At 42.9% G+C, this 71,650-nt stretch overlaps 5 protein-coding genes across 7 annotated transcripts in view; 2 read left to right on the plus strand and 3 right to left on the minus strand.

Annotated features, from left to right (window-relative positions):
• Positions 1–521: 521 nt before the first annotated feature.
• Positions 522–31,738, minus strand: ascc1 (activating signal cointegrator 1 complex subunit 1). 2 transcript variants are annotated; one of them, XM_029697509.1, is made up of 10 exons: positions 31,491–31,737; positions 31,070–31,178; positions 29,071–29,168; positions 28,338–28,516; positions 27,814–27,947; positions 26,363–26,482; positions 25,138–25,262; positions 19,615–19,682; positions 14,528–14,671; positions 522–2,106 (listed from the first exon to the last, which is right to left on the minus strand). In XM_029697509.1, exons 1-9 carry the CDS (start codon positions 31,606–31,608, stop codon positions 14,555–14,557), a joined length of 1,068 nt encoding a protein of 355 aa, XP_029553369.1. In that variant the 5' UTR covers positions 31,609–31,737; the 3' UTR covers positions 522–2,106; positions 14,528–14,554. The 2 variants fall into 2 exon arrangements, with proteins under 2 accessions (XP_029553369.1, XP_029553370.1); XM_029697510.1 differs by lacking the exons at positions 522–2,106; positions 14,528–14,671; positions 19,615–19,682 and adding an exon at positions 22,538–24,830 and having other exon boundaries at positions 31,491–31,738.
• Positions 31,739–31,811: 73 nt separating this feature from the next.
• anapc16 (anaphase promoting complex subunit 16) lies at positions 31,812–35,296 on the plus strand. 2 transcript variants are annotated; one of them, XM_029697513.1, is made up of 5 exons: positions 31,812–31,920; positions 32,255–32,398; positions 34,501–34,575; positions 34,821–34,947; positions 35,055–35,296. In XM_029697513.1, exons 2-4 carry the CDS (start codon positions 32,260–32,262, stop codon positions 34,928–34,930), a joined length of 324 nt encoding a protein of 107 aa, XP_029553373.1. In that variant the 5' UTR covers positions 31,812–31,920; positions 32,255–32,259; the 3' UTR covers positions 34,931–34,947; positions 35,055–35,296. The 2 variants fall into 2 exon arrangements, with proteins under 2 accessions (XP_029553373.1, XP_029553371.1); XM_029697511.1 differs by having other exon boundaries at positions 34,821–35,296.
• A 6,830-nt stretch (positions 35,297–42,126) lies between these two features.
• Positions 42,127–44,351, plus strand: ddit4 (DNA-damage-inducible transcript 4). Its single transcript, XM_029697514.1, has 3 exons — positions 42,127–42,352; positions 42,654–42,929; positions 43,116–44,351. Exons 2-3 carry the CDS (start codon positions 42,722–42,724, stop codon positions 43,619–43,621), a joined length of 714 nt encoding a protein of 237 aa, XP_029553374.1. The 5' UTR covers positions 42,127–42,352; positions 42,654–42,721; the 3' UTR covers positions 43,622–44,351.
• A 1,004-nt stretch (positions 44,352–45,355) lies between these two features.
• Positions 45,356–59,612, minus strand: dnajb12b (DnaJ heat shock protein family (Hsp40) member B12b). Its single transcript, XM_029697515.1, has 9 exons — positions 59,422–59,612; positions 58,751–58,922; positions 57,641–57,786; positions 57,250–57,423; positions 57,060–57,127; positions 55,459–55,568; positions 49,081–49,253; positions 46,486–46,642; positions 45,356–46,214 (listed from the first exon to the last, which is right to left on the minus strand). Exons 1-8 carry the CDS (start codon positions 59,552–59,554, stop codon positions 46,521–46,523), a joined length of 1,098 nt encoding a protein of 365 aa, XP_029553375.1. The 5' UTR covers positions 59,555–59,612; the 3' UTR covers positions 45,356–46,214; positions 46,486–46,520.
• A 9,915-nt stretch (positions 59,613–69,527) lies between these two features.
• scd (stearoyl-CoA desaturase (delta-9-desaturase)) overlaps positions 69,528–71,650 on the minus strand; it is a 9,291-nt gene continuing 7,168 nt past the window's right edge. The window contains exons 5-6 of the mRNA XM_029697516.1: positions 71,329–71,561; positions 69,528–70,984 (exon numbers count right to left, since the gene is read on the minus strand). Coding sequence (XP_029553376.1) covers positions 70,779–70,984; positions 71,329–71,561 — 439 coding nt within the window. The 3' untranslated portion in view covers positions 69,528–70,778. The remainder of the gene's footprint in view (positions 70,985–71,328; positions 71,562–71,650) is intronic.

Below are 71,650 nucleotides of genomic sequence, written 5' to 3' on the forward strand. Positions count from 1 at the left end.
CATTAAACCCACCATCCTGTCTATAGTACTGAAGATGTGATGGTTAGCATGTCATAATATCATACGTTCATTTAGTGCAACCTGCTTTGCTTTCTCTTATAGTAAACACACATTGTCTATGAAAAGCCACACCTAACAACAAGCACTGAGTCCTGTCAGCCAGCCAATTCATTATGAAAACCACACCTAACGACAAGCATTGAGTCCTGTCAGCCAGCCAATTCATTATGAAAACCACACCTAACAACAAGCATTGAGTCCTGTCAGCCAGCCAATTCATTATGAAAACCACACCTAACAACAAGCATTGAGTCCTGTCAGCCAGCCAATTCATTATGAAAACCACACCTAACAACAAGCATTGAGTCCTGTCAGCCAGCCAATTCATTATGAAAACCACACCTAACAACAAGCGTTGAGTCCTGTCAGCCAGCCAATTCATTATGAAAAGCCACACCTAACAACAAGCACTGAGTCCTGTCAACCAGCCAATTCATTATGAAACGATTAACATGCACACGTTTGAATAATTTGTCTGTTTATTATAAAAATATTTTTTACAGATTAATCCCTTATCACAATAGTGGAACCTTATGCCATAGAGGGAAAAAATATCAGAACCAAATGTTAACCCAATGTGTCATTAACCCAATGTGTCATTATTAATCCAATGTGTCATTATTAATCCAATGTGTCATTATTAATCCAATGAGTCATTATTAATCCAATGTGTCATTATTAATCCAATGTGTCATTATTAATCCAATGTGTCATTATTAATCCAATGTGTCATTAATTCAATGTGTCATTATTAATCCAATGAGTCATTATTAATCCAATGTGTCATTATTAACCCAATGTGTCATTAACCCAATGTGTCATTATTAATCCAATGTGTCATTATTAATCCAATGTGTCATTATTAACCCAATGTGTCATTATTAATCCAATGTGTCATTATTAACCCAATGTGTCATTATTAACCCAATGTGTCATTATTAATCCAATGAGTCATTATTAATCCAATGTGTCATTAACCCAATGTGTCATTATTAATCCAATGTGTCATTATTAATCCAATGTGTCATTATTAATCCAATGAGTCATTATTAATCCAATGTGTCATTATTAACCCAATGTGTCATTAACCCAATGTGTCATTATTAATCCAATGTGTCATTATTAATCCAATGTGTCATTAACCCAATGTGTCATTATTAATCCAATGTGTCATTATTAATCCAATGTGTCATTATTAATCCAATGAGTCATTATTAATCCAATGAGTCATTATTAACCCAATGTGTCATTAACCCAATGTGTCATTATTAATCCAATGTGTCATTATTAACCCAATGTGTCATTATTAATCCAATGTGTCATTATTAATCCAATGTGTCATTATTAATCCAATGAGTCATTATTAATCCAATGTGTCATTATTAACCCAATGTGTCATTAACCCAATGTGTCATTATTAACCCAATGTGTCATTATTAATCCAATGTGTCATTATTAATCCAATGTGTCGTCATTAACCCAATGCGTCATTAACCCAATGTGTCATTATTAACCCAATGTGTCGTCATTAACCCAATGTGTCATTATTAACCCAATGTGTCATTATTAATCCAATGTGTCGTCATTAACCCAATGCGTCATTAACCCAATGTGTCATTATTAATCCAATGTGTCATTATTAATCCAATGTGTCATTATTAATCCAATGTGTCGTCATTAACCCAATGCGTCATTAACCCAATGTGTCATTATTAACCCAATGCGTCATTAACCCAATGTGTCAATAATATAATCACATTGTTTTCAGGCCTTCAACTCCAGTTGAAATGTAAACACTTCAGGAAGACAAGTCTTTAGCAGGAAGCATGTGACTGGGGGAGATGGGGCACGATGTCCCACGGAAATGAATGACAGCATTTTATGACACTATTCCATTGGCATTTGATTGCCACTGGCATCTCCACGCCTGCAGCCAAGTCCATGGTGACAGAGACACCCTAGAGTTTCTGACATGTCCACCTTGTAACCCTGTCATTCATCTCTGCAGGTCCAGTCCACCTTGAAGCTTCATCGTTCACCTCTGACCTGCGAGACACAATCAACATCTGCTTGAACAGAACAGTAAAAGGTGCAGAGGAAACATTAATGGACTCAACATTAAAGTGGAACATTTCTGACTCACACATTACAGCAACAACGGCTCTGAGTGACCTCCACAGCAAATGAGAAAGGCATCACTGCTTGTGTCCCAAATGGCACCCTATTCCCTATATAGTGCACTACTTTTGACCAGAGCCCTATGGCTCTGGTCCTATGATCCCCATGCTATAGGCCCCGGTCAAAAGTAGTGCACTATATAGGAAATAGGTTGCCATTTGGAGCGTATCCTCAGTGACTCATAATGCTGCTGGGCTGTGGTGGAGAACCAACCAATGCTGTTAGAATATTCTAGACAGGGGGAGAATACTACATCTGACTGGAGAAAGTGTCTAATAAGTCATCTTAACTGGCTTACTGGCTGCAAGTAGGGGTTACTCTAAATATGTAGATTTAATTCAATTGGATTCAAACTGGGTCACATGGCTATTAAACGTGCCAAGTTAAAGAGCAGAGGAAGCCAGTCTGAAGTTACAGAGCAGAGGAAGCCAGTCTGAAGTTACAGAGCAGAGGAAGCCAGTCTGAAGTTACAGAGCAGAGGAAGCCAGTCTGAAGTTACAGAGCAGAGGAAGCCAGTCTGAAGTTACAGAGCAGAGGAAGCCAGTCTGAAGTTACAGAGCAGAGGAAGCCAGTCTGAAGTTACAGAGCAGAGGAAGCCAGTCTGAAGTTACAGAGCAGAGGAAGCCAGTCTGAAGTTACAGAGCAGAGGAAGCCAGTCTAAAGTTACAGAGCAGAGGAAGCCAGTCTGAAGTTACAGAGCAGAGGAAGCCAGTCTGAAGTTACAGAGGAGAGGAAGCCAGTCTGAAGTTACAGAGCAGAGGAAGCCAGTCTGAAGTTAGAGAGCAGAGGAAGCCAGTCTGAAGTTACAGAGCAGAGGAAGCCAGTCTAAAGTTACAGAGCAGAGGAAGCCAGTCTGAAGTTAGAGAGGAGAGGAAGCCAACTTAACAACTGTGGGAAGCATTGGAGTCAACATGGGCCAGCATCCCTGTGGAATGCTTTCGACAACTTGTAGAGTCCTTGCCCTGATGATTTCAGTCTGTTCTGAGGGCAAAATGGGGTGCAACTCAATATTAGGAAAGTGTTCCTGATGTTTTGTACACTCAGTGTCGATAAGCCGTATAACTCTAAAGAAACATGGTTGTGTCTATTGTCTCTACAACTGTAAAGAAACATGGTTGTGTCTATTGTCTCTATAACTGTAAAGAAACATGGTTGTGTCCATTGTCTCTACAACTGTAAAGAAACATGGTTATGTCTATTGTCTCTACAACTGTAAAGAAACATGGTTGTGTCTATTGTCTCTACAACTGTAAAGAAACATGGTTATGTTATGTTATCATCCTAACCAACGTGCCCTCTAAATACACCTTTGCTGTTTTCAACCAAGATCTCAGCGATCACTGCCTCATTGCCTGCACCCGTAAAGGGTCAGCGGTCAAACGACCTCCACTCATCACTGTCAAACGCTCCCTGAAACATTTCAACGAGCAAGCCTTTCTAATCGACCTGGCCCGGGTATCCTGGAAGGATATTGACCTCATCCCGTCAGTAGAGGATGCCTGGTTATTTAAAAAAATGCCTTCCTTACCATCTTAAATAAGCATGCCCCATTCAAGAAATTTAGAACCAGGAACAGATATAGCCCTTGGTTCTCCCCAGACCTGACTGCCCTTAACCAACACAAAAATATCCTGTGGCGTACTGCATTAGCATCGAACTGCCCCCGCGATATGCAACTTTTCAGGGAAGTTAGAAACCAATATACACAGACAGTTAGAAACGCCAAGGCTAGCTTTTTCAAACAGAAATTTGCTTCCTGCAACTCAAACTCTAAAAAGTTCTGGGATATTGTAAAGCCCATGGAGAATAAGAACACCTCCTCCCAACTGCACTGAGGATAGGAAACTCTGTCACCACCGATAAGCCCACTATAATTGAGAATTTCAATAAGCATTTTTCTACGGCTGGCCATGCTTTCCACCTGGCTACCCCTACTGCATTCAACAGCACTGCACCCCCCCACAGCTACTCGCCCAAGCCTCCCCCATTTCTCCTTCTCCCAAATCCATTCAGCTGATGTTCTGAAAGAGCTGCAAAATCTGGACCCCTACAAATCAGCTGGGCTTGACAATCTGGACCCTTTCTTTCTAAAATTATCTGCCGAAATTATTGCAACCCCTATTACTAGCCTGTTCAACCTCTCTTTCGTGTCGTCTGAGATTCCCATAGATTGGAAAGCAGCTGCTGTCATCCCCCTCTTCAAAGGAGGTGACACTCTTGACCCAAATTGCTACAGACCTATATCCATCCTACCCTGCCTTTAAGGTCTTCGAAAGCCAAGTCAACAAACAGATTACCGACCATTTCGAATCCCACCGCACCCTCTCCGCTATGCAATCTGGTTTCAGAGCTGGTCATGGGTGCACCTCAGCCACACTCAAGGTCCTAAACGACATCGTAACCGCCATCGATAAGAAACAATACTGTGCTGCCGTATTCATTGACCTGGCCAAAGCTTTTGACTCTGTTAATCACCACATCCTCATCGGCAGACTCAGTAGCCTTGGTTTCTCAAACGATTGCGTCGCCTGGTTCACCACCTACTTCTCTGATAGAGTTCAGTGTGTCAAATCGGAGGGCCTGCTGTCCGGACCTCTGGCAGTCTCTATGGGGGTACCACAGGGTTCAATTCTTGGGCCAACTCTTTTCTCTGTATACATCAATGATGTCGCTCTTGCTGCTGGTGAATCTCTGATCCACCTCTACGCAGACGACACCATTCTGTATACTTCTGGCCCTTCTTTGGACACTGTGTTAACAACCATCCAGACGAGCTTCAATGCCATACAACTCTCCTTCCGTGGTCTCCAACTGCTCCTAAATACAAGTAAAACTAAATGCTATGCTCTTCAACCAATCGCTGCCTGCACCTGCCCGCTTGTCCAGCATCACTTCTCTGGACGGTTCTGACTTAGAATTTGTGGACAACTACAAATACCTAGGTGTCTGGTTAGACTGTAAACTCTCCTTCCAGACTCACATCAAACATCTCCAATCCAAAGTTAAATCTAGAATTGGCTTCCTATTTCGCAACAAAGCATCCTTCACTCATGCTGCCAAACATACCCTCGTAAAACTGACCATCCTACCAATCCTCGACTTCGGCGATGTCATTTACAAAATAGCCTCCAATACCCTACTCAATAAGCTGGATGCAGTCTATCACAGTGCCATCCGTTTTGTCACCAAAGCCCCATATACTACCCACCACTGCGACCTGTACGCTCTCGTTGGCTGGCCTTCGCTTCATAATCGTCGCCAAACACATTGGCTCCAGGTCATCTACAAAACCCTGCTAGGTAACGTCCCCCCTTATCTCCGCTCACTGGTCACCATAGCAGCACCCACCTGTAGCACGCGCTCCAGCAGGTATATCTCTCTGGTCACCCCTAAAGCCAACTCCTCCTTTGGTCGTCTCTCCTTCCAGTTCTCTGCTGCCAATGACTGGAACGAACTACAAAAATCTCTGAAACTGGAAACACTTATCTCCCTCACTAGCTTTAAGCACCAGCTGTCAGAGCAGCTCACAGATCACTGCACCTGTACATAGCCCATCTATAATTTAGCCCAAACTACTACCTCTTCCCCTACTGTATTTATTTATTTAATTTATTTTGCTCCTTTGCACCATATTATTTATATTTTAACTTTGAACTTTCTTCAAATAACAAATCTACCATTCCAGTGTTTTACTTGCTATATTGTATTTACTCTGCCACCATGGCCTTTTTGCCTTTACCTCCCTTATCTCACATTGTATATAGTCTTATTTTTCTACTGTATCATTGATTGTATGTTGTTTTACTCCATGTGTAACTCTGTGTTTTTGTATGTTGTCGAACTGCTTTGCTTTATCTTGGCCAGGTCGCAATTGTAAATGACAACTTGTTCTCAATTTGCCTATCTGGTTAAATAAAGGTGAAATAAATAAATAAATAAAAATGTCTATTGTCTCTACAACTGTAAAGAAACATGTTGTGTCTATTGTCTCTACAACTGTAAAGAAACATGTTGTGTCTATTGTCTCTACAACTGTAAAGAAACATGTTGTGTCTATTGTCTCTACAACTGTAAAGAAACATGGTTCTTCACTCTCTGTGTGGATAGATTACAGGGTAAACATGGTTCTTCTCTCTCTCTGTGTGGATAGATTACAGGGTAAACATGGTTCTTCTCTCTCTGTGTGGATAGATTACAGGGTAAACATGGTTCTTCTCTCTCTGTGTGGATAGATTGCAGGGTAAACATGGTTATTCTCTCTCTGTGTGGATAGATTACATGTTAAACATGGTTCTTCTCTCTCTATGTGGATAGATTACACGGTAAACATGGTTCTTCTCTCTCTCTGTGTGGATAGATTACAGGGTAAACATGGTTCTTCTCTCTCTGTGTGGATAGATTACAGGGTAAACATGGTTCTTCTCTCTCTGTGTGGATAGATTACAGGGTAAACATGGTTCTTCTCTCTCTGTGTGGATAGATTACAGGGTAAACATGGTTCTTCTCTCTCTGTGTGGATAGATTACATGTTAAACATGATTCTTCTCTCTCTGTGTAGATAGATTACAGGGTAAACATGGTTCTTCTCTCTGTGTGGATAGATTACAGGGTAAACATGGTTCTTCTCTCTGTGTGGATAGATTACAGGGTAAACATGGTTCTTCTCTCTCTGTGTGGATAGATTACAGGGTAAACATGGTTCTTCTCTCTCTGTGTGGATAGATTACAGGGTAAACATGGTTCTTCTCTCTCTGTGTGGATAGATTACAGGGTAAACATGGTTCTTCTCTCTCTGTGTGGATAGATTACATGTTAAACATGGTTCTTCTCTCTGTGTGGATAGATTGCAGGGTAAACATGGTTCTTCTCTCTCTGTGTGGATAGATTACATGTTAAACATGGTTCTTCTCTCTCTGTGTGGATAGATTACAGGGTAAACATGGTTCTTCTCTCTCCGTGTGGATAGATTACAGGGTAAACATGGTTCTTCTCTCTCTGTGTGGATAGATTACAGGGTAAACATGGTTCTTCTCTCTCCGTGTGGATAGATTACAGGGTAAACATGGTTCTTCTCTCTCCGTGTGGATAGATTACAGGGTAAACATGGTTCTTCTCTCTCTGTGTGGATAGATTACACGGTAAACATGGTTCTTCTCTCTCCGTGTGGATAGATTACAGGGTAAACATGGTTCTTCTCTCTCTGTGTGGATAGATTACAGGGTAAACATGGTTCTTCTCTCTCTGTGTGGATAGATTGCAGGGTAAACATGGTTATTCTCTGTGTGGATAGATTGCAGGTTAAACGTGGTTATTCTCTCTCTGTGTGGATAGATTACAGGGTAAACATGGTTCTTCTCTCTGTGTGGATAGATTACACGGTAAACATGGTTATTCTCTCTCTGTGTGGATAGATTACAGGTTAAACATGGTTCTTCCCTCTCTGTGTGGATAGATTACAGGGTAAACATGGTTCTTCTCTCTCTGTGTGGATAGTTTTCAGGGTAAACATGGTTATTCTCTCTCTGTGTGGATAGATTACAGGGTAAACATGGTTCTTCTCTCTCTGTGTGGATAGATTGCAGGGTAAACGTGGTTATTCTCTCTCTGTGTAGATAGATTACAGGGTAAACATGGTTCTTCTCTCTCTGTGTGGATAGATTGCAGGGTAAACATGGTTCTTCTCTCTCCGTGTGGATAGATTACATGTTAAACATGGTTCTTCTCTCTCTGTGTGGATAGATTACAGGGTAAACATGGTTCTTCTCTCTCTGTGTGGATAGATTACACGGTAAACATGGTTCTTCTCTCTCTGTGTGGATAGATTACAGGGTAAACATGGTTCTTCTCTCTCTGTGTGGATAGATTACATGTTAAACATGGTTCTTCTCTCTGTGTGGATAGATTGCAGGTTAAACATGGTTCTTCTCTCTCTTTGTGTATAGATTGCAGGGTAAACATGGTTCTTCTCTCTCTGTGGATAGATTGCATGGTAAACATGGTTCTTCTCTCTCTGTGTGGATAGATTACATGTTAAACATGGTTCTTCTCTCTCTGTGTGGATAGATTACATGTTAAACATGGTTCTTCTCTATCTGTGTGGATAGATTACAGGGTAAACAGACATTGACAGCAGCAGAGCCCCCTCCAGACTCCCTCAGCATGTCATCTGCCTGCCTCAGCTACGTCTGAGTGGTGTGTGTGTGTGAGTGGTCTGTTTATCTGTGAGTGGTGTGTCTCTCTCTCTCTCTGTGTCTGTCTTTCTGTTTGCATCGACTGTCCATCACATCAGGGTGTCTCTCTGGGCTTTTTAACCACACGGATTGGTTAGAGATGTAATTGACTGTCTCCTAGCTGAATGTCACATAAAACACATCAAAACAACAATCGCTGAACGGAGGGGAGGAAGGTGCCCTGTGTCATATTCCACAGGTAATGATATCTAACAAACACCACAAGACATTTCCCTTCATGACAGCAGCAGCTGTCGTTGCCGTGTGCCTGTCTAGCACTTTGAGAAACCATCTAACAATCTATCCACAGAGCTTTACCAATATGCTTTAACGTTTAACAGTCAAACAATAGAAAACAAACACAAAAACATCTCATCATTTAAGCAGGTTAATGTTATGTTACCACCTGACTTTGAGAGGTACGACGCACAACTAAAACCATGTCAGCAATTCTATGTATGTATGTCTCTGTCTGTCTGTCTGTCTGTCTGTCTGTCTGTCTGTCTGTCTGTCTGTCTGTCTGTCTGTCTGTGTAAAATCTGTGGTGTTGATACCATTAGCAGTTTAAAGGTAGGACCGACCACTTAATGGAAAAAGTTCCTCTGACCTTAAAAATGGATTAACGGCTAAATCAATTTCCTGTGTGCTGCTCCAGCCACTTGAAGCATGTAACTAACTGTATCTGCACTTCTCAAAGGTCAAACGTCTTTTAAATGTCTTCTGCCTTTTCCTTTCCTACACGCTTCAAGTTAGAACCAATTCTACACATTTTTCAAATGAGATGCGGGAACTTTCTAAGTACAATGTTAGAAATGTACAGGATGGTTTTGAATGACAACATCCTAAACATTTGGGGATAAAAAGCCAGAAGGTATCTCAGTGGATTGGCCGACTTCACTGTGTGGATGAGAATAATACGCTACTTCTCCTAACTTGGTATGAAATGTAATATGTCACTTGGGTATATAACAATATTTAGATTGTGTTTTTGGGATATTCAAAAGAGAAACAAGACAAACTTCAGAAACTAAAATAGATTGAATACTTGTTAGAATTTGATGAAGACATTATTATAATGGGTTTTTCATTCTTGTTAGAATTTGATGAAGATATTCTTATAATGGATTTTCCATTCTAAATGAAAATCAGAAGAAGTGCATTTAATCTTTGATAGTTTAGTGCAGTATTTGTAATTATCCTAGTCTTAAAGAAGGATAGGGGATTGATTTGCCCACGTCACTATTTTCAATAATCCATTGGTTTCTTTTTGCTCTACGAAGCAGAAACGGAGAGCTGTCAACGGATAGAGGAAGATCCCTCGTCTCCTGGGGAAAGAAAAGGCTGTTTTCTCCCCATCAGCAGATCTGTTGACGTCTGTCCTGTTAGACATGACCTGTAGGAACTAGACGTTACTCCACGGACGCTGATGCAGCAGGAAATATACATTTCTCCATTGGAGGCAGAAATAGAGCATCAGTGATGCTTTAGGTGAAACTCCAAGCACAAAGCAACATCTTTATGATCTAATACTACATTTATGTAATAATAAGAAGAAATACTTCATAAATGTTTTATTCTGATTAGTTTTGAATGGCCCATGAAAACACTACAACAAAGATAGTCAACACCGAGACAGACAGACAGACGATAAATTAATATCAAGAATCCATAGAAGAAATGTCTATTGTACCACAAAGTAGCCCTGTCTAAGCAGAACTGATTTATCCACAAAGTAGCCCTGTCTGAACAGAACTGATTTATCCACAAAGTAGCCCTGTCTGAACAGAACTGATTTATCCACAAAGTAGCCCTGTCTGAACAGAACTGAGTCATCTAGCGTTACTGAGCAGGACACATGGTCCTGTAGAAACCTCTGGAGCTTCATGTTGGAGCTAACAGCTGGCTAATTAGGAAGGAGATGTAGAGCGGTCCAATGAGATGCTCAGTCAGGCTGCAGTCAGTGGCACACAAGTCTACTGTAGCAAGGAGCCGAATCAACCACCAAAACAACAGGCCGATTTCAACAGAACCTGGACCTTAACCCCACCCTCAACATCCATCTGTACATGATTTACAGTGTCCTGACATGTGGTCTACACTGTAGTGTCCTGACTCCTGACATGTGGTCTACGCTGTAGTGTCCTGACTCCTGACATGTGGTCTACGCTGTAGTGTCCTGACATGTGGTCTATGCTGTAGTGTCCTGACATGTGGTCTATGCTGTAGTGTCCTGACATGTGGTCTACGCTGTAGTGTCCTGACTCCTGACATGTGGTCTACGCTGTAGTGTCCTGACTCCTGACGTGGTCTATTCTGTAGTGTCCTGACATGTGGTCTATGCTGTAGTGTCCTGACATGTGTCTACGCTGTAGTGTCCTGACATGTGGTCTACACTGTAGTGTCCTGACATGTGGTCTACACTGTAGTGTCCTGACATGTGGTCTACGCTGTAGTGTCCTGACATGTGGTCTACACTGTAGTGTCCTGACATGTGGTCTACACTGTAGTGTCCTGACATGTGGTCTACGCTGTAGTGTCCTGACATGTGGTCTACACTGTAGTGTCCTGACATGTGGTCTATGCTGTAGTGTCCTGACATGTGGTCTACGCTGTAGTGTCCTGACATGTGGTCTACACTGTAGTGTCCTGACATGTGGTCTACGCTGTAGTGTCCTGACATGTGGTCTATGCTGTAATGTCCTGACATGTGGTCTATTCTGTAGTGTCCTGACATGTGGTCTACGCTGTAGTGTCCTGACATGTGGTCTACGCTGTAGTGTCCTGACGTGGTCTACGCTGTAGTGTCCTGACTCCTGACATGTGGTCTACGCTGTAGTGTCCTGACATGTGGTCTACGCTGTAGTGTCCTGACATGTGGTCTATGCTGTAGTGTCCTGACATGTGGTCTACGCTGTAGTGTCCTGACATGTGGTCTACACTGTAGTGTCCTGACATGTGGTCTACGCTGTAGTGTCCTGACATGTGGTCTATGCTGTAATGTCCTGACATGTGGTCTATTCTGTAGTGTCCTGACATGTGGTCTACGCTGTAGTGTCCTGACATGTGGTCTACGCTGTAGTGTCCTGACGTGGTCTACGCTGTAGTGTCCTGACTCCTGACATGTGGTCTACGCTGTAGTGTCCTGACATGTGGTCTACGCTGTAGTGTCCTGACATGTGGTCTATGCTGTAGTGTCCTGACATGTGGTCTACGCTGTAGTGTCCTGACATGTGGTCTACGCTGTAGTGTCCTGACATGTGGTCTACGCTGTAGTGTCCTGACATGTGGTCTACGCTGTAGTGTCCTGACATGTGGTCTATGCTGTAGTGTCCTGACATGTGGTCTACGCTGTAGTGTCCTGACATGTGGTCTATTCTGTAGTGTCCTGACATGTGGTCTACGCTGTAGTGTCCTGACATGTGGTCTATTCTGTAGTGTCCTGACATGTGGTCTACGCTGTAGTGTCCTGACATGTGGTCTACGCTGTAGTGTCCTGACATGTGGTCTACGCTGTAGTGTCCTGACATGTGGTCTATGCTGTAGTGTCCTGACATGTGGTCTATTCTGTAGTGTCCTGACATGTGGTCTACGCTGTAGTGTCCTGACATGTGGTCTACGCTGTAGTGTCCTGACATGTGGTCTATTCTGTAGTGTCCTGACATGTGGTCTACGCTGTAGTGTCCTGACATGTGGTCTATTCTGTAGTGTCCTGACATGTGGTCTATTCTGTAGTGTCCTGACATGTGGTCTACGCTGTAGTGTCCTGACATGTGGTCTACGCTGTAGTGTCCTGACATGTGGTCTAGTCATTCCTGGAAACCTTTGCCCAGCACACTACATCCTGAATGACATCTCTCTCTGCGTGTTGCAGTCCTGAACAATTTAATTAACCTGCAAATCAGGCCCTTTCCCCGTCCCTGTATTTACTAGGAGGGTATTATGGATGTTTCCAAGAACGAATAAGACAAGCTCTTGACGGTTTACCTGAGCCTGCGGTTTTAATTTCTCCCTTCCTGACAGTAACAAGCCTTAAAACTAGATGAGTCATTTGCTGCTTTTGACAATACACCATGGCATTTTCTACTGTCTGTCTACATGACACTGAGATCATTCATTCGGTCGGTCGGTCGGTTGGTCTCAGGAGATAGGCAGTGGCTAATTAGGCCATGACTTCGGTCCCAAATGGCACCCTATGGGCCCTGGTCAAAAGAAGTGCACTATATAGAGAATAGGGTGCCATTTGGGCCAAACAGTGCATTTGGAAAGTATTCAGACCCCTTGACTTTGTCCACATTTTGTTATGTTACAGCCTTATTCTAAAATGGATTAAATGATTTATTTTCCTCATCAAACTACACACAATACCCCATAAATATCTAACGCAGGAGTGACTTCAGTACAAGTCTCTGAATGTCCTTGAGTGTCCCGGTCAGAGTCCAGACATGAACCCGATCGAACCTCTCTGGAGAGACCTGAAAATAACTGTGCAGCAACGCTCCCCATCCAACTTGACAGAGATGAGAAGATCTGCAGAGAATAATGGGAGAAACTCCCCAAATACAGGTGTGCCAAGCTTGTAGTGTCATACCCAAGGCTCGAGGCTGTAATCGCTGCCAAAGCTGCTACCACAAAGTACTGATTAAAGGGTCTGAATACTTAAGTAAATGGGATATTTCAGGGTTTTATTTTCTTTCGAAAATTTGCAAACATTTCTAAAAACCTGTTTTTGGTTAGTCATTATGGGGTATTGTGTGTAGAATGACGAGGGAAAAACCAATTAACTCCATTTTAGAATAAGGCTGTAACATAACCAACTGTGGGAAAAGGGTCTGAATACTTTCTGAATGTTTCTCTTCTGTCTCGGAGGCCTCTGTGTGCTGAGGAGGAGGGTTGAAAAGATACATTCTATAGACACAACACAGTGCCACAATCAATGTTCTGATGCTCGGTAGGATGGCTGTGTTGGCTGGGGGCTTTTACATAACCCTGTCTAATCGTTGCTGTTGACACGACTCCAGGAAGAAGGACCAGTGTGTGTGTGTGTGTGTGTGTGTGTGTGTGTGTGTGTGTGTGTGTGTGTGTGTGTGTGTGTGTGTCTCTGTGTGTGTGTGTGTGTGTTAGCTGCTACAGTATGCTAGTAATGAGTGTCTTTGAGCTGACAAAGCTAGCCAAGTGCACTCGGTGGTAGATATTGCCCTCCTGCATGGCATGCCAAGCAAGCAGCAGGCAGCAGAACATCTCTCTGAGGGCAGGACAGGGGGAAGTGAATGGAGCTGAGCAGAGCAGACTGTGACAGCAGTATAGACAAGGGCAAGACAAGGAGACAGACAACAGCACTGACAGGGGGGGACAGACAACAGCACTGACAGTGGAGTGACAGACAACAGCACTGACAGGGAAGTGACAGACAACAGCACTGACAGGGGAGTGACAGACAACAGCACTGACAGGGGAGTGACAGACAACAGCACTGACAGGGGAGTGACAGACGACAGCACTGACAGGGGAGTGACAGACGACAGCACTGACAGGGGGGGACAGACAACAGCACTGACAGGGGAGTGACAGACAATAGAGCCCTCTGCTGGCCAACAGTTTGATTTCCTGCCTCCTCTACAGTATAATAGAGCCTGATAGAGCCCTCTGCTGGCCAACAGTTTGATTTCCTGTTTCCTCTACAGTATAATAGAGCCTGGTAGAGCCCTCTGCTGGCCAACAGTTTGATTTCCTGCCTCCAGTACAGTATAATAGAGCCTGGTAGAGCCCTCTGCTGGCCAACAGTTTGATTTCCTGCCTCCTCTACAGTATAATAGAGCCTGGTAGAGCCCTCTGCTGGCCAACAGTATAGTGCTTTGATCTCCTGCCTGAAGAGGGATTTACGGTTCTGATATTTGAGGAAATTAATCATATTTGCTGAGATTTATCTCGTCTGTCAAACAACTGTCAAAAAAGTTGTAAATTACTTCAAACTGACCACCTAAAATGTACAACAATTTACAGTGAAGGTAATCAGTGTAAAAACCACTGTTGTGTTCTCTCTCTCTCAAGCTCCACTGTACCTGAGTGAACGTTCAGGGGAGAGGTGTTCAGGAGAAGTTCAGAAGGCCAGCTGAGGTGTAGAAGCCGGTGCAGTCAGTAGAATACCTCTGGGAAATCTGGACAGCATTCAGATCAAACTCCCCAAAATGGTACGACCCAAAACTCTACATTAAGAACAAGACAAGAGAGTTAGAACAGTACTGTTAATCTGAGTGTTATTGTGTATCCCAAATTACACCATGTTCCCTATATAGTGCACTACTTTTGACCAGAAGAAGTGCACTAGATAGTGAATAGGGAGCCATTTGCGACACACCCTGGGAAACCACTACTAACATTGTTATGTGAATCTCCTGTTTAAACTTGAAGTAGTCCTACATGTCCGTGTTGTGAACTGGAACAGAGTTTGGATGTTGGTTCTGGTTATATAGATACAACTACAGGAAAACAAAAACATTACTCTGCTTAAATTCCACTCCACAACCATCAACAGAATGACAAAACTATGAGCCCTCTCTCTCAAAGATGGTGTTACCGTGGTTACTAGGGCCTCCCGAATGGCGCAGCGGTCTAAGGTATCACTACAGACCCTGGTTCCATTCCAGGCTGTATCACAGCGGTCTAAGGCACTGCATCTCAGTGCTAGAGGCATCACTACAGACCCTGGTTCCATTCCAGACTGTATCACAGCGGTCTAAGGCACTGCATCTCAGTGCTAGAGGCGTCACTACAGACCCTGGTTCGATTCCAGGCTGTATCACAGCGGTCTAAGGCACTGTATCTCAGTGGTAGAGGCGTCACTACAGACACCCTGGTTCGATTCCAGGCTGTATCACAGCGGTCTAAGGCACTGTATCTCAGTGGTAGAGGCGTCACTACAGACACCCTGGTTTGATTCCAGGCTGTATCACAGCGGTCTAAGGCACTGCATCTCAGTGCTAGAGGCATCACTACAGACCCTGGTTCCATTCCAGGCTGTATCACAGCGGTCTAAGACACTGCATCTTAGTGCTAGAGGCATCACTACAGACCCTGGTTCGATTCCAGGCTGTATCACAGTGGTCTAAGGCACTGCATCTTCAGTGCTAGAGGCATCACTACAGACACCCTGGTTCGATTCCAGGCTGTATCACAGCGGTCTAAGGCACTGCATCTTCAGTGCTAGAGGCATCACTACAGACACCCTGGTTCGATTCCAGGCTGTATCACAGCGGTCTAAGGCACTGCATCTCAGTGCAAGAGGCATCACTACAGACCCTGGTTCCATTCCAGGCTGTATCACAACCGGCCGTGACTGGGGAGTCCCATAAGGCGGCTCGCAATTGGCCCAGCGTCGTCCGCGTTTGGCCGATGTAGGCCGTCATTGTAAATAAGATTTTGTTCTTAACTGACTTGCCTAGTTAAATAAAAGGTGAAACATTATTATTTATTTTTTTATAGGGAACACATGGTACTGCCAGAGACTCTCCAGGGACATTCTTATCATGTTGCTTCTCAAATGGCACCCTATTCCCTGTACTACTTTTGACCAGGGCCCATAGGGTTCTGGTTAAAAGTAGTGCACTACATAGGGAATAGGGTACGCAGTACACAGTGCCTTCGGAAAGTATTCAGACCCCTTGACTTTTACCACATTTTGTTACATTACAGCCTTATTCTAAAACGGATGAAATACAACAGTTTCCTCATCAAATCGACACACAATACCCCATAATGACATCACAATACCCCATAATGACAAGCAAAAACTGTTTTTTAGAAATGTTTCACATAAGTATTCAGAGCCTTTGCTATGAGACTCAAAATTGAGCTCAGATGCATCTTGTTTCCATTGAACCCCATGGTCACTCTGACAGAGCTCCAGAGTTCCTCTGGGGAGATGGGAGAACCTTCCAAAAGGACAACCATCTCTACAGCACTCCACCAATCAGGCATTTATGGTAGAGTGGCCAGACGGAAGCCACTCCTCAGAAAAAGGCACATGACAGCCCACTTGAATATTACATTTGTAAAAAACAAAACACATTTAATATACATTGATTAGATCATTTCAACTGCCTGAGTCAATACCCCATAATGTCAAAGTGAAAACACGCTTTTAGAAATGTTTACAAATGTATTGAAAATGAAATACAGAAATATCTAATTTACATAAGTATTTAAACCCCTAAGTCAATACATGTTAGAATCACCCAGCGATTACAGCTGTGAGTCTTTCTGGGTAAATCTCTAAGAGCTTTCTACACCTGGATTGTACAATATTTGCACATTCCAAAAGTCTTCAAGCTCTGTCAAGTTGGTTGTTGATCATTGCTTGACAGCCATTTTCAAGTCTTGCCATAGATTTTCAAGGCGATTTTTGAGTAAACTGTAACTAGGCCACTCAGGAACATTCAATGTCTTCTTGGTAAGCAACTCCTGTGTAGATTTGGACTTGTGTTTTAGGTTTTTGTTCTGCTGAAATGTGAATTTGAACCAGGTTTCTTTCTAGGATTTTGCCTGTGCTTAGCTCTATTCCGTTTATTTTAAATCATAAACTCCCTAGTCGTTGCGGATGACAAGCATACCCATAACATGATGCAGCCACCACCATGCTTGAAAATATGAAGAGTGGTACTCAAGCATGTTGTATTGGATTGGCCACAAACATAACGCTTTGTATTCAGGACAAAAAGTTCATTTCTTTGCCACATTTTTTGCAGTTTTACTTTATTGCCTTGTTGCAAACAGGATGCATGTTTTGGAATATTTTTATTCTGTACAGGCTTCCTTTTCACTCTGTCAACTAGGTTAGTATTGTGGATTAACTATAATGTTGTTTATCCATCCTCAGTTTTCTCCTATCACAGCCATTAAACTCTGTAACTGTTTTAAAGTCACCATTGACCTCGTGGTGAAATCCCTGAGCGGTTTCCTTTCTCTCCGGCAACTGAGTTAGGAAGGACACCTGTATCTTGGTAATGACTGGGTGTATTGATACACCATCCAAAGCGTAATGAATAACTTCACCATGCTCAAAGGGATATTTAATGTCTGCTTTTCTTTTCACCCATCTACCAATAGGTGCCCTTCTTTGCAAGGCATTGGAAAACCTCCCTGGTCTTTGTGGTTGAATCTGTGTTTGAAATTCACTGCTCGACTGAGGGACCTTATACAGATAATTGTATGTGTGGGTTACAGAGATGAAGTAGTCATTCAAAAATCATGATAAAACACTAAGCACATTTTTACTACTAAAGTTATTTAGACTTGCCATTACAAAGGGGTTGAATACTTATTGAGTATTGAGTATCAAGACATTTCAGCGTTTCCTTTTTAATGAATTTGTAAAATAATTCAAAAAACATAATTCCACTTTGACATTCTGGGGTATTGTGTGTAGAACAGTGACAAATAAAATCTCTATTTAATCTATTTTAAATTCAGGACGTAACACAACAACATGTGGAGAATGTCAAGGGGTGTGAATACTTTGTGAAGACACTGATCATTGGACCGAATGAGGAAATGGAGGCTGATTCCCAGTTCTAACAACTCATAACATTCTAAATTCTTAAGCATAATAAAATGTCATTGATCTTTTCAGTTATGGTTGGTTGGAGGGATCAAACCCAGCGTGTTGGGTTGGCTGGGACTTTAGAGTTGTCTGTCAGGAATATATTTCAAGTCCAATCAACACTCTATTCCAGTGTGTCTTAGTCATGTTCCTGATGATGAGCTGATTAGTGGAATCAGGTGTGTAGCGCGAGGGCAAAAACTAAATTGTGCAGTGCATTGGGCCCCCAGGGCTCAGTTTTTCTAAAGTAATCTGGATTTGCCTATCGGATGGTATTAAGTATTAAAAGCATTGACAGACCGACAGACAGACACAGACAGACAAACAGATTTTTTCCTTTATTTAATTAGGCAAGTCAGTTAAGAACAAATTCTTATTTACAATGACAGCCTACACCGGCCAAACCCGGACGACGCTGGGCCAATTATTCGCCTCCTTAAGGGACTCCCAATCACGGCCGGTTGTGATACAGCCTGAATTCGAACCTGTAGTGACGGCCTCTAGCACTGAGATGCAGTGCCTTAGACCACTGGGCCACTCGGGAGCCCAAAACGAACAGAACGGTCCCCATTCAAGTGGACAGAACGGTCCCCATTCAAGTCAATTATTAATTTGTTAGATTCATAATATTTATATGTATTTAATCCTATTATATTATATCCTGATAGGCTAAATCCAGATAGATAACTTTGGAAAAACTGGGCCCAGGACTAGAGCACTGCTCTATTCAGACAGACCACACCAGGAATATACTCTTGTAGTTTTTACATTTTACCACCAGAGGGCAGCTAATCCACATGGAACAGAGCCAGAGGTATTGTTGCATCACCTACCTGACTGGCTACCATCTTACTGACTGAATGAAATGTCTGTCTACCATCTTACTGTCTGTCTACCATCTTACTGACTGAATGAACTGTCTGTCTACCATCTTACTGACTGAATTAACTGTCTACCCTCTTACTGACTGAAGGAACTGTTTACCATCTTACTGACTGAATTAACTGTCTGTCTACCATCTTACTGACTGAATGAACTGTCTACCATCTTACTGACTGAATGAACTGTTTACCATCTTACTGACTGAATTAACTGTCTGTCTACCATCTTACTGACTGAATTAACTGCCTGTCTACCCTCTTACTGACTGAATGAACTGCCTACCCTCTTACTGACTGAATGAACTGCCTACCATCTTACTGACTGAATGAACTGTCTACCCTCTTACTGACTGAATGAGTGTTGCTAAATAAATCTCACTGAGTGAGTGAGTCTGCTAAATAAATCTCACTGAGTGAGTGAGTCTGCTAAATCTTACTGTATTATGTAAGCCCCGGAAGGCTTTATGTTTTCCTGGAATGTTCCTATTGCTTCTGTGAATAGTCGTTCCACCCAAAATATTATGGGCGTAATAGTCAAGAATAAAGATAACCGACAAAAACATATTATTGCTCAATATAGGAGAGAAAGTATGTCCTATGAGACAGACAACACACTCAGGTAAAAGGTACCACCAGGATGTTTATTTGTTTGGTGTGTTTGACCTCTGACCTTTAATATGTTCCTGGCATCGAAGGCCTCCCGCTCCTTCATGTTCTGCCTTCCTCCTGCGGCTTCGGCTGGAAAACACACAACAAAAGATAGGTAAACCCTGAGCACCGTGGGTAAACCCTGAGCACCGCGGGTAAACCCTGAGCACCGCGGGTAAACCCAGAGCACCGCGGGTAAACCCAGAGCACCGCGGGTAAACCCAGAGCACCGCGGGTAAACCCAGAGCACCGCGTGTAAACCCTGAGCACCACGGGTAAACCCAGAGCACCACGGGTAAACCCAGAGCACCGCGGGTAAACCCAGAGCACCGTGTGTAAACCCTGAGCACCGCGTGTAAACCCTGAGCACCGCGGGTAAACCCAGAGCACCGCGGGTAAACCCAGAGCACCGCGGGTAAACCCTGAGCACCACGGGTAAACCCAGAGCTCCACGGGTAAACCCAGAGCACCACGGGTAAACCCAGAGCACCGCGTGTAAACCCTGAGCACCACGGGTAAACCCAGAGCACCACGGGTAAACCCAGAGCACCACGGGTAAACCCAGAGCACCGCGTGTAAACCCTGAGCACCACGGGTAAACCCTGATACTGAGAGCGTTGTTGTTTCCAAAATAGATATATTTGGGTGTTTTTGGAGCCTTTGTTGGTGTTTTATCTGAGCCTCTGCACAACGAGCATGAGGAAGTCTATCGCTGGTGGGGTATATTTCTCACAACCAAGTAAAAAAAGGTGTCTGGACACTTAGAACACGTCATTTACATCCAAAATACAGATTTGGTGAACAAAAAGGTGAGCTTTCAAAAAGGTCCTTTGACCCTAATGAACAAAACACACACATCTAGTGTATTAGGTGGACAACTCTACTTATGGAATCAAAAATGTGGGTTAACGAGATTTAGTGGAGTTCACCGTCAACCATACCGTTTATTACAACACTGTTCAAACAAGGTGGATATCCTTATGAACTGTACTGGGAGATATGATCCTAAATGAATGACTCTCTCTCTCTCTCTCTCTCTCTCTCTCTCTCTCTCTCTCTCTGAAAAACACAAAACAAATGACAGCCTTACCACCACCACCACCCTGACTTGTCAATGTCCCTGTCTTTTATGTAATAGCTGTGATTCTAACAACATAATGCTGACCATTCATCTGGTATGCAGCAGTGACGTAACTAAAACACTGCATTCTGAGCAATTCCCCTAGTCAACAACAAGAGCAGAACCAATAGTAACCTTCCCTTCCCTCTCGTTCTCCCTCTCTCCCTCCCCTCTCTCTCGCTCTCTCTCTCTCCCACCCTCCCTCCCCTCCCACTCGCTCTCTCTTTGGCCACAACTCTGTTTGTGTGCAACAGGACAGAGTGTTTTCCAACAGCAGTGACAAGGGGTTTCATTCAGTTGGCCGTGGATCAAGTCCAGCCCTAGTTCTTTCACGCATGAGTTTACACAGGGCTGGCCAGCTGAGAGACTGGCCAACAACACAGGGCTGGCCAGCTGAAAGACTAGCCAACAACACAGGGCTGGCCAGCTGAGTGTCCAAGAGCACAGGACAAAGGGAGGGGTCTGTCCAAGAGCACAGGACAAAGGGAGGGGTCTGTCCAAGAGCACAGGACAAAGGGAGGGTCTGTCCAAGAGCACAGGACAAAGGGAGGGTCTGTCCAAGAGCACAGGACAAAGGGAGGGGTCTGTCCAAGAGCACAGGACAAAGGGAGGGTCTGTCCAAGAGCACAGGACAAAGGGAGGGGTCTGTCCAAGAGCACAGGACAAAGGGAGGGTCTGTCCAAGAGCACAGGACAAAGGGAGGGGGTCTGTCCAAGAGCACAGGACAAAGGGATGGGGTCTGTCCAAGAGCGTCCACTAAAACTCTGTTTACTACTACAGGAACAGGGACTGGGTCGCTCCTCTTCTCAGTTCACTGCAGCGAGCGACTGAAATAATCTCAAAACCAGCAGCCTAAAAAAAATAAAAATATAAAATAAAATCTGAATGTACACTTTTGGAATTACAGTAACACTGCAATGCTATCTAAAAAAACAGCAAACGTATTATATTACTATTAATAATAATAATAATAATCTCACAACATGTGGTCCATATACAAAACATTTTAAAACAGCCATTTAATTAAAAGCAAATTCAAGTCCCCCAAACTGGACAGTTTTATCTCAATCTCTTCATTCAAAGACTCAATCATGGACTCTTACTGAAAGTTGTGGCTGCTTTGCGTGATATATTGTTGTCTCTACCCTCTTGCCCTTTGTGCTGTCTGTGCCCAATAACGTTTGTACCATGTTTTGTGCTGCTACCATGTTGTGCTGCTGCCATGTTGTTGTCATGTGTTGCTGAGAAAAATAAAAACGTTAATTTATTTTTATAAACATTTTATTTTATAAAAATATATTTTTTATTTCATATATTTTTAATCCTAGCCCCCGTCCTCGCAGGAGGCCTTTTGCCTTTTGGGAGGCCGTCATTGTAAATAAGAATTTGTTCTTAACTGACTTGCCTAGTTAAATAAAGGTTAAATAAAATACATTTACATGTAAAATCTAGGGGTTGTTGTTGTTATGGTTGTTGCTACATCATGTTGTTGACATGGGGTGGTGTGTTCAGGTGTCTGTCTGTTTCACTAATGTGATTATGCTGTGACTCCATGTCCATCTTTATGCTGAGACTCCATGTCCATCTTTATGCTGACTGACTCCATGTCCATCTTTATGCTGAGACTCCATGTCCATCTTTATGCTGACTGACTCCATGTCCATCTTTATGCTGACTGACTCCATGTCCATCTTTATGCTGTGACTCCATGTCCATCTTTATGCTGACTGACTCCATGTCCATCTTTATGCTGACTGACTCCATGTCCATCTTTATGCTGTGACTCCATGTCCATCTTTATGCTGTGACTCCATGTCCATCTTTATGCTGTGACTCCATGTCCATCTTTATGCTGTGACTCCATGTCCATCTTTATGCTGTGACTCCATGTCCATCTTTATGCTGACTGACTCCATGTCCATCTTTATGCTGACTGACTCCATGTCCATCTTTATGCTGTGACTCCATGTCCATCTTTATGCTGTGACTCCATGTCCATCTTTATGCTGACTGACTCCATGTCCATCTTTATGCTGTGACTCCATGTCCATCTTTATGCTGACTGACTCCATGTCCATCTTTATGCTGACTGACTCCATGTCCATCTTTATGCTGACTGACTCCATGTCCATCTTTATGCTGTGACTCCATGTCCATCTTTATGCTGTGACTCCATGTCCATCTTTATGCTGTGACTCCATGTCCATCTTTATGCTGACTGACTCCATGTCCATCTTTATGCTGTGACTCCATGTCCATCTTTATGCTGTGACTCCATGTCCATCTTTATGCTGACTGACTTCATGTCCATCTTTATGCTGTGACTCCATGTCCATCTTTATGCTGTGACTCCATGTCCATCTTTATGCTGTGACTCCATGTCCATCTTTATGCTGTGACTCCATGTCCATCTTTATGCTGACTGACTCCATGTCCATCTTTATGCTGACTGACTCCATGTCCATCTTTATGCTGTGACTCCATGTCCATCTTTATGCTGACTGACTTCATGTCCATCTTTATGCTGTGACTCCATGTCCATCTTTATGCTGTGACTCCATGTCCATCTTTATGCTGTGACTCCATGTCCATCTTTATGCTGACTGACTCCATGTCCATCTTTATGCTGACTGACTCCATGTCCATCTTTATGCTGTGACTCCATGTCCATCTTTATGCTGTGACTCCATGTCCATCTTTATGCTGACTGACTCCATGTCCATCTTTATGCTAACTGACTCCATGTCCATCTTTATGCTGTGACTCCATGTCCATCTTTATGCTGACTGACTCCATGTCCATCTTTATGCTGTGGCTCCATGTCCATCTTTATGCTGACTGACTCCATGTCCGTCTTTATGCTGTGACTCCATGTCCATCTTTATGCTGTGACTCCATGTCCATCTTTATGCTGACTGACTCCATGTCCATCTTTATGCTGACTGACTCCATGTCCATCTTTATGCTGACTGACTCCATGTCCATCTTTATGCTGACTGACTCCATGTCCATCTTTATGCTGTGACTCCATGTCCATCTTTATGCTGACTGACTCCATGTCCATCTTTATGCTGTGACTCCATGTCCATCTTTATGCTGTGACTCCATGTCCATCTTTATGCTGTGACTCCATGTCCATCTTTATGCTGACTGACTCCATGTCCATCTTTATGCTGTGACTCCATGTCCATCTTTATGCTGTGACTCCATGTCCATCTTTATGCTGACTGACTCCATGTCCATCTTTATGCTGACTGACTCCATGTCCATCTTTATGCTGACTGACTCCATGTCCATCTTTATGCTGACTGACTCCATGTCCATCTTTATGCTGACTGACTTCATGTCCATCTTTATGCTGTGACTCCATGTCCATCTTTATGCTGACTGACTCCGAGTCCAGTGACTCTGACTTAATGTCCATCTTTATGCTGACTGACTGTGTCCAGTGGCTCTGACTTAATGTCCATCTTTATGCTGACTGACTCCATATCCAGTGACTCTGAATTAATGTCCATCTTTATGCTGACTGACTGTGTCCAGTGACTCTGACTTAATGTCCATCTTTATGCTGACTGACTGTGTCCAGTGGCTCTGACTTAATGTCCATCTTTATGCTGACCGACTGTGTCCAGTGACTCTGACTTAATGTCCATCTTTATGCTGACTGACTGTGTCCAGTGACTGACTTAATGTCCATCTTTATGCTGACTGACTGTGTCCAGTGACTCTGACTTAATGTCCATCTTTATGCTGACTGACTGTGTCCAGTGACTCTGACTTAATGTCCATCTTTATGCTGACTGACTGTGTCCAGTGACTCTGACTTAATGTCCATCTTTATGCTGACCGACTGTGTCCAGTGGCTCTGACTTAATGTCCATCTTTATGCTGACTGACTGTGTCCAGTGACTCTGACTTAATGTCCATCTTTATGCTGACTGACTGTGTCCAGTGACTCTGACTTAATGTCCATCTTTATGCTGACCGACTGTGTCCAGTGGCTCTGACTTAATGTCCATCTTTATGCTGACTGACTGTGTCCAGTGACTCTGACTTAATGTCCATCTTTATGCTGACTGACTGTGTCCAGTGACTCTGACTTAATGTCCATCTTTCTGAGTGGGAGGAGAATGAGGGAAACAGGCTCACATTATTAGGAGGATACTATGGGTCAGTTTTAGACAGTGGAAAGCCTGCTTTGAGAGAACAGTGACACTTATTTAGCATTTTCAATTCAAGTATGTGTGTGTGTGTGTGTGTGTGTGTGTGTGTGTGTGTGTGTGTGTGTGTGTGTGTGTGTGTGTGTGTGTGTGTGTGTGTGTTTGTACCTCTAGTAAGCGTCCTTGTTTTCAAGCTGAAGCGCCAATACACATAAACACACATCAGTGATGGCCATAGACAAAACCACTTTCTTCATCCTACCTGAAGCATCCTTCCTGAACAGAGTGTTCATCACTGTGCCGTGCAGTTTCACTCTGTCCCATTCTCTGACCATCAGCCCTGAGGAAACAAAGTGGTCCACCAGCCGCTCCACAATGGCCTGCAGCCTGCACAGCAGTCAACACAGACAGTCAACACAGACAGTCAACACAAGAGTTAGTTGTTGTTACCTGGGAGCAACTCTCACACTGTTGACATCCTAATGATGAACATCATGTTAATGTACTAATTGTCACTCAATCTGTCATTAAAAAAGTCAACTGTAAAACTACATGGTATTTACAGTGCATTCGTTAAGTACTCAGACCCCTTGACTTTTTCCACATTTTGTTACGTTGCAGACTTATTCTAAAATGGACTAAATTGTTTCCCCCCCTGAACAATCTACACACAATACCCCATAATGACAAAGCAAAAACTGGTTTTTAGAAATGTTTGCAAATGTATTAAAAATGTAAAACTGAAATATCACATTTACATAAGTATTCAGACCCTTTACTCAGTACTTTGTTGAAGCACCTTTGGCAGTGATCACAGCCTCGAGTCTTCTTGGGTATAACGCTACAAGCTTGGCACACCTGTTTTCGGGGAGTTTCTCCCATTCTTCTCTGCAGATCCTCTCAACCTCTCTCAGGTTGGATGGGGAGTGTTGCTGCACAGCTATTTTCAGGTCTCTCCAGAGTTCAATCGATCAGGTTCAAGTCCGGGCTCTGGCTGGGCCACTCAAGGGCATTCTGTCATGCACTGACAACTGTGGGACCTTATATAGACAGGTGTGTGCCTTTCCAAATCATGTCCAATCAATTGAATTTACCACAGGTGAACTTCAATCAAATTTTTGAAACATATCAAGGATGATCAATGGAAACAGGAGGCACCTGAGCTCAATTTAGAGTCTCATAGCAAAGGGTCTGAATACTTATGTAAATAACGTATTTCCATTTTTTATTTAATACATTTGCAAATAATTTAAAAAAACTTTTCGCTTTGTCATTATGGGGTATTGTGTGTAGATTGCAGAGGTTTTTTGTTGTATTTAATCCATTTTAGAATAAGGCTGTGTCAAGGGGTCTGAATACTGAATACTTTTCCCTAAGGCACTGTATATAGTGCTTTTCAAGGAGCCAGGGTCACTGTGGTACAAACTGTGGTTAAAGAAAGAGACATGAGAGAATCCAACCCTCAAGAGAAGGAACCAGACTCTTACTTGTCTGAACCATCTTTCACTTGGACCTTGGCATACAGGACATCCACCATGGCTGGGTCATCGTTCATGTACTCAATCCCTGTGACCTCTAGCGGGAGAGGCTTCCCTTCTGTGATGGTCCTGAAACATAACATAATGTGTGTTACATGACAGAACATGACATGTGTGTTACTTGACATAACATAACATGTGTTACTTGACATAACATAACATGTGTTACTTGACATAACATAACATGTGTTACTTGACATAACATGTGTTACTTGACATAACATGTGTTACATGACATAACATAATGTGTTACTTGACATAACATAATGTGTGTTACATGACATAACATGACATAACATGATTACATTACATTACATAATGTGTGTTACATAACATTTATTTTTATTTATTTATTTCACCTTTATTTAACCAGGTAGGCAAGTTGAGAACAAGTTCTCATTTACAACTGCGACCTGGCCAAGATAAAGCAAAGCAGTTTGACACATACAACAACACAGAGTTACACATGGAGTAAAACAAACATACAGTCAATAATACAGTAGAAAAACAAGTCTATATACAATGTGAGCAAATGAGGTGAGACAAGGGAGGTAAAGGCAAAAAATAGGCCATGGTGGCAAAGTAAATACAATATAGCAAGTAAAACACTGGAATGGTAGATTTGTAGTGGAAGAAAGTGCAAAGTTAAAATATAAATAATATGGTGCAAAGGAGCAAAATAAATAAATAAATAAATACATACATACATACATACATACATACATATAGTAGGGGAAGAGGTAGTTGTTTGGCCTAAATTATAGATGGGCTATGTACAGGTGCAGTGATCTGTGAGCTGCTCTGACAGATGGTGCTTAAACCTAGCGAGGGAGGTAAGTGTTTCCAGTTTTAGATATATTTGTAGTTCGTTCCAGTCATTGGCAGCAGAGAACTGGAAGGAGAGACGGCCAAAGGAGGAATTGGCTTTGGGGGTGACCAGTGAGATTACCTCCTGGAGCGCGTGCTACAGGTGGGTGCTGCTATGGTGACCAGTGTGACCAACATGACATAACATGTTACTTGACATAACATAACATGACATAACATAATGTGTTACTTGACATAACATAACATGGCAAAACATAATGTGTGTTACATAACATGACATAATGTGTTACATGACATAACATGAGTTACATAACATGACATAATGTGTTACTTTACATAACATAACATGACATAACATAATGTGTGTTACATAACATGACATAACATGACATAATGTGTTACTTGACATAACATAATGTGTGTTACATAACATAATATGTGTTCCTGGCTCCAACTCAAATGTCTATACAATCCCAACAATCTAGATAGGGATAGTCCCTCCCTGTTTCAGTCTGTTTTCATCTGTTTGATTCCTAATGAACATGACCCAGTTGTCAGTCAGTCATACCTACTTGATAAAGTCCTGACAGTGCTGGAGTTGTTTACATGCTTGGGTCACTTCCAGGTCGTTCAGCAGAGCCAGGGTGCCGACTGTTAGATGGAGCTTAGCAGGGTTCTGGAAGATGCTTCCATCTACTCCGTGGTCCTTAACAAGAGAGGAGAGAGACCTGAGATGAGCTGACCGCACAGAGAAACGCTGTATGGTGAAGTTGCCCCTAGACACTGATCTTAGGTCTGTTTTGCATTTCCTCCACTAATGGTTGAGATTAGTATTGGGGGAAGAGGAAACTGATCCTAGATCTGCACAATTTAACCCCAGAACCAGACAACCAGAGAAACTTAAACAGGGACCCAAGATCTCTGATAGCTATTCAGTCAATATAAACATGAATGGAATAGAGTCAAATCTCAAACTGCAGTTGGAGAATATTCTGCACCATTTTACAGATTGTCATCCCTCCCATCCGCCATGCACTCACTGACACACACACACACACGCACGCACTCACTGACACACACACACACTCTTCCTTACCTGAGAACACTGCTCCAACACCTCCTCTTTAAACCTCAGGAATCCATCCTGAACTTGAGGGTGGTTAAGAGCGAACGACAGGAAGTGGGTGAACGGCTGCTTCTTGCGAAAGCTCTGCACCAGGAGCTCGACACGAGTCACGGCAGAGGACACCGCGGCCTTCTGGGAGCCAGTGATCACTGGAACAATGTGAGACCGTTATTGTGTGACTGTAAATGTGAGACTTTTATTTTGATATCCCATGATTCTAGCCCTTGGGAGAAGAGGTTCCTGAATAATGCTTCAGTCTTAAGTTTAGCGTGGTTGCTGGACCCGCGTTCTTGGCTGACTCATTAATATGACTTGACTGCTGACAGAAAATCACTGAAATTCCCAGAGGTAGAGAAAGGAGAGTTTTGCTAGACTGGTCCCAGATCTGTTTGTGCTTGCATAGTGAACTCCTATAGTCATTGTTAATCACTTGCCTAGTTAAATAAAGGTTAAATAAAATAAAAACATGAAAATGTCTTGTAATTCCGCCCATAGGAGTTGGTGAGACAGCACAAAGAGTCATAATTTGGGACCAGGCTACAGTGTTGCAACAGTATCGTTACTATAGACCTCTGGTTTGGGCTGGTCTCCAAGCTCTGGTCCAGGGCGTTACGTGTGGCCTGTCCCTTCTTTAAGAAGGCTGAAAAAGGCTCAAGCCCTGGACCAGAGGTACTGGTCTCTCCGCTAATAAAACACCACTCACCAATCTGCCCTTCCACTCCTTGTTTTGGAATGTTGATGTCTGTCTTTGTGTCTGCCTCTAGCCTTCTACGTGTCTCTCCTTTCCTTCCGATGATGTATCTGTTAAAAACAACCACACACACTTCTCTGGTTAGTACACCATATCCTTGATGCCTCCACTCTTCTGGGAAGGCTTTCCACTAGATGTTGCAACATTGTTGTGGGGACTTGCTTCCATTCAGCCACAAGAGCATTAGTGAGGTCGGGCACTTATGTTGGCCGATTAGGCCTTGCTCACAGTCGTTGTTTCAATTTATCCCAAAGGTGTTTGATGGGGTTGAGGTCGGGGCTCTGTGCAGGCCAGTCAAGTTCTTCCACACCAATCTCGATAAAACATTTCTGTATGGACCTCGCTTTGTGCACGTGGGCATTGTCATGCTGAAACAGGAAAGGGCCTTCCCCAAACTGTTGCCACAAAGTTGGAAGCACAGAATTGTCTAGAATGTCATTGTATGCTGTAGCATTAAGATTTCCCTTCACTGGAACTAAGGGGTCTAGCCTGAACCATGAAAAACAGCACCAGACTATCACTCCTCCTCCACCAAACTTTACAGTTGGCATTATACATTGGGGCAGGTAGCGTTCTTCTGGCATCCGCCAAACCCAGATTCGTCCGTCAGACTGCCAGATGGTGAAGCATGATTCATCACTCAAGAGAACGCGTTTCCACTGCTCCAGAGTCTAATGGCAGTGAGCTTTACACCACTCCAGTCGAAGCTTGGCATTGCGATCTTAGGCTTGTGTGCGGCTGCTCGGCCATGGAAACCCATTTCATGAAGCTCCCGAACAGTTCTTGTGCTGACGTTGCTTCCAGAGACAGTTTGGAAGTCAGTAGTGAGTGTTGCAACCGAGGACAGACGAAAAAAATAAATACAAATAAACTGGAATCTCAGTTATGAACAATACACACCAAAGCAGGCTAGACCAGCTCTGACTGCTTCAGCACTAGGCGGTCCCGTTCTGTGAGCTTGTGTGGCCTACCACTTCGCGGTTGAGCCGTTGTTGCTCCTAGACGTTTCCACTTCACAATAACAGCACTTACTGTCGACCGGGGAAGCTCTAGCAGGGAAGAAATTTGACAAACTGACTTGTTAGAAGGTGGCATCCTATGATACTTCCAATGTTTGTCTATGGAGATTGCATGGCTGTGTGCTCGATTTTATACACCTGTCAACAACAGGTGTGGCTGAAATAGCCTAATCCTCTAATTTGAAGGGGTGTCCACATACTGTTGTAGATATAGTGTATGTGAAATGAGCACGGGCAAAGTGTGTATGTTTTTTCAATCTTCTGATGCATGGCACGTAGCCAAACGTTGTCGACTGAACCACGTTTCCTCGCAATCAGCTGGAAGTGCTTGCGTCTTACTGCAAATTAAAAGTCGGCAACGTTCGGTCTCTGGTACGGTTACACTTGGCCATTGTTTACATATTGTGCTAAATGTTTACGTCGCATGCGAATTGCGTGAAGTATTGAAACTACAAACCAACAGAACCATATACAGACCAGCGTACTGAAAGTCGGGCTAAAAACACTTCCCTGTGGACAACGGGTAAAGTAAGTCCAAATTAGGTTTAATCAACATTTTCATCTGTAATGGGACGGTTCGGAAATGTTGAGCTCACACGTTAGAGACGAGAGTGTGGGTCATCTACTCCCGGATTCTAAAATGGACTAACACCTCATATGCAGTCATCGACTCATGAAGTACATCCCAACTGGCATCCTATTCCCTTAGGGCTCTGGTCAAAAGTAGTGCACTGATTTATTTTTTTCACCTTTATTTAACCAGGTAGGCTAGTTGAGAACAAGTTCTCATTTGCAACTGCAACCTGGCCAAGATAAAGCAAAGAAATTCAACACATACAACAACACAGAGTTACACATGGACTAAACAAAACATACAGTCAATAATAGGGTGCCATTTAGGGTACATAGCCTACATGGTGCTTGTAACTCACTTGTAAAGAACACTTGGGACATCAATGGCACAGTTGAAACCTTTGTCAGTCTGTTCTATGGAGTGGCTGTCACAGAACTCTTCTTCTTCATCATCAAACTGTTCACTTGCTAATCAAAACAACAAAGTGCATTTGTGAGATTGGAAAGAACATTTTGGTGTTCCATAATAGGTGCAGCAGGGACAAATAGGAGAGGAGACAGCTACATTTAGAGGAGACAAGTATCCCACAACACAATGTGGTGGTCAATTGGTCAACTATAACTAGCTAAGTCTCAGTAGAATAAAGTCAATAATCTGGTAGTACTGTACAGTATTGTAGCCATTGGTCTTATCTAGCTAGCTAGCTAGCTATAGTTAGCTGGGGTTGTAGGGAGCTAGCACCACTGAGGTAGAATGGCTAGCACTGAGGACCTAGCTACCTGGTGGTCCCATGTAGGAGTCGTCCTCTTCCCCCTCTTCATACTGGTCTTCTTTTATGGTATTTCTTCTGTATACTCTTCCACTTATGTTGATCAATGATGGACGTAAGATTTCCATTGTAGCAGTTATCTTGAATAGTAAATAAAACGATATATACTGTAGTGAATAGTAGCTGCCAACTACGTGTGGGATGTTAGGCTGTTTTGCGACATACGGCAGTTTGACGTAAAGTAACCAGCTGGTTACGTGGTCGCTGATCTCTAAACTGCATGGATAGACATTCCGCGCTCGCAACCAATTAATGATGCGCCAATATCAACATTTGATTTATATATCGCCTAAACCGTAAAGCGGGGTTATTGTTGGGGTAGATAACCAGAAACCTAAACAAAAGCAGAAGTTAGCCTGCTGCTTTCTCCATCACCAGTGGTAGGTTCATCTCTTCAATAAGAATCTTATGTCTGATTTATTATGCGGAACGTTTGCTTCAGTAGTAAATGCGCTATGCTTCATGTAGCTAGCTACGTTTGCCAGTTTATTATTCACAACGTTGTTAGACTTGTGTTGTTAACCAACGTTAGCGAGCTAGTCGTGCTAATGTAATGACAAAGATTTGTATAACGTGTTCTATCTGTGCTAATGCTGCACAGCTAGCTACATGTATTTTGAATAAATATTGCTGGTCATTTGGGGCTGTATTTTTCCGCAATCCACGACTCTGAACTTGGTGATCATGATTTGCCGTTGTGATCCTCTTCCTCAGTTGGAATGGCAGCCTCCTCCTCCTCCTCTGCCGGAGGGGTTAGTGGGAGCTCCGTGACTGGCTCTGGATTCAGCGCGTCAGAACTCATCCCCCCGCGTAAGGTCCTCTACACTTATCCCAAAGGAGCCGGGGAGATGATGGAAGGTAGGCTTTCTTTGACACGGGCCAATCACCAGTGGCTTTGGAATATAGGTTCAGAACGTTGCAAGAGACAGACCGGTGATGAGGATTCTTTGGAGTTCTAGAAAACCTTGTCTGTTCTGTACATTCTACCTGCAACATTCTGAACACGTTCTTGGCTCTGATTACGATATTAATCTGCTCATATCCCATACACAGTGATGCTGTGTGTTTCAGATGGATTAATGCTTCTGTTTGTGTGGTTAGCTACTGTACATGTGTTTGGTTCTGAGTACAAGGCCCTTCTGTACATCTGCCTAGCCACACTTCTCTTACAACTATTCTATCTGGCTTCGAGTCAAGTGTAGCTTGTCTGGATTTTACCCACAAGATAAACAATGTGTCCCTGGAACTTTTCACTGTTCCCTTAATGACCTAGCTACCATGCGTCATAGTTGGATCTTCCTCCAGGAGGACGTGCACTGCTACCAGCGACAGTCAATGCTCTGCCCCAACGTCACCCCACAACTCGCATTGCCAGTGTGCCCCACTTCCCTCACACCCAAATCAATCTGGCTTCAAGTCAAGTGTAGTTAGTGATCCTTTGATCTGGAGTTGGTGACCCACCATCCTTTGAATCATAGTTGGATCTTCATCCAACAGGATGTACATGGGCACCAGCAAGCAGTCAGTGCTCTGCCAATGGGTCAGCCCACAACACCCACCACCAGTTTTGTCACATCACACAAGAGGATCTGTTTGTTTGAACCCAAAGGGCCATCTGGCTCCTTGCCCCTGCTTTGTGCATCCCAAATGACACCCTATTACCTACGTTGTGCACTAATCTTGACCAGAGCCTTATGTGCCAAAGTAGTACACTATATTAGGATAGGGTGCCCCATCCTTTGTTACCTCATAGACCCCAAATCAAACATTGTGTTGTAATGAATGTCTTAGTTTGGATCATTGTGCTGGAAAGCACTGGGTGTTCAGAGGACTAATGGGCTCACTGTTAGTGGGACAGCAGTGAAGCTGGTGGCCAGGGTTGGGCTTCTGTTCTGCTTTGTTTTTGGGGACTGTCCCATAGGGCGGCGCACGATTGGCCCAGTATCGTCCGGGTTAGGGGAGGGTTTGGCCGGGGTAGGTCGCCCTTGTAAATAAGAATATGTTCTTAACTGACTTGCCTAGTTAAATATCAATAAAAACATGATAAATAAATGGCACACTATTCCCTACACCAGGGATCATCAACTAGATTCAGCCGCGGGACGATGTTTGTTTTTACTTGAGTGGATGGTCGGGGGGCCTGAACATAATTAGAAATCATTTGTAGACTGCAAATTGACCGCAAGAAGACCAAACAGATTGTTTTAGTCAAATATTATATCAAACCTTGCTTACTTATATACTGTATATGATCAGATGTGTCTCTCTGTTATGCATAGGAATACTTGGGAACAGATTTCCAAAAAATGTAATCACTTGGAGCTGATGTTTTTAGTCTTTTGGCCAACAATGAAAATGGGGGGACCGAATTCAGTCCGTGGGCCACCAGTTGGAGAACCTAATCCTACATTGTGCACTAATATCATATGGGCCATGGTCAACAGTAGTCCACTATCTAGGGCCACGGTCAACAGTAGTGCACTATGTAGGGAACAGAGTGCCATTTGTGACACATTGTGTTCTAGTTGATTATGTTGGCTAGTCTTTTTATTCTCCAGTTTGTTTACTTCTCAATCCTAGCAAACTGAACGGTGGCACATGTTGGCATAATGTGAGGAGTTAAATCATGTTTTAGCTAACTCCTCTACTTCCTCAGTAATTACTGAGGATTGTGCCGCCCGGAGGAGTTGGTATTAAATAGTTTGTACCACAAAACCATTTACTATACTACGTTATGTTATATAATAGATCTATAGCCTAATAGTTTAGTGTGTGTGTGTGTGTGTGTGTGTGTGTGTGCTGGTTTGGGTTGTGATCAAGAAGGTACATTTCCATTCTTGTTCTTTAAACTATTTCATGGTTAACTTGTCTACTACTACTACAGTATTTTGTACATGTGCTAGTTGAGGAAAGCGTAACAGTAGTTGACGTGATATTGAACATGAACTCTGTGTCTTCAGACGGCTCAGACAGATTTCTGTGTGAGTCTGTGTTCAGCTACCAGGTGGCGTCAACACTGAAACAGGTGAAGCATGGTAAGTCCATCAGTCTCTTAATTCAATTATTTTACTGCAGTTGTCTCAAACTGCACCCTATTCCCTACATATAGTGGACTACTTTCAACCAGAGCCCTGTTGGCCTGGTCAAAAGTAGCCCACTATATAGGGAATAGGATGCTATTTAGGACACACTTGTTGTTTTAGGGGGAAAGTACTCTGGTAGCGGATACAAAAGAATGCAATGCTTGATCTAACAGCATATTTCACTGATTTGTTTTTAGATCAACAGGTATCTAGAATGGAGAAGCTGGCCAGTTTGGTTGAAGAGCTGGAAGCAGATGAGTGGCGATACAAACCAATCGAACAGCTTTTGGGATTTACTCCGTCTTAAAGTCAAATAAAGACCTGGTCAGTAGCTGCTAGCTGGTTACCACTGGAGGAACATATTGACCGCAGAAGACTACCTTATTTCCAACACATGTTGTTTATTGTCATTTATTATGTCATTCCCACAGGGAAGGATGTTCCTGCCTGGTATTGGTCAATGTTTAGCTGTGGTCACTAACTGGAGGAACCAACACCCTGCACCACAGCTAGCTATTGTTGTGACCTAAAAACCTTTATCACAGCAATGAATTATGAATTGAGTAATTAATCATGTCATAGTGGGGAAATTGATGCATTCATGTTTTATTAGTGGTTTTTAAATAAACAAGATGGAATCCTCTTCCTATGTATTAAAATGGAAAACATGACGTACTTGGATTATCATTTATTAAATATTTAAATAAAAATATACAGAATCAATTGTATTTGAGCTATTTTCAGTTTTATAACCTTATTACAATGGATTATTTGTTATCACACAGTTGAAAACAATAGAACCAGGCTAATTGTATTACTGTAAATACCAAGGTCAATGAGAATGTAGGGCAACACAATAACATCTGCAGCAACAGCCAGGCTTGTTATTCCCCACACATTCTGAAGGGAGGGGACTGAACAGGCTGATGTTCTGGATGACAGTACGTCCATGTGTCTATGCCCTCAAAGCTGCTCTCAATATGCAGATACACACACACACACACACACACAATAACATCAGGCAGTCGGTCATCAAAGGACAGGGGAGAGAACAAATAGGTTTTGTTAATAAAATCACCACCATTCTGTCTACACTACCAGGGCTGTAGGTGTTCTGTCTACACTACCAGGGCTGTAGGTGTTCTGTCTACACTACCAGGCTGTAGGTGTTCTGTCTACACTACCAGGGCTGTAGGTGTTCTGTCTACACTACCAGGGCTGTAGGTTTTCTGTCTACACTACCAGGCTGTAGGTGTTCTGTCAACACTACCAGGGCTGTAGGTGTTCTGTCTACACTACCAGGGCTGTAGGTGTTCTGTCTACATTACCAGGGCTGTAGGTGTTCTGTCTACACTACCAGGGCTGTAGGTGTTCTGTCAACACTACCAGGCTGTAGGTGTTCTGTCTACACTACCAGGGCTGTAGGTGTTCTGTCTACACTACCAGGCTGTAGGTGTTCTGTCAACACTACCAGGGCTGTAGGTGTTCTGTCAACACTACCAGGCTGTAGGTGTTCTGTCTACACTACCAGGCTGTAGGTGTTCTGTCTACACTACCAGGGACAGACTATTGTTTACCAGGAGTCTGGTCAGTACAGTCCAGGGACAGACTATTGTTTACCAGGAGTCTGGTCAGTACAGTCCAGGGACAGACTATTGTTTACCAGGAGTCTGGTCAGTACAGTCCAGGGACAGACTATTGTTTACCAGGAGTCTGGTCAGTACAGTCCAGGGACAGACTATTGTTTACCAGGAGTCTGGTCAGTACAGTCCAGGGACAGACTATGGTTTACCAGTGGTCTGGTCAGTACAGTCCAGGGACAGACTATTGTTTACCAGGAGTCTGGTCAGTACAGTCCAGGGACAGACTATTGTTTACCAGGAGTCTGGTCAGTACAGTCCAGGGACAGACTATTGTTTACCAGGGGTCTGGTTAGTACAGTCCAGGGACAGACTATTGTTTACCAGGAGTCTGGTCAGTACAGTCCAGGGACAGACTGTTTACCAGGAGTCTGGTCAGTACAGTCCAGGGACAGACTATTGTTTACCAGGAGTCTGGTCAGAAGGGTGCAATGTTACAGGATATTGGGATAGAAATGTATTGTGGAACTTATATGTTGTCTGTAATGTCCAGTAGAATAGAGAATTTTAAAATGTCAGCTCTATTATGGCATTTCTATCTGCGGTGTTCCTCCACAATGTTTGCCTACTGAGCGTGGCCCTGGCAGAGATCCAGTCTCTCACCCTGGTGTTTGGTGGGTCTATTTGAATCTAAAGTCAGGAAATGTGCTGTACTTTGTGATTCCACCAGTGAATGAATGTTTTTCAGTTGAATGAGCAGTGGGGAAGCCCAGTGGTTGGTTGACTGTACAGAACGTACTGTACTAGTTTACAGACTGCTTTTTTTCTTCTTCTTTTTTTTCTATAAAAGGGTGTGACTCACCGAGAGGAACACTTCTGGGTCCTAAAGTTAGTCCTGTTAACTTGTTTTTAACCAAGCTTCTGTTTCTTTACACGTTGTGTCGCTTGCTGTGTCCGTTGGTAGATTTGTATTTTACAAAGTACATATAATAAAAGTTACTTCAAACAATCAACTTGCCTCTACAGATTTGGGTAGCCTATCTATATGACTGATCAGATAGAGACAAAGGTTGGTGAAGGTAGCCTTCAGTCATTTTATGACAGCACACTGTTTGTCTTGCTGCAGTTCACATTGTGTGCCTTTGTTGTCTAGCAGTTCAATCTCCTTGACTAGTACAGTCCGTCCATCTCTCCTCATGTGTTGTTTCACTGCATATGTGATACCTGGCTGCCATCCAAACATTTTTTTTCCTCTGGCAGACCACACAAGCCTGGTTGAGAATGTGTTCTCCTACCAGCAGTAAGGCCTGATACAGAACACAGTCGTTTACCAGCCCATCACTTTATTTTGCCAATTTTGGGACAGTAAAAAGTGACTTTACTGAGCCGATGCAACACAACTTAAGTTAGTTCTTAATCAGGTCTTTTTGTGAGTCCAATATGTTCTGATTACTCCTACTTTTTTTCAAGTAGCATGTTTAGTGTACATGTGGAGGATGTCAGAAGTCATTTAAACATATGACTAAGGCCTAGTGGGGTTTAGATAGCAACACTAGGGCTACCATGATTGTTGAAAATTATATTGCAGTTGCCTTAGATGATAGAAAGAATTGTACTGCCATGTTTATAGACTTGTCAAAAGCTTTTGATACAGTAGACCATGTTATTCTGTTGAATAAGCTGTCCTGATAGGGTAGTGTAGAACCATGTTATTCTGTTGAATAAGCTGTCCTGATAGGGTAATGTAGACCATGTTATTCTGTTGAATAAGCTGTCCTGATAGGGTAATGTAGACCATGTTATTCTGTTGAATAAGCTGTCCTGATAGGGTAATGTAGACCATGTTATTCTGTTGAATAAGCTGTCCTGATAGGGTAATGTAGACCATGTTATTCTGTTGAATAAGCTGTCCTGATAGGGTAATGTAGACCACGTTATTCTGTTGAATAAGCTGTCCTGATAGGGTAATGTAGACCATGTTATTCTGTTGAATAAACTGTCCTCTCAATGACAGAACTCAGGCCATCAAGGTAGATGGGGTCAAATCCGAGATCCTTGAGTTACATACTCGGCCTGCTAATGTTTACAATCTATATAAAAAAAAACATTAGTAATGCTGTAAAAAATAGTAATATTCATTTTGTATGCAGATGATAGTGTTGTATTCCATTGCTGCATCAGTTGGCCAAGCCTTTTCACATTTAAAATCAGATTTGCTAGCACTGCAGAGGTCACTATTAGATCTAAAGTTGGTGGTAAATACAAACAAAACCAAACGTATGCTTTTTTTCTAGGTCCTATAATCCAGATTAAAGTGAATTTGTAATGACTAGTTTGAACGCCACACAAATTGAGCGAGTTCCTTCCAACAAATATCTTGGTATCTGGCTTGATGATAAAATGTAATTAAAAAAAACATGTCACTAAGGTGGTGAAGAAGTTGAAAGTTCAAGGTTGGTTTATTTTACAGAAACAAAGCATGTCTGACTTTTGATAATAGGAAGGATATTGTCCAGGCCACTTTTATGTTGATTTGAGATTCTGGGGATATTATCTATAGGCCTGCAGCAGCAACTATACATAAACCACTAGATGCTGTTTTCCATTATCCCCTTAGGTTTATTACTGGTGATGGTTCTAGAACTCAACGTTGTGCCCTTAGGTTTATTACTGGTGATGGTTCTAGAACTCACCATTGTGCCCTTAGGTGTATTACTGGTGATGGTTCTAGAACTCACCATTGTGCCCTTAGGTTTATTACTGGTGATGGTTCTAGAACTCACCATTGTGCCCTTAGGTTTATGGTTCTAGAACTCACCATTGTGCCCTTAGGTTTATTACTGGTGATGGTTCTAGAACTCACCATTGTGCCCTTAGGTTTATTACTGGTGATGGTTATAGAACTCACCATTGTGCCCTTAGGTTTATTACTGGTGATGGTTATAGAACTCACCATTGTGCCCTTAGGTTTATTACTGGTGATGGTTATAGAACTCACCATTGTGCCATTAGGTTTATTACTGGTGATGGTTCTAGAACTCACCATTGTGCCCTTAGGTTTATTACTGGTGATGGTTCTAGAACTCACCATTGTGCCCTTAGGTTTATTACTGGTGATGGTTATAGAACTCACCATTGTGCCCTTAGGTTTATTACTGGTGATGGTTCTAGAACTCACCATTGTGCCCTTAGGTTTATTACTGGTGATGGTTCTAGAACTCACCATTGTGCCCTTAGGTTTATTACTGGTGATGGTTCTAGAACTCACCATTGTGCCCTTAGGTTTATTACTGGTGATGGTTCTAGAACTCACCATTGTGCCCTTAGGTTTATTACTGGTGATGGTTCTAGAACTCACCATTGTGCCCTTAGGTTTATTACTGGTGATGGTTCTAGAACTCACCATTGTGCCCTTAGGTTTATTACTGGTGATGGTTCTAGAACTCACCATTGTGCCCTTAGGTTTATTACTGGTGATGGTTATAGAACTCACCATTGTGCCCTTAGGTTTATTACTGGTGATGGTTCTAGAACTCACCATTGTGCCCTTAGGTTTATTACTGGTGATGGTTCTAGAACTCACCATTGTGCCCTTAGGTTTATTACTGGTGATGGTTATAGAACTCACCATTGTGCCCTTAGGTTTATTACTGGTGATGGTTCTAGAACTCACCATTGTGCCCTTAGGTTTATTACTTATTTGTATGTAAGGAGAGAGTAGCATTATCTTGTGTGAATTTACAAAGCACTCATGCAGAAACGTCCTATGTATCTATCGTCATTAATTACATTTAGACTTACAAATGACCAAACCCAGTCACAGGCTTGGATAACACTGGAGGCCCCTTCGGTCTCCACAGAGTTGGGTAAAGCTGCTTTAGTTGTTTTTCTGTGCCCTTTATGTGGAACAACTCACAGAGCTCTCTGAAATGAGATGTTCTGGTCCCCCTTGGTCAGTTCAGGGTCATGACCAGAGACCTCTATGTTGTGAAATGTGATACATTTTTCTTAATATATTTTGTATATTTTATGTTGTATATATGTATTTATGCAGGGCACCTATCCCTGCACCTATCATACTACTATCATACTACCTATCATACTACTATGACTGACCCTGTAAAACAACACATTTCACTGCACCTATCATACTACTATGGCTGACCCTGTAAAACAACACATATCATACTACTATGGCTGACCCTGTAAAACAACACCTATCATACTACTATGGCTGACCCTGTAAAACAACACATTACACTGCACCTATCATACTACTATGACTGACCCTGTAAAACAACACATTACACTGCACCTATCATACTACTATGACTGACCCTGTAAAACAACACATTACACTGCACCTATCATACTACTATGACTGACCCTGTAAAACAACACATTTCACTGCACCTATCATACTACTATGACTGACCCTGTAAAACAACACATATCATACTACTATGGCTGACCCTGTAAAACAACACCTATCATACTACTATGGCTGACCCTGTAAAACAACACATTACACTGCACCTATCATACTACTATGACTGACCCTGTAAAACAACACATTACACTGCACCTATCATACTACTATGACTGACCCTGTAAAACAACACATTACACTGCACCTATCATACTACTATGGCTGACCCTGTAAAACAACACATTACACTGCACCTATCATACTACTATGACTGACCCTGTAAAACAACACATTTCCCTGCACCTAATCCGGTGTATGTGACAATGAATAAAAAAAACACAGAACTATGCAAAATGTGTCCCTGCATCGTCCAAACACAAAACCAACTAATTTGTTTACCTGCATTCAGAGCATGATGTTCAGTACATGAAGATAATGTTCTAACCCACTTCCTGAAACCGTTCCTCACACTCAATAGTCACCATGTTATCCTTTTATGATGACATCAGCAACATGATCAACAGATAAGGTGTTACAGACAGTTCAGCAATACGTCTGACTAATAAAATGTCATTTGTTGATAAATGATCAATATACATGTAAATGCTCTGCCTTGCTATACAAATGGTGACAGAGAATATTCTATCCTGTGGGGAGTGGAAGATGCAAAGTTACAGTATACAGTATGTACTATAACAGCAGCTGAGCATAACAGAGTAGCATTGTATCATACTTGGACTACATAGAATAACATGAACTGTTATTATAACAGCAGCTGAGCATTACATAGTAGCATTGCATCATACTTGGACTACATAGAATAACATGAATAATTGTTACTGTAACCAACTGATGAATTGACATAATATAAAGGCAACATGAAAACATATGAAGTCGAGCTATATTATAACCAGAAGTGTGTCCATTGTCTGCAGCTCTTTTGTTTATCTGCAGCTGACAGTTTCTATGCCTATTGCCTGCTGTTTGGATGGTTGGGGGGGGGGGGGGGGTACATGGGATGACAAAACAACATTTTCGACAGTTATTCTTGCAAGTAAAATCATAACTACGCACCACCAAATTGATTACCCTGCTGTTGTAAGTTCTTTTTAGGGTTTCAGGTAAAATGCATGTTGTATCTAGAACTATGTGTAGTGTAGTAAGCAGTGGACTATGCCTACGCAATGTAATGCGCTTAGTTTGGATCAGATACATTGTTCCAAACCCATGACGTAATGTTACACCTTCTGCTTAGTCTATGTATTGCGTCCTATTCTTTTGGAAATGAACAAGTGCATGGAGTTTTAACATGTCCGGGCAATGTCCGGGCTAGAACTACGTGCAACAAAGACTGTAGCTGGTGTTTTTCCCGAGCAGAAATGACATTTGAGGGTCCCAGCCCCCCTCCTCACCATGTCTCTTTTGTTCCTTACTTCTGCCCCTCTGTGTTTCACCGCACGTTACCAGGCAGGATAGAGCAGGATGACGTGCCCCGGCCTCTGATTGGCTGAGAGGTGAGAAATCAGAAGGTTATTTAAACAGCTCTGTCGGAGCATAAGATCTGCAGAGCTGAGCAGCTGTGCGACGGGAGAACTACATGTATAGTCGGGTTGGATTGACTGGGAAGCCTTTGTCCTCAATCTCAGCAACAACAACAACAAAAATAAACGCACTAACTGGATTACAACAGAAATAACATTTCCACGTTAGCAACATCTTTGTAAGTATAATTTCTGTCACTGGCTATTATTTCAACGTATTGTCTCGAGCGTCAACTTTGAACAAGGGAATGAAAGGACTAACGTTAACATTAACGTTAACCAGCTAGACAACTGCCTTTTTCTCCACTCGGTAAACGTTTATTACAATAGATAATTAGCTATATCAGTCACTGAACAGCTAGTTGTATTGTTACATTGTCTGATATGTAAAGTCTAGCTAGTCAACGTTACTGTAGCTAGCTAGCTACTCTTCATTTCAAATTCAGTGTTTTTTATCGTTGCCGTTATTTCTCTCAACAGAACCTGATCTATGATCCCTGAGACTTGGAAAGTTTTATAAGAAGTTGAACACTTTGACCACTTGGGAAATGATGCCTGCACTTCCTACAACCATGATGGTCCATGACTTAGACAGCTTCAGCTCATCCCCTTCCCCGATGGACGCCACCGCCAAACGGTCGTCGTGGGGGAAACTGGTGCAGAAGTTAACCGACTTCAGAGGAGACGGCAGTAGCAGCGGTCACAGTATAGACTCCGACTCAGACAATGGCAGCAGGACTGATCTCTCAGACTCCGGTAAATATTTAATAGCTCGACCTAGCCTGGTCCCCGGACCTGTTTGTGCTGTCTTATTGATGATAGGACTTGGCTATTAATACAGAAACAAACAGATCTGAGACCAGGTTACTATTGCTAGTTGTTTGACAAAAGATAGATCTATCTGATGTTCTGTATGACTAAAACTGCCCTCTTATCTTTCAGGGTTTGACTTTCCCTCTATCTCCTCATCTGATGACTTCAGCAACATGTTATACGATGATCTCCTCTCAATGGAGGAGACCCTTCTGAAAGAACTTGTGGACCTAATTGCCTGTAGTTTAAGGGAAGCCAAAGATGGTGCCCTGAGATGTTCCAAACTACTCATCCCTGAGAAGCTCCTAGAACACATAGGCCAAGAGCTCCTTCACCTGGCGGCCAGCGAGCCCTGCGGCCTGAGGGGGGCTCTCATAGACCTCTGTGTGGAACAGGGGGAGGTGTGTCAGAGTATGGAACAGATCGCCGTGGACCCATATCTCGTCCCTACCTTCCAGCTCACACTGGTGCTGAGGCTCGATTCTGGAGGACTGTGGCCCAAAATTCAAGGGCTTTTCTCCACAAAGTCTCCATCCAGTCCCGTAAAGAGACAGGCGATTAGACTGAGCACGGGCTTCAGAGTGATCAAGAAGAAACTGTACAGCTCTGAAGAGTTGCTCATCGAAGAGTGCTGAAAGAAACCAGAGACTTTCTTTAGATATTTTTCTAATAAACCTTGTTGTACCAAGTGTCCTACCTACAACGCTCATTAGAGCCCTAGTGATCAACATTTGGGATTCTAGTCAAATGTATGATTTCTAGGACATTTTCTTAACTGTTAAGATGAACCGGCGATTACTTCTCTATGTACATTATTTGCGGCTTGGTGTTCCTGTGTAGGGGAGCCACAGTAAATGGTACGTGAGTAGTTTAGTGTGTTTAAGAGAATGGCGTTAATCCAAACACTTAAAATGAAGTTTCTGGCACTTTTGCAAACCACTAATATCTATTTTATAAAAGATGGGTGGTTTGGTTTTCCATTTATTGTTAAAAATGTTTACCTGTTTCTATTGAAACCAGACAATGGCAGCTAGCTGTATGGTAACGTTTGTATGTGGCCATTTTAGAAACTGTGGTAATTTTTTTTCTTCATGGCAATTCATTGTACACCATGTTAAGGGGACCAGATTGACGTGTTTGGCTAGAGACCAACATTACTTAGCAGTACTTGCTTCTCCATCTGTAGCATCCATTCTGTGAACCACAGGTTAGTTTACTTGATTCTTTATTTCCAGTTTAGAATGGTTTGTCCTCCTGCATACTCATCTGTGCATCATTTTATTTGATATTCAAATATCCGCACTGTCTTGATACTTTCCATTTAATGAACTTCAGACAATAAATATATATTTTTTTTTTACAAAACATTGTCATTGTTGCTTTGACCAAACCTTTCAGAATGTCTTATGAGTGGGTGTAGTGTATGGTGATACCTATCACTGAATGAAACTCATTGAATCAAGAACACCATATATAGTTGCTCACCTTGGCTGCATTTTACACAGGCAGCAAAATTCTAGTTTTTTTCCCCCACTGATTGGGCTTAACTTTTGATCAGTTAGATCAGATCTTTGCCAATAATTGGGCCAAGTGTATTGTGTAAAAGCAGCCAGAGTAGCAAAGGCTTATTAGATGAATTGGAATATGAAGCAACAAAGCATTAGATACTAGGATTCTTTGCAACACAGGCACATTTTTCTTTCTCCATTCATTGCAGGGCCTTTGTCTGAGCTCCACCACTTGTTTTTCTCAGTGTTTTTTCTCCGAGTCAGCACCCTCTAGCGATACAGCAAGTCAACTACAGGTGTTGACCATAAACTGAGAAACATATTGCAGTATCCCAAGAAATGGCCTGTGTATATGAGGACAGACATTTCCTTGGAAGACATCTGTTCTAGTGGGCTTTGTTTTGAAAGAACAGTGAAGTGCTGAGACAAGTATATAAAGAAAACTGTATCGTATCAGTGAGATTGTGCCAACCAGCCCCAGGGTAGATGTTCATTGTTATTACTTCTAGTTCCTCACCACTGATTTGCTTGTGGTTTTAAATACATATTGTAATTTTGTCACGTAGACACTGAAGTGTTGTGAAATGAAGCCGTCCCTGGAAAACGTGCACAACGGCCCATCTGATTTGGTAGAAAACGTGCACATCTTTGCTGCAGCTAGTCACTGTTGTACAAGCCAGTTTAGATGAGTAATGCTGCACTCACTGGTCTGGGCACTTGTCCAACCCCCCCCCCCCCCCTCTCTCTCTCACACACACACACACACACACACACACACACACACACACAGAGAGAGAATGACAGATGGGGCACGTAGAATGTTTCTTTTCCCTGTTTGAGTAAAAACATAATATGGACGTGTCATCGTGAGCAAGACCTACTTTATTAGATAGCCGTTGTGTTCTAATGAAGAAAATCTTGAATAAAAACATTTGATATTTTAGAATTCCAACAATAAATAAATTATTTTCTCAGTCACTGGGTTCACTCATTGTAAATACATAGGTCTGCAAAATCAACATTGCTCAGTACATGTCTTGATAGGTGTATGTTTACCTTACTGACTCTGATAGGAGAATATATAAATATAATCCCTGCATAGTAAAAATCATAATTTACATATAAAGTATAAATCAGGAAACCAACTGCCATCAGCTTCAATTGGTCTTAACCATTCTTCAATGTTTTCACCGTGTTGAAATGAAAGATGAATATCTCGTTAGTATCTATTGCTAAAGGAGGACATCTATAATAAACCCCTTCTGATCTGAGTATTTCCTGACTACATCATCTGACTTCAGGGTACATCCCAAATAGCACCCTATTCTCTATATGCTGCACTACTTGTGACCAGAGCCCTATGGGCCCAGGTAAAAAAAAAAATAATAATAAAAAAAATAGTACACTATATAGCAAATAGTGTGCCATTTAGGACGTAGAGGGTAAAAGCAGGAGTCCCTAACAGTGCATTTGTAAAACAGTCAGCTTGTAACAGAGCACAGTCACTTCATGACACATCACCATGATCATCAACAACGAGGGCATTCATTCTTCCTCAACAAGACTTTAGGTCATTCTCTTCTTCTTCGCCATACGAGATCTCCAACTCATGGAGAGAGTCTGTCCGAGTTTTGGTGTGCAGTGAAGTCACAGTCCCGAATGTTGAAAAGCGTATGTATTTACAGGCAATAAAATTGTTTTTGCGGATTCGGATAACTACCTAAAAGAGAAAGCAAAAACAATTCAGTTTTAACATGTGCACTCTGTTCATGGGACTCATAACTTCCATAGTCCAGTAGGACTTCATAACTTCCATAAACCAATAGGTACACTACAACAATGGAGCCTTATATAGGAGACAGAGACTGTGCCTGATTGAGTCCATAATGGCATCCTATTCCCTATATAGTTCCCTATGTGCCCTGGTGAAAAGTAGTGCACTATCTAGGGAATAGGGTGCCATTTAGGTTGTTTTAGTGGTGAGCTCTTACCTATCAGTGTGGCGATCAACAGCCTTCCTTTATATTTAACCACCTAAGGAAACAGAGATGTCAGACAGCCTGGAGCAGCTCGGTGTCCCCATCTTCTGAGCCCTCTGGTACAACTCATTGTCTCCAAAATAGCGAGCTCGATACAGCAGGCCCTCCTCTGGAACACAACAACAAAGTACAATGGCTCAGTCCCCAATATTTCCCAGAAGTCTGCACTCCCTGTCATGGATTTCAAAGCATATGATTGTTGTAAACATTGTCTGGAGTGAGTTCCCACTATTGTTAAATCCATGCAAGAAAGTGAGCAAGTGTACACCTTGGGAGAAGGGAGAAGAATTGTGATGTAGCCTAAGACAAAACGCCAAATTGGGTGTACAATACAAGTTCAATAAGATAACAGGAAGTACAATAGAAAGGCTGAAAGGAGTATCCTATTCCTTTGCATTTTGCCCAGACAACCAATCATCTGAATGATAATGTGTTGTAATGTAAAACTGCTATGTGCCTTTCCCCCTGCCATGTAAACAGCGGTGGCTGGCACTTTAAATAGGAGGACGGGCTCATAGTAATGTCTGGAACAGAATCAATGGAATTGTACCATTCCTAGGGTCGGAGAAAATCCACAATGTTGAGAATGAGGACGGAATCAAGGAATCCAGACATTAAAAACGGAATTCAACAATGTATTGAACTTAGTAGGGAATCAACTAAATGAATTGAAAATGAAGTTTATCATAAGACTTGAACAGAATGAATCAGTGATTGGTATTTCCTGCAACTTTCTGAAGAGCCAATGAGAATTCCCCGTCTGTATGTGTGGTGCGAGTGTCTACCACTTTGCGTCGCCGTTAGCGGTGATGCTAATGAATGATCTTTCTGGACATGGGAAAGGCTTTCCATATCCAAAATACTTCAAATAAAATGTTAACTACAAAGTAGACTATGCTTACTTGGCAGAACGATATGATGATGATTATTGTGGGTATTTTGTTTTACAAAAATACCTCTAAAACAGCCAGCCTCTTTCAAGGTGCACACTGGAATTAAAATGGTAACTACACTCAAAAGTGTATCACATTTTTCCCAGATCTTAAAAGTGTTCTCTTGATGTGGTTTAAGCATTGTTGTGGACTTAGAAAATAACTGAATTGGATGTTATATATTTTTTTTAAAGTGATTGAGAGCAAAAACATTTAACTGTAGGAAATTGAAACCTGGGAAAACAAAATGGAAAAAACTGAATCAGGCAAAAATAATATATATCTTTTTAGGTCCCTACATTCCATTCACTGTATTTCAGCCATTATTATGAGCCGTCCTCCCATCACCAGCCTCCTCTGCATGTGAAGTAGTGCTATTTCTTCACAGAGGATATCACTTTCTGGTGCTGTGTTATCCATCTTACGTTATAGCAAACAGAACACAACCGGTTAAGGTCGGATCAGAACACCTGAAGCCTCCAAACTAAATCATTAAACACTCCTCCAGTATATACCCATTTTAAAGTAGCCAACCACTTGGAATTGATCGCAAGGCTCTCCAGAGGATGGTGCGGTCTGCACAACGCATCACCGGGGGCAAATTAAATGCCCTCCAGGACACCTACACCACCCGATGTCACAGGAAGGCCAAAAAGATCATCAAGGACAACAACCACCCGAGCCACTGCCTGTTCACCCCGCTATCATCCAGAAGGCGAGGTCAGTACAGGTGCATCAAAGCTGGAACCAAGAGACTGAAAAACAGCTTCTATCTCAAGGCCATCAGACTGTTAAATAGCCATCACTAGCCGGTTACCACCCGGTTACCACCCGGTTACCACCCGGTTACCACCCGGTTACCACCCGGTTACTACCCGGTTACTACCCGGTTACCACCCGGTTACTACCCGGTTACCACCCGGTTACTACCCGGTTACCACCCGGTTACCACCCGGTTACCACCCGGTTACTCAACCCTGCACCTTAGAGGCTGCAGCCCTATATACATAGACATGGGACACTGGTCACTTTAATAATGTTTACATACTGTTTTACTCATCTCATATGTATATACTGTATTCTATTCTACTGTATCTTACTCTATGTATTACTCATCTCATATGTAAATACTGTATTCTATTCTACTGTATCTTACTCTAAGCCACTCTGACATTGATCATCCACATATTTATATATTCTTAATTCCATTCCTTTACTTTAGATGTGTGTGTATTGTTGTGTATTGTTAGATATTACTTGTTAGATATTACTGCACTGTTGGAGCCAGAAACACAAGCATTTCGCAAAATCCGCAATAACATCTGCTAAACACGTGTATGTGACCAATAAAATTTGATTGGGAGAATATTGATTAATCAATAGAACAACGTCATCATCCAAAGACAGACGAAAAGGTCAACGGAGAAGAACTTGTTTGAAAACCAACCTACTTCTGCTTCCAGCAGTTCTAAGAGTATAACGCTGGGGTTGAGGGTTCGATTCCCACATGGACCAACATACTGAACAGGCGTCACTGTCAACGCTGACACTTCTGGAAGCCATGGAAGTGACTGCTGAATGACCATGTTATTCTCATACTACAAAGTGAACTTACTCTGTTGTTTCTCCTTCCAGCAGTTGTTTCTGAGGTTGGAGATGTAGTCATCCTCCACACTCCTCTCCACAGTCTTCAGATTCAGCCCGTTGTACTCCCTGGAGAAGTGGTCTCCCACATAGTACGGCACCCTCAAGGTCTCAGTGTACCTCTTGTGGGTGTGTCCAATAGACCTGCATTTGATGGAGATACAGAGAGAGAGTAGTGAGTGAATTCTTATTTTATTTAACTAGGCAAGTCAGTTAGGAACAAATTCTTATTTTCAATGACGGCCTAGGAACAGTGGGTTAACTGCCTTGTTCAGGGGAAGAATGACAGATTTTTACCTTGTCAGCTCAGGGATTTGATCTAACAACCTTTCAGTTACTGGCCCAACGCTCTAACCACTAGGCTACCTGCTGGTTACTGGCCCAACTCTCTAACCACTAGGCTACCTGCTGGTTACTGGCCCAATGCTCTAACCACTAAGCTACCTGCTCTAACCACTAGGCTACCTGCTGGTTACTGGCCCAATGCTCTAACCACTAGGCTACCTGCTCTAACCACTAGGCTACCTGCTGGTTACTGGCCCAATGCTCTAACCACTAGGCTACCTGCTCTAACCACTAGGCTACCTGCTGGCCCAACGCTCTAACCACTAGAGGCTCTAACCACTAGGCCACCTGGCTCTAACCACTAGTCCACCTGCTCTAACCACTAGGCCACCTGACTCTAACCACTAGGCCACCTGGCTCTAACCACTAGGCCACCTGGCTCTAACCACTAGGCCACCTGGCTCTAACCACTAGGCCACCTGGCTCTAACCACTAGGCCACCTGGCTCTAACCACTAGGCCACCTGGCTCTAACCACTAGGCCACCTGGCTCTAACCACTAGGCCACCTGGCTCTAACCACTAGGCCACCTGGCTCTAACCACTAGGCCACCTGGCTCTAACCACTAGGCCACCTGGCTCTAACCACTAGGCCACCTGGCTCTAACCACTAGGCCACCTGGCTCTAACCACTAGGCCACCTGGCTCTAACCACTAGGCTACCTGGCTCTAACCACTAGGCTACCTGGCTCTAACCACTAGGCTACCTGCTCTAACCACTAGGCTACCTGCTCTAACCACTAGGCTACCTGCTCTAACCACTAGGCTACCTGCTCTAACCAATAGGCTACCTGCTCTAACCACTAGGCTACCTGCTCTAACCACTAGGCTACCTGCTCTAACCACTAGGCTACCTGCTCTAACCACTAGGCTACCTGCTCTAACCACTAGGCTACCTGCCGCCCCAGTGAAGCAGCTTCACATGATCAACCCACCAACACCAATCCCTTTATCGTGGGACATGACAGTGGACTACTCTGACACAATCACTATAGTCTCCCACACGACAGTAACCGTGGTGATAACAGACAGACAGAGGAGTAGGGTATCGGTGGTGATAGCCTGGTGGTTAGGTGCGTTGGGCCTGTAACCGAAAGGTTGCTGGATTGAATCCCCGAGTTCACAAGGTACAAATCTGTCGTTCTGCCCATGAGCAAGGCAGTTAACCCACTGTTCCCCAGGCACCGATGACGTGGATGTTGATTAAGGCAGACGCCTGCACCTCTCTGATTCAGAGGGGTTGGGTTAAATAAGGATGACACATTTCAGCTGAATACATTCAGATGTACAACTGACTAGGTATCACACTTTCCCTTATTGCACAAGTTGACTGCAGGTATTAACTTAAAAAGTAGCTACAAATATTCACATTTATTGAGAAATTACAAATAAATAGTTTTGACAGTGTTGAAAAACCATACCGTGGCTTTTTCCAAATACACTGGTATACGGCCCAAACCTACCAGCCATCACCGGGCCTTAACCACGGGCCAGTCATCACCGGGCCTTAACCATGGGCCAGCCATCACCGGGCCTTAACCACGGGCCAGCCATCACCGGGCCTTAACCACGGGCCAGCCATCACCGGGCCTTAACCACGGGCCAGCCATCACTGGGCCTTAACCATGGGCCAAAGAGCCCCTGCTGACTTCCCTGTGGCTCAGTTTGTAGAGCATGGTGTTTGCAACGCCAGCATGGTGTGTGCAACGCCAGGGTTGTGGGTTCGATTCCCACGGGGGGCCAGTACAAAAAAATAAATAATGCATGAAATGAAATGTATGAAATGTATGAAATGTATGCATTCACTACTGTAAGTCGCTCTGGATAAGAGTGTCTGCTAAATGACTAAAATGTAAATGTCTGACGACTACTTTCCCCTAAAGTCAATCTATGACTTGTGACCTCCCTAAAGACTACCAGGCGGTGTCCCAAATGGCACCCTAGTCCCTATTTAGAGTCCTACCATTGAACAGACCCCATAGGGATAATGCACTATATAGGGAATAGGGTGACATCTCTCCACCTCAGTCAAACTAATGCATTTAGCAAACACAAAAAACTGCTGAAAAGCCACCTTTCCAAACAATTTCCAGAAATAATCATTACTAGAGGATTACCACATTGTGAAATACATTGTCATAGCAGGATAACAGCAACTGGAGGATAATCCGTCCCATCCAAGGCAGTTCAGCATTTTGTAATACAAGCAAAGAAGAATCATCATATGATTGCATTATTTTGGGGGAAGTTGCTTAATAATACATCATAGTCAAATGTATGACTATACGAGTTTAAGACAGCACAGCTAGGATTGCAAAATTCCAGTAAGTTTCCCAAAATTCCAGATTTCCATTCATCCTGGTTGGAACATTCCCAAAACCTCTCTCATCGTCACTCAATGCCTAGGTTTACCTCCACTGTACTCACATCCTACCATACCCTTGTCTGTACATTATGCCTTGAATCTATTCTTCCACGCCAAGAAATCTGCTCCTTTTACTCTCTGTTCCAAAAGCACTAGACAACCAGTTCTTATAGCTTATAGCCGTACCCTTATCCTACTCCTCCTCTGGTGATGTAGAGGTTAACCCAGGCCCTACAGCCCCCAGCACCACTCCCATCCCCAGGCGCTCTCATTTGTTGACTTCTGTAACCGTAAAATACTTGGTTTCATGCATGTTAACATCAGTAGCCTCCTCCCTAAGTTTGTTTTATTCACTGCTTTAGCACACACTGCCAACCTGGATGTCCTAGCCGTGTCTGAATCCTGGCTTAGGAAGACCCCCAAAAATCCTGAAATTTTCATCCCTAACTATAACATTTTCCGACAAGATAGAACTGCCAAAGGGGGCGGAGTTGCAATCTACTGCAGAGATAGCCTGCAGAGTTCTGTCATACTATCCAGGTCTGTGCCCAAACAAATCAAGCTTCTACTTTTAAAAATCCACCTTTCCAGAAACAAGTCTCTCACCGTTGTTGCTTGTTATAGACCACCTTCAGCCCCCAGCTGTGCCCTGGACACCATATGTGAATTGATTGCCCCCCAACCATCTTCTGAGTTCGTACTGTTAGGTGACCTAAACTGGGATATGCTTAACACCCCAGCCATCCTACAATCTAAGCTAGATGCCCTCAATCTCACACAAATGATCAAGGAACCTACCAGGTACAACTCTAAATTCGTAACCATGGGCACCCTCTTAGATATCATCCTGACCAACTTGCCCTCGAAATACACCTCTGTTGTCTTCAACCAGGATCTCAGCGTTCACTGCCTGCACCCGTAATGGGTCAGCGGTCAAACGACCACCCCTCATCACTATCAAAGGCACCCTAAATCACTTCAGCGAGCAAGGCTTTCTAATAGACCTGGCCCGGGAATCCTGGAAGGATATTGACCTCATCCCGTCAGTAGAGGATGCCTGGTTGCTCTTTAAAAGTGCTTTCCTCACCATCTTAAATAAGCATGCCCCATTCAAAAAATGTAGAACTAAGAACAGATATAGCCCTTGGTTCACCACAGACTTGACTGCCCTTGAGCAGCACAAAAACATCCTGTGGCGTTCTGCATTAGCTTCGAATAGCCCCCGCGATATGCAACTTTTCAGGGAAGTCAGGAACCAATAGACACAGTCAGTTAGGAAAGCTAAGGCTAGCTTTTTCAAACAGAAATTTGCAACCTATAGCACTGATTCCAAAAATGTTGGGGACACTGTGAAGTCCATGGAGAATAAGAGCACCTCCTCCCAGCTGCCCACTGCACTGAGGCTAGGTAACACTGTCACCACCGATAAATCTACGATAATCGATCATTTCAATGAGCATTTTTCTACGGTTGGCCATGCATTCCACCTGGCTACCCCTACCCCGGCCAACAGCTCCGCACCCCCTGCAGCAACTTGCCCAAGTCCGCCCCCGATTCTCCTTCACCCAAATCCAGACAGTTGATGTTCTGAAAACGCTGCAAAATCTGGATCCCTACAACTCAGCCGGCTGGACAATCTGGACCCCTCCTTCTAAAATTATCTGCCGCAATTGTTGCAACCCCTATTACTAGCCTGTTCAACCTCCCTTTCGTATCGTCTGAGATCCCCAAAGATTGAAAAGCTGTCAGGGTCATCTCCCTCTTCAAAAGGGGGAGACACTCTAGACCCAAAATGTTATAGACCTCTATCCATCCTGCCCTGACTTTCTAAAGTCTTCGAAAGCGAAGGTAAACAGATCACCGACCATTTCGAATCCCACCGTACCTTCTCCACTATGCAATCTGGTTTCCAAGCTGGTCATGGGTGCACCTCAGCCACGCTCAAGGTCCTAAACGATATCATAACCGCCATCGATAAAAGACAGTACTGTGCAGCCGTCTTCATCGACCTGGCCAAGGCTTTCGACTGTCAAATCACCTCATTCTTATCGGCAGACTCAATAGCCTTGGTTTCTCAAATGATTGTCGCGCCTGGTTCACATACTACTTCTCAGACAGAGTTCAGTGTGTCAAATCGGAGGGCCTGTTGTCTACGGGGGTGCCACAGGGTTCAATTCTCGGGCAGACTCTTTTTCTGTATACATCAACGATATCAAATGTATTTATAAAGCCCTTCTTACATCAGCTGATATCTCAAAGTGCTGTACAGAAACCCAGCCTAAAACTCCAAACAGCAAGCAATGCAGGTGTAGAAGCAGGTGTAGAAGCATGTCACTCTTGCTGTTGATGATTCTCTGAACCACCTCTACGCAGACGACACCATTCTGTATACATCTGGCCCTTCTTTGGACACTGTGTTAACTAACCTCCAAGCGAGCTTCAATGCCATACAATACTCCTTCCATGGCCTCAAACTGCTTTTAAATGCTAGTAAAACTAAATGCATGCTCTTCAACCGATTTCTGCCCGCACCTGCCCGCCCGACTAGCATCACTACTCTGGACGGTTCTGACTTAGAATATGTGGACAATTACAAATACCTAGGTGTCTGGTTAGACTGTAAACTCTCCTTCCAGACTCACATTAAACATCTCCAATCCAAAATTAAATCTAGAATCGGCTTCCTATTTCGCAACAAAGCATCCTTCACTCATGCTGCCAAACATACCCTCGTAAAACTGACTATCTTACCGATCCTCGACGATGTCAGTTACAAAATAGCCTCCAACACTCTACTCAGCAAACTGGATGATAGTCTATCACAGTGCCATCCGTTGTCACCAGAGCTGTATGCTCTCGTAGGCTGGCTCTCGTTGGCTGGCTCTCGCTACATATTCGTCGCCAAACCCACTGGCTCCATGTCATAACCATATGACCTGATATAAGTCTTTGCTAGGTAAAGCCCCGACTTATCTCAGCTCACTGGTCACCATAACAACACCCACCCGTAGCACGCGCTCCAGCAGGTATATCTCACTGGTCATCCCCAAAGCCAACACTTACTTTGGCCGCCTTTCCTTACAGTTCTCTGCTGTCAATGACTGGAACTAATTGCAAAAATCACTGAAGCTGGAGACTCATATCTCCCTCACTAACTTCAAGCATCAGCTGTCAGAGCAGCTTACCGATCACTGTACCTGTACACAGCCCATCTGTAAATAGCACACGCAACTACCTCATCCCCATATTGTTATTTATCTTCTTGCTCTTTTGCACCCCAGTATCTCTACTTGCACATCATCTGCAAATCTATCACTCCAGTGTTGATGCTAAATTGTAATTATTTTGCCTCTATGGCCTATTTATTGCCTTACCGCTCTAATCTTCTACATTTGCACACACTGTATATAGATTTTTCTATTGTGTTATTGACTGTGTTTGTTTATGTGTGTAACTGTTGTTTTTGTCGCACTGCTTTGCTTTATCTTAACCAGGTCGCAGTTGTAAATGAACTTGTTCTCAACTGACCTACCTGGTTAAATAAAGGTGAAATAGATAAATAAATAAATAACAGACGCATAGGACCAGGCTATTCCAGGAGGTTATCATCCAGGTCGTGGGGGGTCAGAGGTTAGACTCACGGCCTGAAGCTGAGGCTGTAGGGGGCAGTGGAGACCATCATCTGACTGAGAGCTGACACAACCACCAGGATGACGATGGGCAGCAGCTGGACAAAGAGCGCAAAGCCTCCCTGAAAAATCACAACACACAGGTTTGTTAGACACAACAATGACAAACTGACATGGTAAACTATACAGGTCTGTTAGAGTTAACTGATAACACTGCAAAACCAACTACCGGTCTTAAGCCTAGCAATCCACCTTGGCTAATTTCACATACACTATATGTACAAAAGTATGTGGACACCCTTTCAAATGAGTGGATTCGGCTCTTTCAGCCACACCCGTTGCTGACAGGTGTATAAAACTGAGCACACTGCCATGCAATCTCCATAGACACACATTGGTAGTCGAACGGCCTTACTTTAGAGCTCAGTGACTTTCAACATGCCACCGTCATAGGATGCCACCTTTCCAACAAGACAGTTCGTCAAATGTCTGCCCTGCTAGAGCTTCCCCGGGCAACTAAGTGTTGTTATTTTGAAGGGGAAACATCTAGGAGCAACAAAAGTTCAGCCGCGAAGTGGTAGGCCACACAAGCACACAAAACGGTACCGCCGAGCCCGTAGCGAAAAAAAAATCATCTGTCCTCGGTTGCAACACTCACTACCGTGTTCCAAACTGCCTCTGAAAGCAACGTCAGCACAACAACTGTTTGTCAGGAGCTTCATGAAATGGGTTTCCATGGCCAAGCAGCCGCACACAAGCCTAAGATCACCATGTGCAATGCCAAGCGTCGGCTGGAGTGGAGTAAAGCTCGCCGCCATTGGGCTCTGGAACAGGGGAAGCACGTTCTCTAGATGCCAGGAGAACGCTAACCTGTCCTAATGCATAGTGCCAACTGTAAAGTTTGGTGGAGGAGGAATAATGATCTGGGGCTGTTTTTCATGGTTCAGGCTAGGCCCCTTAGTTACACCGAAGGGAAATCTTAACGATACAGCATACAATGACATTCCAAAACGATTCTGTGCTTCCAACTTTGTGGCAACAGTTTGGGGAAGGCCCTTTCCTGTTTCAGCATGACAATGGCCCCATGCACAAAGCGAGGTCCATACAGAAACGGTTTGTTGAGATCGGTGTGGAAGAACTTGACTGGCCTGCACAGAGCCCCGACCTCAACCCCATCGAACACCTTTGGGATGAATTGGAACACCGACTGCGAGCCAGGACTAATCACACAACATCAGTGCCCGACTTCACTAATGCTGTTGTGGCTGAATAGAAGCAAGTCCCCACAGCAATGTTCCAACATCTAGTGGAAAGCCTTCCCAGAAGAGTGGAGGCTGTTATAGCAGCAAAGGGGGGACCAACTCCATATTAATGGACATTATTTTGGAATGAGATGTTGGACAAGCAGGTGTCCACATACTTTTGGTCATGTAGTGTAACAATACAGTTCAACCCAAGTAGACCATTCTCAGTTTGCAGTGCAAAAACAACTCAAGGACTCCCCCTGCTGTACAGCAGGCTAAACATCAGAAAACCATTAGAAAATGGCTAAATGTATCTACTTAATGACCTGAACTGCAAAATGTGCAATCACAAAAAAACCACAGGCATACCTCTCTCTGTTGTCCCTGTTGTCCCGCTGGCCTCTGATAACGCCCATTTCTGTATACATGAACGTTGCCTTGAAGCACAACAGACAACCAATAGATAGAGCATTAGCAGTGGAGGTGTCAGTACAACCACACACATTGATGAAGTAAAATATGTAGATGCAATGGTTTCTAATGACTGTGTGTCACTCACTTGCTGGAAAACCCCCTCCGAAGAACATATTGAAGAGGTCCTCAGGTGAAATATCAGCCTGGAAGTCTCCGTTGGTCTGGTCCTGTCTTGACGGGTGTCTCTTCTCCTCACCACACTGGTCATACTGTTTCCTCTTGTCAGCATTACTCAAGCAGGCATAGGCATTTCCAATAGCTGGGGGAAAACAAACACCTTTTGAGTACCTTCAAATTACATTAAATGATATACAATTCATTGGAGCGGTTTCCTGGACACAGATTAGACTAGAAAGCATTCTCTGTTGAACACGTTTTAGTCCAGGACTAGGCTTAATCTGTGTCCGGCAAACCGGCTCCTTTGAATGGTTCTCACGTTAAAATAAGTAAGAGAATAAGTATGGTTTGGGGCGGACCTTTAAATGCCTCAGTGGCACCCGGTGCGTGGTTCTTGTCGGGATGGAATTTCAACGCTAATTTTCGATATGACTTTTTGAGATCATCTTCAGACGCATCTTTCTTCACTCCAAGAATCTCATAGAAGTCTTTACACTGTTTTATTCTGCAAAGAAATAAGAAAACTAAAAAAGACAGAACCATTGACAAAACACTAAATTGTTTCAAGATATTTTCATGTTCTGATAGGGAAGATTCATTGAGGAAAGTGGGAGTTAAACACATGTTTGATGTTAATGTTTTAGAAGCCTTGAAGCAGCTTCAATATCACATGCCATTTAGCAGACGCTTTTATCAACAAAAATATATGTGTGGTCCCAGCTCAGCAGGAACATTGGGCGGCAGGTAGCCTAACGGGTAAGAGCGTTGGGTGAAAAATCAGTTTGAATCTGAGCCAGCGACCTTTCGCATTTAACCCCCAACAACTGCTCCCTGGGCACCGATGACATGAATTTCGATTAAGGCAGCCCCCCGCACCTCTCTGATTCAGAGGAGTTGGGTTAAATGACTCCCGCACCTCTCTGATTCAGAGGGGGTGGGTTAAATGACTCCTGCACCTCTCTGATTCAGAGGGGTTGGGTTAAATGACTCCTGCACCTCTCTGATTCAGAGGGGTTGGGTTAAATGACTCCTGCACCTCTCTCTGATTCAGAGGGGTTGGGTTAAATGACTCCTGCACCTCTCTCTGATTCAGAGGGGTTGGGTTAAATGACTCCTGCACCTCTCTCTGATTCAGAGGGGTTGGGTTAAATGACTCCTGCACCTCTCTGATTCAGAGGGGTTGGGTTAAATGACTCCTGCACCTCTCTGATTCAGAGGGGTTGGGTTAAATGACTCCTGCACCTCTCTGATGCAGAGGGGTTGGGTTAAATGACTCCTGCACCTCTCTGATTCAGAGGGGTTGGGTTAAATGACTCCTGCACCTCTCTGATTCAGAGGGGTTGGGTTAAATGTGGGAGACACATTTTGGTTGAATGTATTCAGTTGTGCAACTGACTAAGTATCCTTTTCCTTGCAATTACATTTTATATGATAATAATTGCAATGATAGTAAATTCCATGCATCCTACTTCTTGACAGCGTCCAGTTGATCTGAGGTGTAGGATTTGGCTGTCTGCGAGGCCGACTCTCCTTGGTCCTCCTCCCCAGGTCTTCGCTGCCTTGGCCCAGTGCCATCACTGGTTCCTGACTGGTTGTCATGACCAGGGGTGAAACCATTTTTTGCAATCAAGTCCAGCAGTGCTGGAAATACAGATAGAGTAACATTTAGAGGAACATTTGAGTATCGCAGTTTCCCCCCGAAACGTCTCCTCTGAGCAGGCCCATTGGGGCAAATCTCTGATGACATCTCCCTCTTGTACAGTCAGAAGCACATGTAGTGAGTTATTCTAAGTAACAGCGTTAAAGACCGCTAGCTATGCAGCTACACCGTTTGTATTTAGCTAGCAACATGAGATTGGGTGCAACTGAATGTACTGACTACATAGTTAACGTTAAGTAGCTCGCTAGCTAATATTACCAGCAGAATTAAACGGACTGTGTATACTACAACTACAACAGTGACAATGCAAAATCCAGCCAGATTAGATGTTTCATATGAAAAATCGGCGATAATTAGCTAGCTATGGCAGTGAGAAGGGTAACGTATTATCGCAACTATAGCGGGCCCTCAATTTCCCAAGAAAAAATATAGCCTGGATGCTAGCTGGTATTCATGTCGCTTCTCTAGCGGCTCTCTTACCTCTCGCCTTATCCGTCGGAAAAAGTTTCTGTGCCTTTTCTAGAAATCTAACGGCCTTCTCTGCTTGATTGTTTGTTAATGCAGCAGTTGCAATGTCAATGCAACGCTCTGCTTCGTCCCTGTTTACTTCCATTGCGGGACGCAGCTTGAGGTAAATAAAAAAATAACGCTAACAGCCGTTGTGGGGCGCTTTCTAATGACGTCACGCATTAAGTCGGGACGGAGTGGGGCGGGGGGGGTCACGTTCGTATTGGCTGCTAGATGGAGCCAAACTTTCCAGAACAAAACCATCACCTACAGAGAGATGAACCTGGAGAAGCAGGCTGGTCCTGGCACAGAGCCCCAGGACAGCAACACAATTACACCCAACCAAATCATGAGAAAACAAAAAGATAATTACTGGACACATTGGAAAGAATTAACATAAAAAACTGAGCAAACTAGAATGCTATTTGGCCCTAAACAGAGAGTACACAGTCGCAGAATAGCTGACCACTGTGACTGACCCAAAATTAAGGAAAGCTTTGACTATGTACAGACTCAGTGAGCAAAGCCTTGCTATTGAGAAAGGCCGCCGTAGGCAGACCTGGCTCTCAAGAGAAGACAGGCTATGTGTACACTGTCCACAAAATGAAATGGAAACTGAGCTGCACTTCCTAACCTCCTGCCCAATGTAAAACCATATTTTTAATTATATTTATTTACCTTTATTTAACTAGGCAAGACAGTCTCATATTTCCCTCAGATTACACAGACCCACAAATAATTCAAAAACTCCCATATCTATTGGGTGAAATACCAGTGTGCCATCACAGCAGCAAGAAAAGGGCAACCAGTGAAGAACAAACATCATTGTAAATACAACCCATATTTATTTTCCCTTTTGTACTCGTTGCAACACTGTATATAGACATAATATGACATTTGAAATGTCTCTATTCCTTTGGAACTTTTGTGAGTGTAATGTCTACTGTTCATTTAATATTGTTTATTTCACTTTTTTTATTATCTATTTCACTTGCTTTGACAATAAAGCCCTTTGATTTGAATAGCCGTTATGGGGCCTCATGATGGCGCCAGATGATGTTTTAAGTGGAATCAAATAAAATTGAAGTATGGTTATGTAGCGGGTTTCTTATGCACCACAGGAGAACCCAGAATTGAAGAGCGACACCACGGCTGTCTTTAAGGCTTTTATGTTGATCTGCTGCAATAGTATTATGAAAAGACAGGACAGGAACACATCAGTCTCCAATGCAACGCCTGACAAGTTGTTCTTTCTCTCTCAGTGTTTTCTCAGACTCTCACAATCACACTCATACATAAAGCCATAATGTATAGTATAAAATAATAACCAGTCCTTAATACAAAGAATGTATGATCTTAATTCTTAGACAATAGAACCATACCTGCAATAGTATTATGAAAAGACAGGACAGGAACACATCAGTCTCCAATGCAACGCCTGACAAGTTGTTCTACACAGGAGCATGAAGAAAGGTAAAACACATATCCTGTCTCACATCCCCAATACATTGCTAGATACTTTCAGTGTTGATAGTAGCAAAATACAACAACTCATGTACAAAACCACTGCAACACAAACAAGTTACAACGTAAAATCGCCTTAGAGGGCAAAAACTACATCCCCCATAATGCACCACCATCACTAGTCGGCAGCTCAACTAGCCTTCTGCATCACAGAAAGTCATGCTAGCTAGCAACACTTTTAGCACTCTGTAACTATATTAATAACAACAATAAAACTCTGAAAGTTACGTGTTTCGATAGTCTCACATCCCCTTATAACAATATCTACAGCATTAACCTTGGGACGTTTTATTTATTTCACGTTACGGACTTCTACAAAGGAGTAATCTGCAACCCGTACCTTTCTCTCTCAGTGTTTTCTCAGACTGAGGAGAGCCGGAGCTAAGGGTAGTACCAGGGTGTTAGTAGGTGACGTAAGCACCCAGATAAAATAAAATACATTTAATGAAACAAAACCTGAAGATGTTAACATCATCCAGCTACTGTAGCTGCCTACCTAACATCAACAGGCATCACCAGTAGCGCAACAATTAAAATTAGAAACCAAAAGTAAAGTTCCTGGCGATCTGACTCCCCCCTTCTGTCTGAACTTGGAATATTCCTGTTCGCGGGCTTTGGCCACTGACCCTCAACCTGATTGTTCTGTTCTGCGTTGTGTACTATTCTAATAATTTGAAGTTTGCTGGAATAACCATTTTAACTCTACTACAGTTATACCGTTTTATCGCAGGTCCAGCAAAATGCTTATGCATCTAGTTCAAACAGTGCAGCAATGTCTAGCAATACAAATAACAATACACACATAATCCAAAAGTTAAACAATATATAATAATAAAGAACAAGATATTAAGACATCAGAATGAGCCAGAGGTGGCACCACGTGTTCAAAAGTGGTGTGGAAAAATTAGTGTCTTTTCTCGGGCCTGGAGTTTTTCCTGATCTCATGACCTGGTCTCTCTGCTGTCTCCTGTAGTCCACGATCAGCTCCTTCCTTTTGTTGACGTTGAGGGAGAGATTAGCTAACTGACCTGTATATTTGTCTAGGGATTTGAACCGGCATCCCTTATTATTACCTTAATAAAATAATAAGGGTTGCAGGTTTGAATCCCGGGTCCAATGAGAAAAGTCTGGTGGGATAGCTAACATTGACTTGTTATGAAATCCTAGATACCGTAGTTTAATGTTGTGCTGAAAAAGGCAGGTATTCCCAAATAGGGGTACACGCGCAATGCCGTCGGGGGTACGCAAAATAAAAATGTGATTCACATTTAAAATAATAATATTTTCCAATGGGGCTATACATTTGGGTGAGGTTTTTTTCTCGCCTGAGTAGCCTCGTTTCACTGCCAAAAAATAGCATTCAACCATCTACTGTTCAGCGAAATAACAACACAATGTCAAATACAGGTAGCCTCGTCAAATAATTAACATCCAACCACATTAACAGTTACTCTCTCACGGGAATTCCACTAACCGCCTGTATGGAGCCAAACGTAGCTGCTGCTCATGTTGGTATCTGTACTGATGGCGCAAAAGTCATGACAGGGAGACATAGTGGAGTCCTAACGTGCGTGCAAGCAGTTGCTCCCGACGCCACTTGGGTACACCGCAGCATCCACGCTTGACAGCTTGAAAGACGTTTTGGACACTACATTGAAAATGGTTAACTTTGTTAAAGCAAGGCCCCTGAACTCTTGTGTATTTTCTGCACTATGCAATGATATTGGCAGGGACCATGTACATACAGAAGTGCGCTGGTTATCAAGGGGCAAAGTAATGACACGTTTTTTTTTAACCCTAACCTTAAATTGAGACAAGCTTAAAGTTTTCTTTACTGACCATAATTTTCACTTGTCTGACCGCTTGCATGATGACGAGTTTCTCACACGACTGGCCTATATGGGTGATGTTTTTTCTCGCCTGAATCATCTGAATCTAGGATTACAGGGACTGAGCAACTATATTCAATATGCGGGTCAAAATTGAGGCTCTGATTAATTGGGATCCGCCCCTTTTTTTAAATTTTCACCTAAAATGACACCCAAATCTAACTGCCTGTAGCTCAGGACCTGAAGCAAGGATATGTATATTATTGATACCATTTGAAAGGAAACACTTTGAAGTTTATGTAAATGTGAAAGGAATGTAGGATAATATAACACAATATATCTGGTAGAAGATAATGCAAAGAAAAAAACAAAAGTTATTTTGTATTTTTTTGTACCATCATCTTTGAAATGCAAGAGAAAGGACATAATGTATTATTCTAGTCCAGGTATTATTCTAGATGTTGGCCACTAGATAGCATCAGTGTATGTGCAAAGTGTTAGACTGATCCAATGAACCATTGTATTTATGTAAAAATGTTTGTGTGAAGACTGCCCAAATGTATCTAATTGGTTTATTAATAACTTTTCACGTTCAAAATTGTGCACTCACCTCAAACAATAGCATGATATTCTTTCACTGTAATAGCTACTGTAAATTGGACAGTGCAGTTAGATTAACAAGTATTTAAGCTATCTGCCAATATCAGATATGTCTATGTCCTAGGAAATGTCCTTGTTACTTACAACCTCATGCTAATCTCATTAGCCTACGTTAGCTCAACCGTCCCATGGAAGGGACACCGATCCCGAAGAAGTTTTAAGAAGTATTTAATCAGAAGCTACTGCCAAGATTTCTTGATAGGGCTGTGCTCAGAGTATCCTGCCTTGGCAAATCGTGCTGTTAAGACACTGATGCCCTTTGCAACCATGTACCTATGTGAGAGTGGATTCTCGGCCCTCACTAGCATGAAAACTAAATACAGGCACAGACTGTGTGTGGAAAATGATTTAAGACTGAGACTCTCTCCAATACAACCCAACATTGCAGAGTTATGCGCATCCTTTCAAGCACACCCTGCTCATTAACCTGTGGTGAGTTATTCACAATTTCCAATGAACAAATAAGGTTTCATATGTAAGATGGTTAAATAAAGAGCAAAATGATTGATTATTATTATTTTATTATTTGTGCCCTGGTCCTATAGGAGCTCTTTGTCACTTCCCACGAGCCGGGTTGTGACAAAAACTCACACTCAAACATAAATGTATCGTATAGTGTGTGAGTGGCAGGCTTACAATGGCAAAAAACAACATTTGAGAGTGTGCTGACCCTGGTGCTAGAGGGGGTACAGCTGGAGGTTGAATGTGTGAAGGGGTACGGAAACCACTGATCCACCGTAACTTGCCCAATAAGAAACGTTTGTTTTCCTTTTCTGTTGCAAAAGGTTTTGAAACAGTGAGCACTGGTGAATACATGACTCAGTTCATTTCCCCTCATCTTTGAAGTGTTGATTGTGCTTTGGCTTATTATCAAATCTGTTATTATTGGGATTATTATATAATATTTACAACTTTACTTACAGATTAGACAAAAGGTACAATGTATTTTTATTTGACTGGGCATTTGAACAATATATTAATTCATATCAATGTGGCATTTAAATACAGGAACATACAGTATCTTTAACACAGTATATTTCCCACCTGTAGAAAATCTTCTGTTTTCAGTGCATTACAACATTCCTCGCAAAATGTGTCAGACTGTTGCTAAGGCATTTCAAGAATACTGGGAAAATAACTGCACTGCAAACAGTAGAGCAACAATTCATTTAATTATACATTTATTGAAAATATCTCTGAATTTTACTTCAGAATATATTTCACGTTACATATACCAGAACATAAGAATGATAACAGTTTTGCTTCCCTCAACATGACAGAATTAACAATATTTATTTTGGGATCGTTGAATAATACAGCAAGAGAAGTTATTTGAATGACTTGTTGTAATAATTTGGAGTTCAGTAACTCTACGATTAGCTCTCACTAGCATTTCACATGAAAGTATCCTGTTCCCAGATCAATGTGTGCTGTATAGCCAACTCCTACAGCTGTTTTGATATACAGCACAAACCGATCCGGAACTGGGACCAGGCTAACATTAAAGCCCCTTTTTGTTCAAAAGTTCCATGCAGATGCCATGTCCTGTCTCTGTACCTCCTTCAGGTTGGCACGTCTATCGGACTCGGCCATTGTCCACTAAAGTACATTAAATACAGTAAACCACCAATTCATTCATATCTGATGGAACTAAAACACTTAGATCTGCATTGTGGTACATGTCATTTCTGCCTTTCACTTTGGCTGTTTTTAACTAAACTAAATGGGATGTGAACACAGAAATGATCAGGAATGGATTGAAGTAGTCATAAGGCATTAGGCAGTAGTAGAGTATCCTGACTCAGTATTTTTAAAGGTCCAGTACAGTCAACGACGTGATTTACTGTATTTTACATATATATTTCCACACTATGAGGTTGGAATAATACTGTGAAAATTATGATAATTTCCTTTTAGTGTAAGAGCTGTTTGAAAAGACTGGCTGAAATTTCAGCCTGTTTTGGTGAGAGGGAGTTTTGGCCTTACATGGTGACATCACCATGTAGTAAATTTGTTAATAGACCAATAAGAAAGAGAGTTCCAAACCTCTCTGCCAATAACAGCTAGTTTTCAGTTTTCCCCTCCCCACTCAGAGCCACTTCCAGACAGTCCTAGCTAAACATTTGCTTGAGAAATTGCTCTTTGCTACAAAGCTATTTTTGTTTTTTCTTTTTGACCATTTTAATTGAAAACAATCACAGTAAGGTACTTAATTGTTACCCAGAAATGCCAGATATTGAGATAAAAATAGCCGCATTGGACCTTTAAAATCGTTTAAAAAGGTGCTCAAATAATTCATTTTAGAAGTCCTGTGCAACTGCCAAAGGAGAAAAGTACTAAAAGCAATACATTTTCATGCCATTTTCTTTCAGTAAATGAAAACCACAATGGCAAAAAAATACACAATAAATGCATACAGAACATTTTGTCAAGTTAACATACAAACAGAATCTTTCAAGTTGAATGAAAAGTAACTCCCCTATTGAACAATCTCCTAAGTCACAATCTGAGCCTCTGTAGAACATCCAAAGGCTCCTGGATCTTCTACTGACCAAATAACACCTGGGCCTACTGCATGTGTTACTACCTTACTGAGGAAAACACATCACCAAGAACGCCTCTGTGTTAATGTTATCTTTTACATGCTATATGACTGTCTCAGGTAACAACTAACTGACTTTATTTAGCTAGTGTCAAGGAGATCAGGGCAGCTGTTTAGGTTATGACAAAGACCACACTTTTAAGCATTGGCCCAGTAACCAAAAGGTCACTGGTTCGAATCCCAGAGTTGACTAGGCGGGGGGGAAAAAATATATGCCGATGTGCCCTTGAACAAGGCACTTAACCCTAATTGCTCCTGTAAGTTGCTCTGGATAAGAGCATCTACTAAATGTCTGAAAACGTTTTAAAATCTTGTACAATCTTATGACCTAAGTAGCTTGCTAAACAGCATTATCCAGCTACAAGCAGCTAATAATGACCCTATGGTATGGCTGCACTAGACATGTCCAACCAATGGCACATTATGGGTACATAGAGGTAACTGACAAAATAAAACACCAACATCGTCCTGATAGGACGCTGGCCCACCACGAGCCAGAACAGCTTCACCTTGGCATAGAGTCTACAAGTGTCTGGAACTCTGTTGGAGGGATGCGTCACCATTATTCCAGGAGAAATTCCACCAGTTGGTGTTTTGTTGGTGGTGGTGTAAAACGCTGCATCAGGCGCCGCTCCAGAATCTCCCATAACTGTTCAATTGGGTTGAGATCTGGTGACAGACGGCCATGGTATATGGTTTACATCGTTTTCATGCTCATCAAACCACTCTTGCCCTGCGGATGGGGGCATTGTCATCCTATGGGGACATAGCCATGGTAGCCATAATAATGGCCTGCCCAGCATGTTTATGCATGACCCTAAGCATAATGGGATGTTAATTGCTTAATTAACTCAGGAAACCACACCTGTGTGGAAGCACCTGCTTCAATACACTTTGCATCCACGATTTACTCAAGCGTTATTATTTGGGCAGTTAGATTTATTATCAAATATTACGAGAAAATCAACTGACATTTTCATGTTGGCAGAGAGGAAGGTATGGAAGAAATGTACCGTATAGTAGTTGGTGAATGTTTTAAACTAAATGTGGATTAACTAAGTTAAATATTAACTAAGTTAAATATTAAGTTAAATATTATGATACTGGGGATACTGGGGCAGGTAGCCTAGTGGTTAGAGCGTTGGGCCAGTAACCAGCAGGTAGCCTAGTGGTTAGAGCGTTGGGCCAGTAACCAGCAGGTAGCCTAGTGGTTAGAGCGTTGGGCCAGTAACCAGCAGGTAGCCTAGTGGTTAGAGCGTTGGGCCAGTAACCAGCAGGTAACCTAGTGGTTAGAGCGTTAGGCCAGTAACCAGCAGGTAGCCTAGTGGTTAGAGCGTTGGACCAGTAACTAGCAGGTAGCCTAGTGGTTAGAGCGTTGGGCCAGTAACCAGCAGGTAGCGTAGTGGTTAGAGCGTTGGGCCAGTAACCAGCAGGTAGCCTAGTGGTTAGAGCGTTGGGCCAGTAACCAGCAGGTAGCCTAGTGGTTAGAGCGTTGGACCAGTAACTAGCAGGTAGCCTAGTGGTTAGAGCGTTGGGCCAGTAACCAGCAGGTAGCCTAGTGGTTAGAGCTTTGGGCCAGTAACCAGCAGGTAGCCTAGTGGTTAGAGCGTTGGACCAGTAACCAGCAGGTAGCCTAGTGGTTAGAGCGTTAGGCCAGTAACCAGCAGGTAGCCTAGTGGTTAGAGCGTTGGGCCAGTAACCAGCAGGTAGCCTAGTGGTTAGAGCGTTGGACCAGTAACCAGCAGGTAGCCTAGTGGTTAGAGCGTTGGACCAGTAACCAGCAGGTAGTCTAGTGGTTAGAGCGTTGGACCAGTAACCAGCAGGTAGCCTAGTGGTTAGAGCTTTGGGCCAGTAACCGGCAGGTAGCCTAGTGGTTAGAGCGTTGGACCAGTAACTAGCACGTAGCCTAGTGATTAGAGCGTTGGACCAGTAACCAGCAGGTAGCCTAGTGGTTAGAGCTTTGGGCCAGTAACCGGCAGGTAGCCTAGTGATTAGAGCGTTGGACCAGTAACCAGCAGGTCGCCTAGTGGTTAGAGCGTTGGGCCAGTAACCAGCAGGTAGCCTAGTGGTTAGAGCGTTGGGCCAGTAACCAGCAGGTAGCCTAGTGGTTAGAGCGTTGGACCAGTAACCAGCAGGTAGCCTAGTGGTTAGAGCGTTGGACCAGTAACCAGCAGGTAGCCTAGTGGTTAGAGCGTTGGACCAGTAACCAGCAGGTAGCCTAGTGGTTAGAGCGTTGGGCCAGTAACTAGCACGTAGCCTAGTGGTTAGAGTGTTGGACCAGTAACCAGCAGGTCGCCTAGTGGTTAGAGCGTTGGGCCAGTAACCAGCAGGTAGCCTAGTGGTTAGAGCGTTGGACCAGTAACCAGCAGGTAGCCTAGTGGTTAGAGTGTTGGACCAGTAACCAGCAGGTAGCCTAGTGGTTAGAGCGTTGGGCCAGTAACTAGCACGTAGCCTAGTGGTTAGAGCGTTGGACCAGTAACCAGCAGGTAGCCTAGTGGTTAGAGCGTTGGGCCAGTAACTAGCACGTAGCCTAGTGGTTAGAGTGTTGGACCAGTAACCAGCAGGTAGCCTAGTGGTTAGAGCGTTGGGCCAGTAACTAGCACGTAGCCTAGTGGTTAGAGCGTTGGACCAGTAACCAGCAGGTCGCCTAGTGGTTAGAGCGTTGGGCCAGTAACCAGCAGGTAGCCTAGTGGTTAGAGCGTTGGACCAGTAACTAGCACGTAGCCTAGTGGTTAGAGAGTTGGACCAGTAACCAGCAGGTCGCCTAGTGGTTAGAGCGTTGGGCCAGTAACTGAAAGGTTGCTAGATCAAATCCCTGACCTGACAAAGCAAAAATCTGTTGTTCTGCCCCTGAACAAGGCATTTAATCCACTAGGCCATCATTGAAAATAAGAATTTGTTCTTAACTTACTTGCCAAGGTAAAAATAAATACTGCAGGTCCCTCTTCAGGGATTCAGAAGTACATTTTATGGCCATAATCCTAACAACTACATTTTACATTCACCTTTTACTAGTTTACTTTTATCAACAAAATCATTTTTTATTGAGTTGGTTTTTTGTCAATTCAATTAAAAGTGCTGTAGACTACAAATAGCTTGTACAAAGTACACACAGCCTACGGTAGAATGGCCATGGCATAGGCAGAGAACTGTTTTATATTCATGGCCGGATTACCAACTGGGAAATTAGCTTTAAAACAGTACATTTTTATCTCTGCCCCATGGCAAAATGTGTACAATTGCAGGGAGTTGGCTTTAAAAAATGTCTTGCTCTACCGCCATGAGGGGAGGGGGTCCAAAATATTCTCGCCTAGGGCCCCAGATGTGGTTAGTCAGCCCTGCTTCGATAAGAAACAGCACATTCAAAAATATTTTTTACTATTTACTACTACTACTATATATATATATATTTTAGCTCTAACCTGGTTGAAAATCTAGGGAGGGGAGCATGTATTCTTAATTTGTTTTCTAAGAAGTATAAAATCTCTGATCTCTTTTTGTGACAGTACCGTCATGTCTGTGCTTTATTCAGTTCCACTGCGACCCCTCTCAATAAAGTAAGTCCTTATGTATACTTTAAACACTTTGCTGTAAACTGTAACAATGTTGAATAAGAACCAAGTCAGCTGAAACCTAATAAATGTCATAAACTCTATGAAATGGAACATGGTTTTCCACGTTTCAGGACTCTATTCCTTATTAATATCCAGTAATCATTGAGTATTAAAGTAACTGTCCACTGTTTCCAGAGTTTTATGAAATATGACTTGTAATAAATTACAATATGAGTGAAATAGTTTTCCTTACAAATGTTTTAATTAAATCTGTTAAAAAGCAGCTTTTCTGTGTTGGAATGGTGTGGGCGTATACACCGGTCATTATAAATATTAATGTGAGTAAACCGCTGATTGGCCAGAACATCATACTCTATGAGGAAATAGCAAGCATTTTTTAAACCGTCTGTTTGAGATACAAGTTTGAAGTGGGATTTTTGAAGTGATTTTTCTTCCTCCAATTTATGCTTTGGCCACAAATACAAGTATAGGACGAGTCCGCAACATTATTTGGGTATGAGTAAACAGAATATGACCTTTTAAAAGTGAGATTTTCACTGGACAGTTACTTTAAGAATAGAAAAGTATCTGTTTTGGTTACATGACCCACATTACATGAAAGCTATGGACACAACTGACAGCTTCACTTCAAGATGGAGATTTAAAGGTGTCACAACAACAAGTTTAAAAAGCTTCCTTATTTTTCTAATCTCTCCTTTAATACTTGACTGCGGTTTAAGAAACTCTGGATTGATTGCCTATGCAACATCAACGTACCATTGCAGCAGAAGAAGCATTCACAGCTCAGGAATACCTCCTCCAGCCTACTGAGGGAGGCTTGACCAATGGCAGCATACCAGCTTTGGCAACAGACAGATTTGTACCATTTCACACAACAGACTATTTGCTGCAGCGAAGAAGAAATGAAACAGTAAACATCAGGTGATTAAAAGTCCCTATTTAAAAGCTAACATGAATCTTTAAGAAGTCTTTAGGAAATGTATAGCTCACAAAGGAGAAGAGTGAAGCTGTGACATAGCTACAAGATAGAGAAGCATCTCTCAAAATTACACTGCAAACTAAACTTTTGTCAGTTTTCTATATATATTTTTTTTTACATTGGTTTTGTTTTGAAGCTTTTTTGAGATTGGGGGAAACCTCTTAGCCACTCCGGTTCCGGTTGCTTCCGTCCCCAGTGCGCTGAGCCCGGGACAGCACTATTTCAGGGGACACTCTCTTGCGGTCCTTTGCCAAGCCGAGGAAACACATCAAGTCGATGAAGCAGGTGGTCAGGTTCAGTTTGCAGCCAAACTCACTTGATGCATAATCATAAGGGAAGGTGTGGTGATAGTTATGGAATCCTTCACCTGAAAGTGACAGGAAACCATAGTTTGGCCATTATTTACACAGAAAAAAATATTCAAGATACCTTGTAAGATGTGAACACCCACAGGCCGAGGAAACCCTCCCCTAACCCGGACGACGCTGGGCCAATTGTGCGCCGCCCCATGGGTCTCCCGGTCACGACAGAGCCTGGACTCGAACCCAGAATCTCTAGTGGCACAGCTAGCAATGCGAAGCAGTGCCTTAGACCACTGCGCCACTCAGGAGGCCCCAGTATAGAGTCATCTACGATATAACTACATGTTATAAAGGAGCGACTTAATGAAGTTTTAAGATCTTTTAAAATGGCAAGAGGTAGCTAACATACCTATGGCACTAAGGGTGACAAACTTGTTCTCTCTGGGGTTGATGTTGGTGTCGTAGGGCCGGTTGCCCCACATGTGTGCAGCACTGTTGACCAGCCAGGTAGCGTTCAGTACCAGGGTGTATCTCAGCAGGCCTGGCACGAAGTAGCCCAGCCACAGGCTCTCTCCCCACAGGCACCAAGGAACAAACATGGGGATGGAGAAGCACATCAGCACCACTGACATCTTGTAATACCTGTGGAGAAGACCAGAGTACAGAGACATATCCTCCATCACATCTTGTAATACCCATCATACGGAGGCAGCACAGAAGATACATGTCTA

Source organism: Salmo trutta, chromosome 18, assembly GCF_901001165.1.
Source record: "Salmo trutta chromosome 18, fSalTru1.1, whole genome shotgun sequence".
In the NCBI taxonomy this organism is placed as follows: Eukaryota; Metazoa; Chordata; class Actinopteri; order Salmoniformes; family Salmonidae; genus Salmo; species Salmo trutta.

Bases quoted from the DNA above. Each gene is read 5' to 3' on its own strand.
- ascc1 (XM_029697509.1), bottom strand. From the start codon at position 31,608: ATGGAAATCTTACGTCCATCATTGATCAACATAAGTGGAAGAGTATAC. The intron at 27,948-28,337 runs GTAAGGAAGAGT...TCTCTTGTTAAG, and splicing joins TGTTGGAGCAGTGTTCTCAG to GACCACGGAGTAGATGGAAG. The intron at 14,672-19,614 runs GTCAGAGGTCAA...TTCTTAATGTAG, and splicing joins ATGCCAGGAACATATTAAAG to AGTTTTGGGTCGTACCATTT.
- ddit4 (XM_029697514.1), top strand. From the start codon at position 42,722: ATGATGCCTGCACTTCCTACAACCATGATGGTCCATGACTTAGACAGC. The intron at 42,930-43,115 runs GTAAATATTTAA...CTTATCTTTCAG, and splicing joins GACTGATCTCTCAGACTCCG to GGTTTGACTTTCCCTCTATC.
- anapc16 (XM_029697511.1), top strand. From the start codon at position 32,260: ATGGCAGCCTCCTCCTCCTCCTCTGCCGGAGGGGTTAGTGGGAGCTCC. The intron at 32,399-34,500 runs GTAGGCTTTCTT...CTGTGTCTTCAG, and splicing joins AGCCGGGGAGATGATGGAAG to ACGGCTCAGACAGATTTCTG. The intron at 34,576-34,820 runs GTAAGTCCATCA...ATTTGTTTTTAG, and splicing joins ACTGAAACAGGTGAAGCATG to ATCAACAGGTATCTAGAATG.
- dnajb12b (XM_029697515.1), bottom strand. From the start codon at position 59,554: ATGGAAGTAAACAGGGACGAAGCAGAGCGTTGCATTGACATTGCAACT. The intron at 57,787-58,750 runs GTAGGATGCATG...ATTTCTTTGCAG, and splicing joins CAACTGGACGCTGTCAAGAA to AATAAAACAGTGTAAAGACT. The intron at 49,254-55,458 runs GTGAGTCTAACC...CATCAAATGCAG, and splicing joins TACAGCCTCAGCTTCAGGCC to GTCTATTGGACACACCCACA.